The sequence below is a fragment of the Aulostomus chinensis genome, chromosome 24, assembly GCF_037954235.1.
Source record: "Aulostomus chinensis isolate RoL2024-O1b breed Wild chromosome 24, RoL_Achi_v1.0, whole genome shotgun sequence".
NCBI lineage: Eukaryota > Metazoa > Chordata > Actinopteri > Syngnathiformes > Aulostomidae > Aulostomus > Aulostomus chinensis.
This window is the reverse complement of record NC_141343.1, coordinates 703,916-774,957: the sequence shown is the minus strand read 5'-3', so window position 1 is coordinate 774,957 and position 71,042 is coordinate 703,916. Positions and strand designations below refer to the sequence as shown.

The 71,042-nt window shown below is 43.9% G+C and overlaps 4 protein-coding genes and 2 non-coding genes across 10 annotated transcripts in view; all 6 read right to left on the bottom strand.

The window, feature by feature from the left end:
• Positions 1–6,567: 6,567 nt before the first annotated feature.
• sox19b (SRY-box transcription factor 19b) lies at positions 6,568–10,535 on the bottom strand. Its single transcript, XM_086197359.1, has 2 exons — positions 9,551–10,535; positions 6,568–7,679 (listed from the first exon to the last, which is right to left on the bottom strand). Exons 1-2 carry the CDS (start codon positions 10,207–10,209, stop codon positions 7,418–7,420), a joined length of 921 nt encoding a protein of 306 aa, XP_086053485.1. The 5' UTR covers positions 10,210–10,535; the 3' UTR covers positions 6,568–7,417.
• Positions 10,536–24,088: 13,553 nt separating this feature from the next.
• On the bottom strand, positions 24,089–32,493 carry eif4a1a (eukaryotic translation initiation factor 4A1A). Its single transcript, XM_086198186.1, has 11 exons — positions 32,382–32,493; positions 30,992–31,034; positions 30,237–30,369; positions 29,076–29,215; positions 27,988–28,156; positions 27,325–27,434; positions 27,068–27,211; positions 26,662–26,799; positions 26,204–26,293; positions 25,636–25,715; positions 24,089–25,248 (listed from the first exon to the last, which is right to left on the bottom strand). Exons 1-11 carry the CDS (start codon positions 32,402–32,404, stop codon positions 25,104–25,106), a joined length of 1,215 nt encoding a protein of 404 aa, XP_086054312.1. The 5' UTR covers positions 32,405–32,493; the 3' UTR covers positions 24,089–25,103.
• Positions 27,663–27,799, bottom strand: LOC147238284 (small nucleolar RNA SNORD10). Its single transcript, XR_015111928.1, has one exon. It is a non-coding gene; the product is annotated as a small nucleolar RNA SNORD10 (small nucleolar RNA).
• On the bottom strand, positions 28,321–28,458 carry LOC147238283 (small nucleolar RNA SNORD10). Its single transcript, XR_015111930.1, has one exon. It is a non-coding gene; the product is annotated as a small nucleolar RNA SNORD10 (small nucleolar RNA).
• A 3,397-nt stretch (positions 32,494–35,890) lies between the features above and the next one.
• Positions 35,891–54,381, bottom strand: senp3b (SUMO specific peptidase 3b). 2 transcript variants are annotated; one of them, XR_015111913.1, is made up of 13 exons: positions 54,015–54,381; positions 49,817–49,942; positions 48,857–49,552; positions 46,221–46,334; positions 45,436–45,547; positions 44,257–44,404; positions 43,499–43,546; positions 43,003–43,080; positions 41,408–41,545; positions 38,986–39,069; positions 38,802–38,852; positions 36,267–37,479; positions 35,891–36,155 (listed from the first exon to the last, which is right to left on the bottom strand). XR_015111913.1 is itself a non-coding variant. In XM_086198185.1 (12 exons), exons 2-12 carry the CDS (start codon positions 49,902–49,904, stop codon positions 37,369–37,371), a joined length of 1,668 nt encoding a protein of 555 aa, XP_086054311.1. In that variant the 5' UTR covers positions 49,905–49,942; positions 54,015–54,381; the 3' UTR covers positions 35,891–37,368. The 2 variants fall into 2 exon arrangements, 1 of the variants encoding a protein (XP_086054311.1); XM_086198185.1 differs by having other exon boundaries at positions 35,891–37,479.
• A 5,586-nt stretch (positions 54,382–59,967) lies between these two features.
• Positions 59,968–71,042, bottom strand: part of afap1 (actin filament associated protein 1) — a 98,423-nt gene continuing 87,348 nt past the window's right edge. For 3 of the 4 annotated variants that reach the window (XM_086197541.1, XM_086197538.1, XM_086197539.1), the window contains exons 13-18: positions 70,070–70,300; positions 67,688–67,817; positions 65,300–65,464; positions 64,061–64,242; positions 63,783–63,950; positions 59,968–62,598 (exon numbers count right to left, since the gene is read on the bottom strand). In XM_086197541.1, coding sequence (XP_086053667.1) covers positions 62,572–62,598; positions 63,783–63,950; positions 64,061–64,242; positions 65,300–65,464; positions 67,688–67,817; positions 70,070–70,300 — 903 coding nt within the window. In that variant the 3' untranslated portion in view covers positions 59,968–62,571. The remainder of the gene's footprint in view (positions 62,599–63,782; positions 63,951–64,060; positions 64,243–65,299; positions 65,465–67,687; positions 67,818–70,069; positions 70,301–71,042) is intronic. The other variant, XM_086197542.1, reaches the window with a different exon arrangement.

Genomic DNA, 71,042 nt, shown 5'->3' with positions numbered 1-71,042 from the left:
AAGGAGACCTCAATAAATATATAAATTATGGACTTTTGCAAATACCCAATGTGAACATCATTCAAACTTTCTTTTATACAGATAATATTGGTAATCAACGTCATAAATCATTTGTAAAACATTAGATATCTGTAAAAAGAAAACTAATGTTGTGTAACCCTGTACGGCTAACGAACGATACTTCAAACCTCCAAGTACAACCAGACTCAAGGTGGGTGGCCATCTGCCTCGACCAGTGGGGTAAAGAGAGGTCTTTACTCTGCATCTCAATCACATCGGGACTACAAGACCCAGGATGGCCTTTTAAGATATGTATGACATCAGGTTATTATTATTTTTCCTGTTTCATCTAGGAGACTGTTGTTTGCCCGTGCGCTCCCTCCTCTAATGGAGGACTGTTTTCAGACAAAACAACGATCCTTATCAAGACCTTCAGCACCACTGGCTCAGTGTGTGTTTGTGTGTTTTCATATGTCCTCAAGCCACCGGTGATTCATTTGCACGCCATGACACTAATTCAAAAACACCGTTGATCTCATATTTGGGGCGACGCTTATTCCAGCTACACTGGTGCGAGTAGCCCATCATCCACCCTCATCAAACAACAACCTCCCCCCTTCCGTTGAAGGCGTGGGTGTTTCCAGGTGTCCACTTGTCTTTACAGACAGAAAGATTCAGATCCATCCAATTTTCAAGTGTTTCACGACACTACCACCTCACGAGGAACGTTCCCACAACATTTCATTGACTTTTTGAAGAATAAAGGATGTTTGAAACTTCAAATTAAATTCTTTCTTTTTTTGTTTAAAGATGTGAAGAGGAGACACAAGGGAGCTCACAATCTTTTCTCAGATTTTCCCAGAGGAGGTCATGTGTTTAAAGTATGTCTCAGAATAAAAAAGGGATGAATTTTGATGACATTATGGCAAAGTTAGTTCGTATTTTAGGCAATAATGTCCTGGTAGAATAGTAACAAAACTCCCTGAGTCAATGTGAAATAGTTTTGGCTTCTGTAAATCATCTTAAACTGTTTTGGATGTTATCCAGAGAATCTAATTTTGATAGATTTTGCATTTCGAGGATACTGAGGTGATGTATTTTGATTAGAAATGTAATTTGATCATTTGTGGCAGGTGGAGAAAAAAAATCATGATTGTATTTGGATGGTAGTATATTATTTAACCCTCTTGTGAAGAGTGTTTTTTACTATGTAATTTAATTATTTTTAAAGCCCACTTTGTACACCCCCCCCCCCACAGTGTTTACAAAATATAGATTCAATACATGTCACATGGTTGATTATATTAAGCATTATATGAAAGCAAAAAACAGGCAACTTTTCTGTTTGCCACAGTGTCATTTTTGGTATTACCACTGGATGGCCCACGTGTGTGTGTGTGTCCTTCATCTCTTCCTTGCAACTTCCTTCATATTTATTCATCAATCGAATAGATTTGATCACATTTACATGATAATGTGATCTGGAAGAAGTGATCATTGTCTAGTAAGTTCATGTCAAGTTCTCCTGAGTGTGTAATCTCTCTCTCTCTCTCTCTCTCTCTCTCTCTCTCTCTCTCTTTCACACACACACAAACACACACACGCACACCAACACACAAAAACACACCAAAAACATTGTGCAGCCGATGCATTTGCTAAATTGTTGGTGAAAACCTAGATAAGAGGAGTGCTTGACAATCTCTAGTCCCCCCCCCCCCCCCCCCCCCACTTCCCCACGGCTGTCTAATTAGAGTAATTTAACTTTTTTCACATGTTCACAGGTGTGATCTCTGAGGGTGTTTGAGATGTGTTCAGGTTCCGGCTGGAAGAATGCAGCAGGTACTTCACATCAAAATCCAGGCAGCTCCCCATGATTGCTTTAGAAGTGGCCGGACAATGTTGCCAAACTCCTTCCGGTCTGTATGTTAGTGTCGATGTGATTCCTAATTCCTCCTTTGACTCCATGTTTGGAGGAAGAGACGACAATAACAACCGGAGGACACGAGAACAAGGGACAAGTCGGGGCTCATTTTGGACATTATTTCTAGATTCTGTGTCAGCAAAGTAAATGTCAACTCGCCACCTGTTTCTCTCTCACTCTCACACAAACACACACACACACACACACACACACACACACACACACACACACACACACACACACACACACACAAACAGGCTGACCAGTTCTTTGTAGAAACTTTTAAGTCAGTCTCAGCAGATCCATGGCAACCACTTGTTGAAGCCTGGCTGCTTGTTGCTAAGTGATGGGATGTAGTGGACCAGAAAATCCCTCCATTGACAATCCCTCCACCCCCTTCTCCACACACCCCTCTCCCTACCCCATCCCCACCCACCCATGGACCACAGCCAAAACAACCCGCATATATGATCTAACTTCCGCTGCTTAAAGGGCAAGAAATGTTCCTTTGGTACTTTGCCAGATCCAACCTGTGTTTAAACTCCCTCCTAACCTACTGTGCATACTCAGATTTTTTATTGAAAAGTGCACATATAAACTGCATTGAAAGATGTGACTTGAATATTTATGTACTTGAATGAGTTTAGTATTTCTGACTATTTATAGGCAAAGTTTTGAATGAAGTTACAGTGGAAATGTCTTGGCCTACAAATTAAACTCTTGACAGAAGGAACAAGAATTCACATTTCATTTTTTTTCATTTTTGTGAAAATGAGACATTATTCCCATGACTGGAATAATCGCAACATATTTTTTGTTTTGTTTTTTCTTTTACATATCATTCATTCTAATAGGCCAGTACACTTACAATGTATGAGACTCATTGTATAGAGAAGCGTAGGGATGAGGTATGGTATTTTTGTGGTCTAACAGGCAGTTAGCATGGCAAGGATGAGGTATTTTTGTACTTCAAGAGAAGTTAGCATAGCAGGGATAAGGTATTTGTGTTGTCTAACAGGAAGTTAGCATGGCAGGGATGAGGAATTTTTTTGGTCCAACAGGAAATAAACGTGGCAGGGATGAGGTTTTTTGTAGTTCAACAGGAAGTTATCATGGCGGGGATGAGGTATTTTGTTGTCAAATAGGAAGTTAACATTGCAGGGATTAAGTATTTTTGTAGTCCAGCAAGAGGTTATCATGGCAGGGATGAGGTATTTTGTAGTCCAACAGGAAATTAGCATCTCCATGGGTTCCTGGGACCAAAGCTTTGTTTTCCTGGATTTTGGATTATTGTTTTGAATCAGCTCTGTGGTGAACAAAAGCTGATGAGACTAACATGTTTTGTACAAAAACTGATAAAGTCTTAAGCATAATTACAGTGGTCAGAAGAGCACAGCTAACGTTAGAATACAAAGGAACTACAGCATGGACGCATGACTTTCTTGCCAACTTCGTGCTTACCAGACAATTGCACTTGAGAAAAGGGGGAAACAAATCTTAGACAGAAAAATGTAACAGAAAAGTTTCTAATTTTGGAACTCAAGCATGATCTGTTGAGACAGAATTCTAATGTTACAAAAATACATCAGCACACTTGGTGAGATGTTAGCAAAACAAGCCTTTAGCAAATGTTTTACTATGTGCTGTTACATATGCGGTAAGAATTTTGTACTTGCATTTTTAATCAGTCGGATTGTGATCGATATATGTTTGCATAGGCTAACAATATTAGCTGTGAAGCCAGCTGTCCTCACACCACAACACTTGATCAGCAATCACGCTGCTAATGGGGCTTTGTATTTTTCCCTAAGGAGATGTGCAGGAATGTATTTTGATCAGAGGCCTGAAATACCAAACTGGGATTATCCACTTCTGATTTGCAGGGGTTTGTTTTTACTGTTACTGTGACTGTAAGTGCCATTTTAAAGACACATAAACACTTCAACACTCATGAGTGTGTTACGCGTATTTAATAATTATAAAACAAAACATTTAAATGTCAACCACCTAACTGCAGAATACAGAAACTTACTTTGATAGGCAAGATGATGACTCTCTTGTTCTCTCTCTCCACACACACACACACACACACACACACACACACACACACACACACACACATATTTATATATATATATATATATATATATACATATACATATATACACACACACACACACACACACACACACACACACACACACACATATGTATGTATATATATATTAGTACCACTAAACACATCTAAGAAGTTTGACCAACTTGTGGAGGTTTTCCTCGAACCCCCCCCCCCCCCCCCCCCCCCCCTGCATCTGCTCCCGTTGTCCTCCTCCTGTTGAGCCTGGCCCCCTCATCATCTCCACCCCCATCTTTCCCTCCCATCCCCTCCCTTCAATGACCGATTAGCCGGTGCGGGGTTCTGTGCCATTTCCATGAGAAAGGCGGCGGTCGGTGAAAGGGTTAAGCCTGAGGACGAAGCCCCAGAAAGCAGCCCTAATTTTCTGCCCAGCGGGGGAGTGGGGGAAGCGGGGTGAGGGAACAAAGACGCCCGGGGGAGGAGCGGAGACTCCGGCTTTACTATATGCACCTGCGGCCTGAAAAGCAGCGGACAAAGCGCCTCCGAAACGGCCAATTACGAGCGGGCCATCCAGCCGCTTTGTGTGGGGAGGCAAGGGGAGGAGGGCGGCAGTGAAAGGGAGGTGGAGGGGACGGGGAAAGTGAATTTTAAAGAGGGCAAAGATAAGAAAGTAAATAATCGAGCTTTAAATCATTCTGGGCACTATAGACCACCGCCCACATTTCACATCTTCCCACCGAGGCAGGGCACCGTGTTCCCCCGCAAATGTGCACTTTGTCCGCGGAGAAGACGCAGCTCTTATCTCCTCTAATGATGAGATGAATGAGGTCATGTTGAAAGCAGCAGCAGCAGCACAGAAACACCACAGCTCATGTGGTGGCATTCACATGACCAGCTCCTCTATTTCACAGGAGGAAGGAGGCACCATCAGCTCCACACAGAGGAAATATCACAAAATCAGAAGAAAAAGATCAGGAGCACCAGTTCTATCCAAATATAACAACATTTAGGCTGGTAGGCCTCAATCGCCGTCCTGCCCCCACTCCAGTGTCTCTTTGCTCTTCCTGTTTACTCTCACATTCGAATTCATTTCCATCCGATAAATTCATGATGTTTTAAACTTTATAATGAAGAATTTAGTTAACCTGAAAAAGTTCTGCTTCAACAGGTTTGCAACCATACAGAGCAGGTGGTTCCCACATGGTTGACCACATGGAGGCCCACAGTAACTGAATAAAACATGTTTAATTGCTTGAACAGCCACATTTCACTCCAGAAGAGCCAAGAAAGGTTGCAACATACTTTTTTTTAATTATGTTTACACCAAACATTTTGAGAAATTCAAAATATTACTTAAGTTTTAACTGGTAATAATGATTGGTTTTATATAATATCAAATAAAGCAAATCAATATTAACCAAGAGTTATTTTACTCAGTGGTACAATATACTCTAATATTTAAATATTTGTGAAGTAAGTTTCCATTTCCCAAATTTCTGGCTTTAATTGTGAATTCCCCCTGGCTGTTACATTTAGTCAAGAACATTTTAAAGATACTGTAATTTTATTTCCATTTTAGGATCTTCTATTGCCATATCTCATTTACTCAAATTTATCTAAAAGCCACATTTACTTTCCACTTTAAAATTTAACTTTTTTGGCTCATAAAGATTGCATCGTGACAGATTAATAAATGTGCAAATTAGATAACTCAAATGTAATATTTTTAATAAGCAATGGAAGACTTGACTATTAGTTGGTGCTAACAACTGTTAGCATGAGAGGAGGGAATATTTAGTATTTCCTCTTTATTCAGTGGAACAATAGCTTCAAGAACAAAATCATGCAACACAAGACATTCATGAAAAAAAAGGATTTGTACTTTTTATTAATATTGTCATGAATGCCATAACAAAGTTTTTTTTTTTTAATTAAAAGGGTATCAGGACTCTTAGTATAAGAGCCTAAAAATGTGTACATTATTTACATGAACGCTACACAAAGTAACTAATATCTGGCTGCATTTACACACAATTTATTCTAAAAAAAAAAAAAAAAAAAAGGAAATAAGTCAGTTAATCTTTAAAATACACGGGCAGCGATGTAAACATTCACGCGTGACTTTAACGTAGCCGCTCTCAGAAACAGTCCAGCATGTGTTTATTAGTTAGTGAATGCTGCAAAACTAAAGAATGACCTCTGTCAACTACCACAACATTCAGGATTTGAGGGCTGAAAATATACATTTCCCTTAGGTCCATAGCAGCACTAGTACACAAGCAGACCAATGACCGTTCGAGAGGATTAAATAACAAACCAAAAAAAAAGTTTGTTCTTTTGTAGGATTTAATCACCCCCACGTAAAATGATCTGAAAAAAGGTTTAGAAACAAGAAGGAAGTTAGTGATAAAATGTGACAATTTGATACATTCGCTTTCCTCCTGATAAAAACATTAGATAGGTCGTTAAAAAAAGAAATTGTGCCTGGAGTTCATCTGAACAGAGCTGGAAGACATAAGTGTCTTAATGTGCTTCATTTTTTTTTTGGAGTCAAACTACTCGACTGAAATGCAGCATTTCATAGAAGTTTAATTCCCTTAATGATCAAACTATAAAACAAAAATGTCCTACAGCAACATAAAAAAACAGCCAATTTATAAACTAATTTAATCACATAAAAACACAGGCAAAAAAAACCAAACAATTACATGAGACTGACACTAGTGACGTGGTCATAGACGTCACCGTGTGTTGGTGGCGTTCCCGTGGATGCAGTGCTGATTGTCCAACAGGTGTTTGTGTCATCCAGCAGGTTAAAAAAAAAAAAGAAAAGAAAAATGAGACCAAAGTCAAGGCACAGAGCTCACATTTAAAATAGATGTTATGTGCATTTCCTTCCCATTTCCTGCCAATAGTCAGCTGGGCTCACGCGTCCCACAGTAGCAGTCCGGCTCAGAGTCGTCTGCCGTGAGCCCAGAGGTGACAGCCGCGGTGGCATTTGTCTCTGCACCCCCCGGCAGCTGAGAGTTACTAAGGAGTCTTGACTTAAGTTATAATGGATATGTTCTAAAAATAAAAAAGAAAAACATTTCTTAGTATGTACACAATAGACAGACACAGTGGCGGTCTTCGCTGCAGCACTCTGGGCTGGTGGAAGTCTCAGCTGTGTGTGTGTGTTGTGAGTGTGTGCTTGCGTACCTGTGTGTGTGTGCTATTGATGTGGCAAAGAGGTATAACAAAAAACAGATTTTCAGTGACATCAAATGTTGTGATCTGGTGTGTCTGATGGCGGGCACACGTTGGAGTGGGAGAACACTGCTTGAAGGAGCAAAAAGTGTTTTTTCTTCACATCTCATGTCTCTTTGCTGTGGCGGTGGTCGCAGGAGACCAGACCGGCTGCGTCGGCAGCCCATCTGCTCCTAAATGTGTGTAAGGGGGACAGTTCCAGTGAGGTAGTGCTGCTGGACGCTGCTGTAGCCCCTCTGTGCTGCTGAGGGGTCACTGGCGTCACCTCCTGGTCCTGGGATGTACATGCTGATCATGTCCCTGAGGTCCCCCTGCAGAGGCCCCCGGTGGTGGTTTGGTGTTGCCGTTGGAGGCGAGTGGGACACTGGCTCTGCCTTCACCATGGACATGGTGACGGGGCTGGGCTGCTGAGGGCTGCTGCTGTATGACATGGGGCTGCAAAGGGGGGGCGGAAACATGTTAGATGCCATCTGAAGACGTCACACACAACCATGCAAAAAATAATCCTGTTACTGAAGGCTGACACTCGCTTCACCTGTGATGACATCAGTTAAGACTCAGGTGAGAAAGGAAAGCAAATAACCAAACTTTCAAAAGGAAAACTCAAAATCAGCATCATGCGTGAAGAAACTGCCAGACTACGATGAGGAATCTTAACTCTTAGAATAGAAAAGTGAACCTTCATCTGCACTCCGCTGATCAGAGCTCCTCCTGAGATCTGTCCACAAGTCACGCTGAAGCGCTTTTTTGTTTTTGAAAAAACAGACACTAGTGTGAAAGTGCTAGTTTTTTTATTTTAAAGCTGTGCTTTTACAATAGCCTAGCAGAGCATTCATGTTGGGGCAGAGCCTAGTGGGTATTTGGTCTATAGAGCAACGCTGGCTTCATTTGCAGCCACACCTGCTGAGCTCCAGCACTGGGAAAAAGAAACGCCTCAACTAAAAAAACAACATATACCTCACTACCTGACTGACACCCATTAGAGGAGGCCGGAATTGGAGCAAACGTAAAACCATTTTAATCACATGATCAAAGCTGGACTTGACTTATTCCAGTTAGTGATCATGTGATGGTAAAAGCTTCAAGAGCCTGGAAAAGTTGGCATCCGTGTACTGCAAAAACAAAACTGCATCACGTAATCGGCTGGCGTCCCTGTAGGAGGAGACACTTCACCTGATTCATCAAGAGGTCGACCCTCCCTCGTCTGGGAGATGGAGTGCCACATCCAGCTCAACATTTACTGACACGACCAGAGAAAGCAGCCCAACCTCCTTCAGGAAGTGGAGCTCAAAACCATCTGTCCATGAACTTCTGGTCACATGACAAACCTTCTAAAATTGTTTACAACAGGTTTTGTTTTTCTGTTTGTTTAAAGTCAGTTAAAAGAAAGATTTGAGCAGTAGCTGCTCTTCAAGTTTCACTCTGGTTCCTGACCACAAATATGCCTAACAAGTGAGTAAGAACCATTCAAGGAGGTTTCAGCGAGTCCTCGCATTTACAGTCGCCGTAACCGAGCATCGTTTCACACCAGAATGTCAGTCCAAGTGTTCAGCCACTGTTCTGGCCTCTGCAGCAGGAGGCTGAGAGCCAGAAAGGGAGCCGGAGACAACGGCCTCGCAGGAGCAGGGGATTGTGGGTAAGAGGGAAAAAAAAAAAAGACCACACACAGGGTGGTGTTGCTGCCATCAAGTTGTCCTGATCAACATTCCAGACAGGACCCGACCCAGAGCTGAGCGTCGCTCTCATAACAAGTAGGCAGCAGACTGAAGCTTGTTGTTCCTCAGGTCCACTTTTACACTTCCGTCTCACATCTGAGTCGCCTAACAAGTGCATGTTGTTTTGTTTAAAAAAAAAAAAAAAAAAGTTTATTCAGGCAGATTTTTTTTATACATTGTAGAAAAATAATAAAGCTTCTATAAATTAAAAAAATTATGCTTCATGTAAAAAAAAAAAAAGTTTTTTTGAAAGGCAGGTTACATCTGAACTGATGCTTACTCAAGTGCTCAGCAGCTTTTTGAAACTTAAAGACTTAATAGATAATTTAGCAAGTGAAGCAGACTGGTAGCATCACAAGGGAAATGCTACATGTGAGTAATCTAAATACATGTTACATTTTTCATATCTGAATAACACATCATGCTAGAATATTACAAGTTACACCAGGTTGGCTGCCTTCATGTTGAGATGTTATTAAGACTTACTTATAAATGTGTGGAGTGATTTAAGTCAGCTTTCTGAGGAGTTGGTAATAAATGCGGCTCTCCACAGAGATCCGAACTCATGCTTCTACGGGGTGGGGGGCTCACCTGTAGGAGTTGGCTCCATTCATGTACGTCTGCGCCGCCGTCATCGCGGGCGGGTACTGGAGCGCGGACAGGTCGTACCGGTGGAGCTGCTGGCTGTACCCGAGCGCCTCGCCCTGCATGCCGGCGTAACCCCCCGTTGGACCCCAGCCGTAGCTCTCCATCCTGGGGCTACCCCCCTGGCCCTGCGCTGCTACCAGCAAGTTCCCAGCGGACAGTGGATACTTGCCAACCTGCGGGTCCTTCTTCAGCAGCGGCTTGGTCTTGCGCCGGGGCTTGTACTTGTAGTCGGGGTACTCCTTCATGTGCACGGCCCGGAGCCGCTTGGCCTCGTCGATGAAGGGCCGCTTCTCGGCGTCGGTCAGCAGCTTCCACTCGGCTCCCAGCCGCTTGCTTATCTCAGAGTTGTGCATCTTGGGGTTCTCCTGTGCCATCTTCCGCCTCTGGCCCCGGGACCACACCATGAAAGCATTCATGGGCCGCTTCACTTTGTCCATTGGGTCGCCTCCGGGCGCTAGTGCCGTCTTGGAGCTCGGGTGAGAGTTACCGTTGCTGCCCATGTTGCCGGTCATGTTGCCGGTGACCGGAGACATCCCCTGGGAGGTCTGGTGGGTCGGGGGCTGTCCAGCCGGCTTGAGCTCGTGTTCCATCATGCTGTACATGTTGGGGGGTGAGTGGAGAGGAAGCACAGCTCAGCAAGGAAGCGCTCTTTGTCGCCGTACACCTGGCGACCGTGTGGCCCGCTGTCCCCACAGGTTTAACCGGGAGCACCGGGTGATCCAAATCAACTAATTACCCCGACACACCCCGGAGACACACGAAAACACACACATGTATTTATATACACATACACACAGACACACACAGCACGAGTCTCGGGACTTCTCTCAAACGACACGTCCAACCACGTCAGTAGTCATCACTCGGACAGTGCTGCATCTCCTCACGCTAACTCGTCTGAACCACTTGTTGTTTCACCGGGACAAACTTCCCCTGCGCGCGTGCACAGCTCCCGACCAATGGGAGAGCTGGAAACTAAAGCTCAATGGGCCCCGGCTGTGCGCGAGACACTTGTTGATGGCGGAGTTTGGGGGGGGGGGCGCAATATCTTTATCATCAATAAATCAATACTGCTGATCACTCAAACAGGGGTAACTCTTTATTTCCTTGTTTTCATGTATGGAAAAAACACGCGCGCACACCTTTCACTTTCAAAGCAGGTGAAAGTTTATTTGGGTGATTCTGTAGTTTTGCGGAACTTTGGAAGTTTTTTTGTTGTTGTTTTTCTACTTTCCAATAATTAGAAATAAATAATGACTAACGTGACTCTGAAGTTCTTCAAAAACAATTATTTTAGTCGAAACTGTCGATTGTCTTGGGGACAATTTGTGGTTTGTGGGGGGGGGGGGGGGGGGGGATCTATCATCTCAGACTGTGAAACCCCCAGTCCTAGCCTAACCCAACTGGACCCTAATCCTAAAACCCTAAAACCAAATCTTTTAAAGATGTGGAGCCCTGAAGTTTGGCCCCACAAAGCATGTCAGACTCCATGTGTTAAAAGTGAACTCAAAATAAAAGGAGGTGGTATTTGTTCATCTGTTTCTTTTAGAGCAGGATTACGCAAAATCTATGATTATCGTTGTCACTGAACTTGGGGAAAAGAGCCTGGGCCAAGGAAGAACACAATATTGAATTTTCCTCTGGGATCAATAAAGTATCTATCCATCTATGTATCTATGTATCTATCTATCTATGTATCGATGTATCTATCTATCTATCTATCTATCCAACAAATATTTTGGGGTGGAGCAGTCATAGCGCCACCTTTGGCAACAGGAAGTGTTATTTATTGTTGATTTTTTTACACTTTGATGTCCTTTGATAAGAATCCTGGACTTAACTACCATCTGAGTTATTGTCATTGCGTCAATCAGTGGTTACAGAAAGACACTTTATTGTCTTCATGTGATGTAGCAACATCATGCATAGTAAGAATGTGTTCTCGAGCGCCACCTAGTGGGGACAAAGTGATATTGGAATCACAGTGTAGCTTTTTTCTTCTCCTTTACGTGAAATGCAAATAGAAAAAAATCAGGTTTCTCCTCCCTCTCACTCTATGGAATACACACATACACACACACACACACACACACACATACAAGGACATGTGTGGGGGTCCTTTCATCACTGCTGGCGGCTTTAATAAGGATCAGAATATACATGTCGGCCTTGGTGGAGGTTTGTGCTGTTCTCTGGTTCATTTTTGTTTTCTTACTGGTTTCATTTATTTTTTCTTTTTTTTTTTACTGTGTACTTAAAGCAACAGAACCCCCATCAAGGTTTGAATCAAATGAATGTTAAATGTTGATGTTAACTAAAATTAAAAACTGCTAAATCCTTTGAAGTATTATTTTCCAGACAAGTCATGAATCAAATTTTCACAGTTAAAATTTTTCTCAGAAAGTGAGTACAACACAATTTCAAACCATTTGTCAGCTTTTGCAGCTTTTGTACTGTATATTTTGCATGAATATGACATAGTATCTTTATTCATTTCTCTCTCCCTCTCACTCTGTCTCTCTCTCTATACACACACACAGACACACACACACACACACACACATATATATATAAAAACAATACTAGTTACATTTCTACTGTTTTCTTCAGCGGTTGTGTACAACCACGTCATCATATGTTTGTGTTCCCCAGCAACAAGGTGAACACTGGACTCTCTTCACACAGCAGGGGCGGAGGCAGTGTGTCACTGCATTGTTCACCAGCCACCATTAAAACATAAAAAGAAGGAAGGTGACCACAACAAAACAAATACATCAACCAACAGAGCATCAGAGGAGTCAGATCAGCTGACGGTCTGGTGAGAACTTGTTACATCATCCAAGAGGTCTGAGGTTAGATCTGTGAATATGAGTCAAAGATACTGGAAATAGAGTAACACCGACTTCGGCTTGAAAAAAAGAAAAGAAGCTACAATTTTAAAAAGTGAGTTTAAAGGTGCAAGAGACAGTGATTTGAAGAAAACAAACAATAAAAAATTGTCAAATGTATCCACAGAGGGACACAGTGGTGCAGTGGTTAACATTGTCCCCTCACTGCAAGAAGGTTCCAGGTTTGAGCCCGGGCTTGGCACGGGATCTTTCTCTGTGGAGTTTGCATGTTCTCCTTGTGCCTGCCTGGGTTCTCTCTGGGTACTCCGGCTTCCTCCCACAGTCCAAAGACATGCAAATGGGGACAAGGCTAATTGTATACTCTAAATTGACTGTAGGCGTGGCTGTGAGAGTGAATGATTGTCTGTCTATATGTGTTGGCCCTGCGATGGACTGGTGACCCATCCAGGGTGAACCCTGCTTCATGCCTGAAAGCTGCTGGGATAGACTGCAGCCCCCCAGTAACCCTTAACAGGATAAGCAGAAAAAAATGGATGTGTCCACAGAAGTTTTAGAAAAGTACAGATTGAAAATCTAAATAAAACATTATAGCAGTTCATGATATATAGATTCTAGTGAGTTGGTTGACAAACCCTTAAGAATCCTGGAGCCTACCCCAGCTGCCTTTGGGTGAAAGGTGGGGTTCACCCCGAACAGTGCTAACCACTGCCCCACTGTGCCGCCCTGGACTGAGATTCTTTTTTAAAATTTCTCGACATTTCATAGTATAATTTTATATGATTAAAACTAATGATTAATAGTAAAAATTATTACCAGACCAACTGAGGATTCGAATAATTATTATTGTTCTAAGTCCACAAAACATTTTCTATTCGGTCATCTCATAAAATTTGATTGTAATCGGTGTTTATATTTTGCTGACGGATATGTGGGTAGAAATACCCAGATAAAGTAGTTCTCGGGTAAAAGTATTTCCATTTGAAATTCTATTAACCAAAGAAATATTTGATACTGAGTTTATGTAAGTTACAAAAGTAGTGCACATTTAAAAAAAAATTTACACGATATTCCTGTGGACCTTTGACCTCTAAAGGTCTTGTTAAGGCTGTATGTGTATGTCAATTTGTCAATACATCATCTTCCTCAGGTTTTACCATGTTTTCTATGTAAATCTTGCTTTTCCAAGTCCCTAGGATGTAACATGGTGTTGCAAAAAGTGTAATGTCCTATGAAATGTTGGAGCAAAAGTGCAAAGTCCATTACAATGCAAATACTCAAGTAAATACTACAATAATTAGACAAGTGCAAAACTTTAGCACAAATATTTGCTTACCGCGAGGATATGAAATGTAGAAATCTTCAGTGCTCCTGGACAGCTTCATATCAACATCACACTGACGTGTTTTGGTGGTTCTCACGACTGGCAGGTTAGAGTTCACCAGTTTATATCTGCACCTGTCCTACAGTGACGTACTGGTGCTCACATGTCACTTCCACCCTCTATATGCAAATATATGCACGTCGTTGTCGTTGTCGTTGTCCTCTGCTTATCCGGGTCTGGGTCGCGGGAGCAGCAGCTTCAGCAAGGAAGCCAAGACTGTCCTCTCCCCAGCCACTTCCACCAGCTGTTCCGGGGGAATCTTGAGGTGAGATATAATCCCTCCAGCATGTCCTGGGTTGGCCCTGGGGCCTCTTCTCAGTTGGAAATGCCTGGAAAACCTCCATCTCGAAACCTCCATCTCCAATTGAGGTGGTTCGGGCATCCACCTCAACTGACTCATCTTGATGTGGGGGAGCAGTGGCTCTACTCCGCGTCCCTCCTGAATGACCAAGCTTCTTACCCAGCTTACCAAGCTTCTTACTAAGGGAGATAGCAACCCTGCAGAGGAAACTCATTTCGGCCACTTGTATTCACGATCTTGTTCTTTTGGTCATTACCCAAAGCTCATGACCAAAGGTGAGGGTTGGAATGTAGATTGAGCGGTAAATCGAGAGCCTCGCCTTTTGGCTAAGCTCTCTCTTTACCACAACAGACTGGTTTAGCAGTTGCATCACTGCGGATGCCGCCCTGATCCGCCTGTGAATCTCCCGCTCCATCCTACCCTCACTTGTGATCAAGATTCCATGTCCCAAAAGCCAGCTTCCATGTCTGGGGATCAGACAGCCAAGGCCCCCGCCTTGGTCTGCTGCCCAAATGACACTGTAATGGAACCTTCCGGTTCCTCCTGCAGATGGTGGGTCCACAGGGGGACGATTCCATGTAACCTTTTCGGGCTGGGCTCAGCCAGACCTCATGGGCTAAGGCCCCACCACCAGGGGTTCAACCACGGGCCCTACCCTGGGTCTGGCTCCTGGGCAAGGTCCTGGTAACTCCCAGGTTAACCCTAGACAGACTCCTTGTTCTTCTTCTCATGAAGGGTCCTCTGAACCGTTCTTTGTCTGACCCATCACCTAGGACCAGTCTGCCTTGGGTGATCCTAGAAGGGGCAGAATGCCCCTGACAGCATAGCTCCTAGGGTCCTTAGGGCACTCAAATGTGTGCCAATTTCATCTTCAAGTTCGTATTCAAGTTCATATGAACTTGTTTCTTTATGGACTACTACAGTGCCAATTGCTCTTCGGACTTTGATCTTTGACTTATTACTGACATTAATATTTCATGTCTTGCCCTGTGCCAGATGTTTCACGGAGGGGTCATTGGTTATGTGATCGCATAAAATATAACTGGTAATCTCTGACTTTGCGCTAAATGAATGCAGGGCTGTCTGTTATATATTCATCTTTAATCTCTGACTGCTTTGATCAACAAAAACATATCACGCCCCTTTATCTCTTGCAGAGCCCTTTGTTTTAGGTTGGGGGTCTTGGTTACTTAACATCATAAAACATAACTGGCGATCTCTGACTTTGATCTCAGTCAGTGTAGCGCCCAAAGTATGTCTGTAATCTTTGATCTCTGACTGCTTTGATCACAAGAAACATACATGCTGCATCAAAGATATCCAGAATGCTGTCTGTTATCTCAAATTTCTATCATCTCAGAACCCAGATACTTAGACCTCAGACCCTAAAACTTGGTACTTTCTCAGGATGCCAACAATGCTTTTGAGTTTGACATAAGTTGGTTGAGCAGCTGTTGAGTTATCACATCAAACTCATACAGACAGACACTAAGTATTTTCTTCCATTTATAGACAAATAATTCAGCAGCATAATACTGGCCAGACAAAGAATGGTTTAACAGACTCCTCATGGAGAAGCCAACAAGTCCTATGTGTACCCTGCCCGGAGGGGAACCGGGGCCCCGCCCTGGAGCCAGGCCTGGGGTAGGGGCTCGACGGCAAGCGCCTGGTGGTCGGGCCGAAAGGTGGCATGAGCACGTCATCCCTTGGACTCACAGCCCATAAGAGGAACCGGAGGGGTCCAGTGCAATGTGGCTTGGGTGGCAGTCCAAGGCAGGGGCCTCGGCTGTCTGAACCCCAGGCATGGAAGCTGACTTTTGGGACATGGAACGTTACCTCTCTGGGGGGGAAGGAGCTGGAGCTGGTGGAAGAGGTTGAGCGTTACCGGCTAGATATAGTCGGCCTCACCTCGACACATAGCTCTGGGTCCGGAACCCGAGTCCTTGAGAGGGGTTGGACTTTCTCTTTTGCAGGAGTTACTCCAGGTGAGAGGCGGAGGGTGGGGGTGGGTTTCTTGGTTGCCCCTAGACTCTCTGCCTGTACATTGGGGTTTACCCCGGTGGACGAAAGGGTTGCTTCCCTGCGCCTTCGGGTCGGGGGACGGGTCCTGACGGTGGTCTGCGCGTATGCGCCGAACACCAGTTCAGAGTATCCACCCTTTTTGGGGTCCTTGGGAAGGGCACTGGATGGTGCCCCGGCTGGGGACTCCATTGTCCTACTGGGAGACTTCAACGCTCACGTGGGCAATGACAGCGTGACCTGGACGCGCGTGATTGAGAGGAACAGCAGGCCCGACCTGAACCGGAGTGGTGTTCAGTTATTGAACTTCTGTGCAAGTCGGAGTTTGTCCATAACGAACACCATGTTCGAATATAAGGATGCCCATCGGTGCACATGGCACCAGGACATCCAAGGTCGCAGGTCTATGATCGATTTTATAGTTGTATCATTTGACCTGCGACCGCATGTTCTGGACACTCGGGTGAAGAGAGGAGCTGAGCTGTCAACTGATCACCATCTGGTGGTGAGTTGGATCAGGTGGCAGGGGAAGACGCCGCGCAGACCCGGCAGGCCCAAACTAGTAGTGAGGGTTTGTTGGGAACGCCTGGCGGAAGAACCAGTCAGAATGATCTTCAACTCCCACCTCCGGCAGAGCTTTGACCACATCCCAGGGGCGGTGGGGGACACTGAGTCCAAATGGGCCATGTTCCGCTCTGCCATTGTTGAGGCGGCTGCTGGGGCTGGTCGCGGCGGTAATCCTCGAACCTGCTGGTGGACACCAGAGGTGAGGGGAGCCGTCGGAATGAAGAAGGAGGCTTATAGGGCATGGTTGGCCTGTGGGTCTCCAGAGGCAGCCGACCGGCACCAGCAGGCCAAATGGTGTGCAGCCCTGGCGGTCGCCAAGGCAAAAACTTGGGCGTGGGAGGAGTTTGGTGAGGCCATGGAGAACAACTATTGGTCGGCTCCGAAAAGTTTCTGGCAAACCGTCCGTCGCCTCAAGGGGGGAAGGCGGCAACTTGCTCAACTGGGGAGATAATTGGGCGGTGGAAGGAATACTTTGAGGAACTCCTCAATCCCACCAACACGTACTCCATGGAGGAGACAGAGTTTGGGGAGTGCTTGGGGGGGGGGGTCGTCCAATCTCCGGGGCAGAAGTCACCGAGGCAGTTGAGCAACTCTGCGATGGCAGAGCTCCGGGGGTGGATGAGATCTGCCCTGGGTATCTCAAGGCTCTGGATGTTGTGGGGCTGTCCTGGCTGACATGTCTCTGCAACATTGCGTGGACATCTTTTGGAGTGGCAGACCAGGGTGGTGGTCCCCAACTTTAAGAAAGGGGACCAGAGGGTGTGTTCCAAATATCGGGGGATCACACTCCTCAGCCTCCCTGGTAAGGTCTATGCCAGGGTACTGGAGAGGAGGGTCAGGGCGATAGTCGAACCTCAGATTGAGGAGGAGCAGTGTGGATTTCGTCCCGGCCATGGAACCGTGGATCAGCTCTTCACCCTCGCTAGGGTGCTGGAGGGGGCATGGGAGTTTGCCCAACCAGTCCACATGTGTTTTGTGGATCTGGAGAAGGCTTACGACAGTGTTCCCAGGAGCACCCTGTGGGGGTACTCTGGGGGTTTGGGGTGGATGGCCCTTTACAAAGGGCCTGTTGCTCATTATCCCGGAGGAGCGAGAGTCTGGTCTGCGTTGCTGGCAGTAAGTCGGACTTGTTCCCAGTGAGGGTTGGACTCCGCCAAGGCTGCCCTTTGACACCGGTTCTGTTCATAACTTTTATGGACAGAATTTCGAGGCGCAGCCGGGTAGTGGAGGGGGTCGAGTTCGGTGGCGGGAGGGCGTCGTCTCTGCTGTTTGCCGTTGACGTAGTCCTTGTGACACCATCGGGCCACGACCTCCAGCTCTTGCTGGGACAGTTTGCAGCCAAATGTGAAGCGGCTGGGATGAGAATCAGTACCTCCAAGTCTGAGGCCATGGTCCTCAGCCGGAAAAGGGTGGTTTGCCCACTCTGGCTTGGGGGAGGTCCTACCTCGGATGGAGGAGTTTAAGTATCTCAGGGTCTTGTTCATGAGTGAGGGTAGGATGGAGCGGGAGATTGCGGATGCCGCCCCAATCCGGCTGTCAGTGATGTGGGTGCTAAACCAGTCCGTTGCAGTGAAGAGGGAGCTTAGCCAGAAGGCGAGGCTCTCAATTTACTGGTCAATCTAAGTTCCAACCCTCACCCATGGTCATGAGCTTTGAGTAATGACCGAAAGAACAAGATCGCGAATACAAGCGGCAGAAAGGAGTTTCCTCCTCAGGGTGGCTGGGCTCTCCCTTAGAGACAGGGTGAGAAGCTCAGTCATTCAGGAGGGGCTCAGAGTAGAGCTGCTGCTCCTCCATGTAGAGGAGTCAGTTGAGGTGGTTCGGGCATCTGGTGAGGATGCCTCCTGGACGCCTCCTTCGGGAGGTTTTCCATGCATGCCCAACCGGGAGGAGGCCCTGAGGCCGACCCAGGACACGCTGGAGGGATTATATCTCTCGGCTGGCCTGGGAACGCCTCGGGATTCCCCCGGAAGAGCTGGTTGAAGTGGCTGGGGAGAGGACAGTCTGGGCTTCCTTACTGAGGCTGCTGCCCCCGCGACCCGGACCCACCGGATAAAACGGAGGATGATGAATATTGGCATACCATTAAAAAAATCCCAAGTTTCTTATTTGGCGACAAGTGAAGGCACATAAGAGGTTACCTGATGTAACTGTGGTTCTGTGATTTGATGTGTGGATCACACACTCCACAGTGCGACACATAAAGCTCAGACTTTGAGTACTTTTTGACACTCTGCCATGATACACACAGATGAAGCAATTCAGAGACATAAAAAAATGTACATCTGATGCAAAGTGTGTTTAAGAGTGAGTCAGCTGGAGAGTCTCATAGCAGATGTGTGTGCGTGCTGCAGGTGTGTATTTGTGACTGTTTGTGATTAATTAGGAATTGTGAGACTCCAGTCTCCCGTTTCCATCTCCATGACAACCTCGTGTGGAATCCCTAACTTAGCACCCCCCCACCTCCTTGTTCCCCCAGTTTTCCTCTTTCAAAAACAACTCACTAACACTCTCTCGGCTGTTCTTCATCTGTCCGTCTTCCTCTATGATTTCAGGTGGAAGAGAAACGGCGGCAGAGCGCTTTTCAACTCATAGTACCCCCCTCACACTCCCATATCATTTGTGTGTGTGTGTGTGTGTGAGTGTGTGAGTGTTTTGTCTGTCACATCAGAAACAGAAAAGGCAGAAGTAGCTTGCAGCAGGTTTACTCCTCTCTCCCCAACACCCACACCCACTCACTTGTATTTGGTAGCTAGTTGGGAGGCAACAGTCACATATATACGCGTGCACACGCAAACGCACACGCGCACACACACACACACACACACACACACACACACACACACACACACACACACACACACAGACCTGGGCCTTTGTGTGTAAGTCTCACCATTAAAAGTCCACTAATAAGTTAATCATGTAACACATAACAACTGTTTTTCATTTGGGCCTCAATTGTCCAGAATATTTGGACATTTTATTTCAAAATCAACTATTGAAAACTAACATGTAGTAATGTTGCTACCTGCTGTGTTCTGAAGGGTTATTATATAGATTATACAGTAAGAATATCATCACAGTGCCTAAATGTTTAAGTGTTCCAGATAATTGTCTTTGACAGTGGTTCTCAACCTGGGGCCCAGGAACCTGGGAGGCACCAAGATCATTTCTCACTGCAAAATCCTTCTATGACTAAAGATTAAACAACTGTGATACAAGTTAATTTATACTTGGACTAGATAAACATTAGAATAAACTACAGAAACTAGGAAAAGTACTCTTAAAATGCTATCTTACTTTACGTTACCAGACCCAGTTATTTGAGATGCATATTTACACAAGTACTCAGTAGTACACAGGTACTCATTGGTCATTATTTCAATCGTGCATGTGTACTCTGTAGTATTTAATTCATAAATAGACAAGTTGTCAGTATTATATTATTACACAGGTACTCAGTGGTCATTACTGCATTATTACATGAATACTCATACTTACTTCAAGAGTCCTGCAGCTCTCTTTACTCGGTATGAAGTTATTTGTCTTGTTTTGGTGTTTTTCCGCCCCCTAGTGGCTGAGAATCTTTGATTGCAGTTCAAAGCTAATTATGCCATAATATCTCCTGCTGACTCAAATGTGGACTCGGTCAGCATGTCAGAGCATTGAGTCACATGACTTCTCTTGGTGTTAAAAAGCTTTGACCATGACATTTCCATTATAGGTTCTCATTCACAATACCTGCAAAATAATGAGAGGATTCAAATGTTATGGAACTCACAGGGACACAAAAAAGTGCTTGATGGAAAGGAGGGGAAATGTGAATGAACAGAAATTAAGTGGGATGAAATCAAGAAGTAAGGAGGGCAGCGGAGTGGGAGTGGGCTGTCGATTATAGGGTGGAAAAAAGCAAGGAAGACGGGCAAATGAAAGCCACAGAATGAAGGAAGAAAGGGGGCTGAAATGGAGAGGGAGAGCAAGGGAGGAGGAAAGAAAAAGGATGAAGGGATGGATGATGGAGGGGTGGGGTGTCGGGGTTGGGTGTAGGAGGGTGGTTTTGGGTGACAGGCCTCATTGAATAGACCTCTATTCTCCCCTCTGCTGGCTTCTCTTCTCATGCAAAGCAGGCCTGTTCAGCCTCCCAGCCATCCGTCACACAACAGAAAGACCATGGCAGGCCCTTTACGAGCCTCCCACTCGCATAATCCCCCCCACCCCACACCCACCCCCACAATCCAGCACCCTACGGGGGGTGGAGTGGGTGACAGGGATGTGTATGTGTGTTTGGCAGTTGGGGGATGGTACGACGTATCTTCTCCATGGAGAAATGCCTTTGGAAGAAGGGCCACCTAGGCTGAGAGCAGAGCAGGACATTCTGGGACATGGTGTTGTTGTGCGTGTGTGTGTATGTGTGCGTGTGGGTGGGGGGTTCAAGTTAGACGAGGCTTCAGTGCCACAGCTGCAGGTGTGTATGACAACCAATCACCTGCTTTTTTTGGCCTCTCAGAGTACCAACGATGGACCAACAGTGATCCAGTGCGTCTAGTTTCTGGTCATAGCCCCTACCCTGGCCCCCTTCTGCTGGGTCCTAGGGGTGGCCAGTGATGACATAAGCCATGGGATCAGTGGATGGGCCGTTAATCTAAATTATGAATTGAACTTCTGTCAAAAGATGATAATGGTAATGACGAGATAACTGAACACTGAGTTGCACATTGGTCTGACCACACCTCCTCTGTGCAGCATGAAGGAGGCGTGGCCTCCAGGTCAGCATGTTAACCATATTTGGATTTTGAGTAAAAGGTCTTCATTGTTTACATCATGTGTTCAGCAGTATCACACAAACGGAGGCCCACTTTCTCTTAACTTGGCAGAGGGGCAGAGCCTTGGCCATGGAAGGACCCATTCATTAGTCATAGTGCCACCTGGTGGCAACAGAAAACTTTAATTTCTTTGTGTTAAGTTTACACTTTGTGGTCAGAAACTTGTTAAAACTTGGTAACGGGAAAGAAAGAGAAGTCTTTATAGTCAGTGTGCACACAGATGCAACAGACTTTATGAACCCATCGTCTACAAAGCAACGAGCGACTGCGTACAGCGCTCCACTACATGCCTTGGTGGGTATAACCTTGTGTACTGTACATGTTTTTGAGGGTGGGGAAAACCAGAGCAGCCAAAGGAAACCCATGCTGACACAGAGGGAAAGTACAAACTCACCTTGTATGGGATGTAAGCCAGCCAGATCCTTCCTGATGTGAGGCAACAGTGCGACCTAAACACCTGACTAGAGGTGCTGGTTGTCATCAAAGCTGAAACCGGCCAAAATAACTTTCACTGCTTTTCAGGGGATGTTACATGACACATTCAAATCTAATATTCTGCCTCTTGTTTGAGGGGCCATGTGTTCCATGACGTCATAGAACTTCCTGGACTCATCTCTGACTTTGATCTCAGTCCACCTGTCTTTCATCTTATCATCACAAAAACAGCTTCAAAGCTATCCAGAGTCCTACTTGTCATCTCAGTCTATGATCACCAAATTTCTCACTCAAAACCCTTTAGAGCTCAGACCCTCAAATACAGTACTGAACTCCCTCCAGGTACCGGTGATCCACATGCCAAGCTTGAAGGCGATCGGATGAGCAGTGACTAATAAATGTGCCAGCGACATCAAGACAGTATGACCGTCATCACAAGTCATTGCAGTACAATCAGATTATTAATTGTAATACTCTAAAGTGAAGAGGTTTCATTTCATTCTTTGACTTTCCCTGATGGAACAAAATTCAGACGCTCCTTGGACTCGGATCATCTTGCCAGAAAGTAATTTCTGTAAAGGATCAACTGTCTCCCTCTAGTGGCGGCGAGGGGACATTCACAGAACTTACGGGATAGGGACAGAGTAGATGAGGAGAGTAGATGCAATGCGTTCACAAGTTTAGAAACTTTACTGTAAAGCAGTGAGAAGCCTTGCAGTCTTTTTAACCCTACTGAGCTTCAAATTCATTTTAAGGAAGAAATTTTTTACCACCGATCACACCCTAAAATCCACACTAATCTAAAGATGTGGAGGGAAATGATTTACCTGTAGATTTACTCATAAGACAGATACTCTATTGATCCCAGAGGGAAATTCAGTACCAGAGACAGCACCAGTAAAACACAGCACACATTCCACAAATACTGTGGCAATACTTAAACTAAATAATAAATCAATTAACAAGTGTATAATACAACAATAGTGCAATGTTAAAATGGACATCATGAACAGTGCAAGTGGAAGTCGACATGCAAAAATGCAGATGTAGATGGATTGCACATGGGTGGGATATATTATATGGGGGCAGGCGGAGGAAGCACAGTTCAGTTCAGTCAGGGCTCCTCAGAGCGAGCAGTTGAAGAGCCGAATGGCTCAAGGGACAAATGACTTCCTCAGCCTGTCGGTGTGGAACAACAGTAACGACAGCCTGTTACTGAAGGAGCTCCTCCGCCTAGAAATGGTGATGTGCAGACAGTGATGGGGGTTGTCCTGGGTGGACAAGAACCTAGTCAGAGTTCTCCGTTCTGCCACCGATGTTAGGGAGTCCAGTTCTGAACGGGCTACGGTGCCGACCTTCCGTACCAGTCTGGCCAGCCCAGTGGAATCCCTCTTCTTGATGCTTCCTCTCCAGCACACCACACAGTAGAAGAGGGCACTGGCTACAACTGTCTGGTGGAACATCAGCAGCAGTTTACTACAGCTGTTACAGTAACTGATGCTGTTATATTAGTGTACAAAAATTTAAACTAACTTCTCAAGTCTGTTGTTTACAGTTCTAGATTCAATCTTTCAAATTTAACCATCAGTTTTAGTCTATTTCCAATGTTTGCATCAATGCTACAGCAACAGCTGAGAACAGGGAGTGATGCCCATTTTTAAACCACACACAGTTTAAAGGAGACCTTTATTGCAGGAAGACTTCAGAGTGCAGACTCATCCGCATAGCCTTGAGATTTAAAGTTTAAGCACAACCTGGACAAGCTTGAAATAAAGAGGCAGGGCAGAATGTCACGCCTGAGCTGGTGGTCATGGTTACAGGATGGAACAAGACAGGATTTGGCCACCAGACCTTTGATATTCAACAAGGCAGAGGCCAGGTTACACTGTAAAGGAGAAACCTTTATTTTTTTTTAAGACCATTAAAATAAATACTATACAGAATCCAATGTAGAAAACTTGATACACGGTTTCTGTCTCAAAAAGGTTAACAATTCCATAAATTCATTTTAAAAAATAGCACTGACCATACACCCCAAAAACATGACGGTTCTCCTACAGCAGACACCACACCCCATGATGACAGGACAGATGAAGAGATGTGTAAGGGTTGGGGGGGGGGGGGTCAGGGAGGGGTATAATCTCCATATATCATCTGTAGTTTGGTCCTTTTCTCAGAAACACCCTTGTCTCCAAACATTTTGGCGAGGTAGGTTACAAAAAGTGACCACCACCTTCTCAAAAATCCAATATTCTGTTGAATAAAAACTTAAAGTTGGTGTTGGAGATTAAACCAGGTTATTCGGGTGCAGAGGCAACAACTCACCAACGTTCACCTCCCAACATCTGCCGATACCCGTCCTAAACTGAACACTACCGTACAAGGCGAGCGGCGTGTACAATAGCGCTTTGCAAAGATATGAAACACCAGAAGGATCAGAACGGTAAACGAGTCATTCATGGTGATTTTACTATACAGGTCTTTTTATTGAAGATGCCCTGTGTAGTCTGGCCCCCAGAATCGGTTCTTAACATGATCATGATGCGTGTTAAAGATGGTTTCAGTACACTGAAGTTTAACACTGATCTGGTCAAATGCAGCACTTCTGTTCGAGTCGATGCTGTGGGTGCAAACCACAGCCACATTTCACAAAAGCTTAAAATCACTGTGTGACAGTAATAGGATGTGTATAACTAGTAGAGCCAAGTTAGAATTTAATGTGTCAGAGCTTTGAAATGTGCTTTTGGGGGAAAAAAAAAAAAGGGTTATGTTTTGCACTCATGGGAACCAGGTTCAAAGTTCAATTGCTTTACGTGCAAGTCCTCACTTTGCACTCTGTTCTGATTAATGCTGGAAGGCAGGTTACTGCAGGAAAATTTGGTGCTGATATCGACTAGAGCAGTGAGATTATGGCAAGCAGGTCCGTAATTCATCCTTCCAATCAAGATGGCCAAACTATTGAACAGGCTGGGAAGGAACAATGGCTGCAGTCTCTTCCCGTAGAATGGAGAGGGAACGTCGGGGTGGAATTTAGCCAAAAGAAGTTCTTGGAATTCAGATCATTTAAGAAACACAGTTTGACTTCTAAAATGACGGGGTGACGACGGGCGTGTGGAGTCTTCTAGATCAAGTCGGCCACATTCATGGGCATCTCCTCCACGGTGGTGTTGTAGAAGGTTTCGATGTCCCTCAGGGTTCGCTTGTCATCCTCAGTCACCATGTTGATGGCTACTCCCTTACGGCCGAAACGACCACCACGACCGATCCTGGTAGCAGGACAGAGAACACTGTTAGACTGAGGGACACTTCACAGTTATTCAGTTTCTCTCTTGCAGGAATGCTGCTCAGGTCAACCAGTCTGATCTGGTTAAAGGCTCAGTGAGTTTTTCTGGTAGACCGGAAGGGAACCGACACTGGCTGGCTGCAAAAATGAATAAATGTCTATCTGCGTTTTTCAGAATATTGCAACACAATTTTGACTCTTTGTTTTCACTTCATTCACGTAAATAACAAAGACCTTTTGAGAGCTCTTTTTTCTAAAGGGGAGCTGGACTTTCTATTGACCTGAGAGACGAGCTTTGGTCTGGAAGGAATTTGGACAATAGTTCCACAGGAGTCAAGTGGCGACAGGAAAGGTGTGCTGGTAGTTTTACCTGTGGATGTAGTTCTCCCTGTTGGTGGGAAGATCATAGTTGATGACTAGGGACACCTGCTGCACATCGATCCCTCTGGCCTGAGGAGGAAACAGCCATTATTAGACTCGTTGCATTAATTAACTCAAACATCTCAGTGAGGGATGATGATTGAGAACATCCGCCACAGATTCAGCCAACGTGAAGCTACAGACTACATTTCGGATAGGACTCCTAACAACTTAACCCAATACATGAAGGGAGACTAGATTTGAGTGTCATCTGCCAATTAGTTGTGGGTCCTGGACTCGAACCAGGTCACAGTGGAGGGCAGATACCTTCTCTGCCAAGGAACATTCAGTCCTTCACCAACATGGCAGATGGGAGGAGAGGGAACCTTGGACTTGCGTACGACACATATGATAGTGGGAAATCTGGCTCAGAAGAAAGACCACCTAAAAATATGTATCTACAGCGGTAACAGGAGTGAGGTGAACCTGTAGTTCAAGTCTCTGGTCAGACACAGTTGATGGTGGCTGAACTACGATCTGGCTTGTGTGTGTGTGTCAAAGCTAAAGATGGCACCTACCAGCAGGTCAGTGGTGATGAGGACTCGACTGGAGCCTGAGCGGAACTCCCTCATGATCAAGTCTCTCTCCTTCTGGTCCATGTCTCCATGCTGGAGGACAAACAGAAACATGGCACGATTATCTCCAGGCACTGCACCAGTGGGAAGATGTCACATCAAGAAAACACTAAACAGACATTCTTAAATACTCATGACTGACACCTGCTAATACACACAGGTATCTCAATACACCAGTCTGGGATTCTCGTTGGTGAAAATCCATTCAAAAAATCAAAAACAGCAAGACATTTCATTAATCTCTCATTGTACAAAAATCAGTCTTAATCAGGTAGGGGGCTGCATTTTCCCTCAGCTCCCATTCCTCCAAAGAAAGAATTTCTATGACCCGTGGTTATAACCAGCCTCTGCAACAGCAGCAGCCTCCTGTGACTGAGGTACAAGATGTCAGCTGGGCTTACCAGAGCAGAGACAGTGAAGTCCCTGGCGTGCATCTTCTCAGTAAGCCAGTCCACTTTCCTCCTGGTGTTAATGAAAATGACGGCTTGTGTGATGGTCAGGGTCTCATACAGGTCACACAGAGTGTCGAGCTTCCACTCCTGAGTGATGACAGCAGCATGTCACACATGGCTGGCTCAAAATGACTCACATTACATTTCAGATAACTTTATTTATCCCCGAGGGGCAATTAAGATCACAACTCAAAGCCTGATACAACTATCACAAGCCGTCACAATTATTACAGATTGAAAGTAATAATGGTACACTTCAGAAACTTAACAACAGCACATATACATTTGTTGTGTATGTACGCTAAACTTACACGCACTTCTACTCAACTGGAAAAAAGAATCAAGATTTCCTGACCTCTTTCTCCACATTGATGTAGAACTGGCGGATACCCTCAAGGGTCAACTCCTCCTTCTTCACCAGGATTCTAATGGGTTCACGCATGAACTTCTTTGTGACCTCCAGCACATCAGCTGGCATGGTGGCCGACAGAAGGACAACCTAGAGGACAAACCATTGATGAGTGCTGAGGCCAACTGACTTGACAACATCAGAGGGTCTGAGTGTGAGCCAAGGGTTGGCCAGGACTATTAGTGCAGTGGGTTCCTCCTTACCTGCGTGTTGCTGGGCAGTTTCTGAAAGATCTCATAGATCTGGTCCTTGAACCCTCGACTGAGCATCTCATCGGCCTCATCCAACACAAAAATTTTTATGTTCCTTGGAGCTGCAGAACAAAAAAAGACAACTGGTTTAATTATGATGGACTGAGACTGTCAAACAAAATATTGCAGCACTGCGAGTTACAGTTTGGGCGCATTAAGGATTTAGCCCATCTCAGAAGTGGATGGTAGAACTCAAACTCTATTACGGCTCATGCTGACGTCAAAGCAGTCAATGCTCGCGTTACTTCACCAGGAGAAAACGGTCGAGACTCTGTTCTGTGACTGTTGCTGCATTCAGAAGTAGTTATAATCATGCTTCTGGGTCCCTATGCAGCTGACTAACTCCAGCCTGCAGAACGCCGACTGGAGTGTCAACATGCCAGGGGTCTACAGAGTCAGCTGACACGCATGAGTTTCATCATAATACAGCAACGCATCTTTTGCTACAAGCATGTCCAGAGGTTCAATCAGAGAAGAACATGCTAATCTAGGGAGAGGAGATTCACTCACAGAAGCTAGTTTGGTCTAAATATTCTACAATTAAGGGCACTAACCAGCGTGAGCAAGGGCACTGTGCCAACAGCTCTGGCAATGTGAATCCTCGTGACAACTTACAGATGTTTTTCCGGGTTAACATGTCAAAGACTCGGCCGGGGGTTCCCACCACAATGTGAGGGGCTTCAGCCTGCAGCTTCTGGACTTCACAGCGGATGTTGGTCCCGCCGATGCAGGCGTAGCAAGTGGCTCCCATGTAGTCACCCAGAGCCAGCACGACCTTCTGGATCTGAAGACGCACAGAAACAAGACCAGTTTAGTCCAACTTTTAACACTGTATGCAACGTTTGTGCATCCCTGTGAGACCTGGAACATTCAAGCACTTCTAATGGGATGACAAAGCTCAAATAAGTGCACATGCATCAGGGACAGAGATGACCACAACAGAAAGCTGTATTCAGAAATGCTAACTTATGATCATGCCTCTGCTTCCCTGTTTAGCTGACAATTCCAGCCTGCAGAATGACAGCTGGAGCCACACCACGCCAGGGGTCTAGAGTCAGCTGACACGCATGGGTTTCATCACAATACAGCAGTTCAGGAGGGTGCTAGAGGTTGAACAATGGTAATTATCACTAGAAACTTGTGAATTCTCCTGTGTTGTGAGCTTGTATGAGATGGGTTGACTTAGTCAGTGACTGTCTCACTCCTCCAAGTTAGCAAAGAGATCTTGTGATCACTTGTGTTTGCCTAATAGCAGGATGATCTCCTATTTACACCCAAGTGGATGGTTTCTATGAAATTTAGTCCAATGATAGAGGTCGAGGCACTCAGAACTGATCCTGAACCAGATTTGATTAAGTGTTGTAAGTGAACTTTGTTTTTGGCTGAAACTTGGCAAGTGATTCGCATTTAGCTGCATTTTTTGTATAAAAACAATTTTGTTGTCTTTATGTCCAAACTGTTGCATCATCATACACGAGGAAAAAAGAAGAGAAAAATCTAATCTTGATTTCATGTGCTGCTGCTATATTGAAATTGGACTAATACAGATGCTTTTCTGCATTAATTTCCAGGAAAAACAAATACCAGGGTAATGACTTGTACATATGGCAAGTTACAAAACTGTGTGTATAATCTCATTCAGATACTGCGCGCGCGCGCGCACACACACACACACACACACACACACACACACACACACACACCTGCTGAGCCAGCTCCCTGGTAGGGGCCAAGACCAGGGCCTGAGTTTCCCTCATCTCAACATCGATCTGCTGGAGGATGGAAATGGCGAAGGTGGCGGTCTTCCCAGTGCCAGACTGGGCCTGAGCGATCACATCATAACCTGAAAGGGAGACAGAAAGGACACTGGCACTTATTCACCGGTGGACAGTCGTTTATCACCAAATATCATACCTTTACACTCCAAAACACAGTGCCTTGAAGTTTATGATAAATGATTTAAACTGGTGTAACACCACCACCATATCAACATCTAATCAAACATTCTGGGTTGTTTATATTAGCACACTTGCATTCCTTCACCATTTAGCAGTGATACAAACAAATGCCCAGCCCAAATCGTGGTTTAAAATAAAAATATCTATATGCAAATGATTTTTTGCTGCAATTACTGTTCAGTGTCTCAAGTCAGGAATAGGCCTGTGTTAGACAATACAGCTAGGGGCCTAAAATACATCATCAAGAAGGTTAAGCCTTGAAAATAAAGATGTGCAAGAATATATAATAAAAACAAAACAGGTTTAAAATACTCAAGATTCGGTTAGATGAGGTGATTGTGTTTCTCATGTGGTCGCACTATGGTTTCAGGGCTGCAGAGGAAGTGAGGCTGAGACAAACAAGCAGGCGTTTGCTCTCCAGATAGCATAAGTGGAAACCTTTCGCTGCCATTGTAGAACAGCCTCTTGCATGTCTCTACAAGGGACTTTTCCAATGCCCTCCCTGTACGACAGCTTTGGTGGCAAAACTGTTTTGTCATGGTTGACTTTTGAGGAAATGGAGGGTGGAGGTGGGGTCTCATTTAGCTTGAGTGTCAAATGACTCACTGCAACGGGACTGTAACCTGTGATACCAGCAATGACATTGTGGGCAGAATATAACTGCATTTCTTATGAAAAATATGCAATTTTATTTATTTCAACTAACACTGTTGTGTTATTTTCACTATTAAACTGAATGCTTACAACTTTCAATTAAACCCTTTACAATGTAGTACATTTAGCCTCTTATATTGCACTTTCCTGCAGTCTTAACACTACCCTGGGTCAATATTGGGATTCTAATAACATTTCAATTGATTGTGCAGAGATGAATTGTCTCATACACAACCGGTGTAGTTTACTCACCCTTGATACAAGGAATAATGGCTCTCTGCTGGATGGCTGAAGGCTTCTCAAAACCATAAGCGTAAATTCCTCGGAGCAGAGCCTCGCGCAGGTTCATGTCATCAAAACTGTCCACGATCTGGTTCCAGTTGCTCTGCAGGAGTAATAAAGCAGGGAGGTTTAAATGATGTCTCAGATCTACTTCCAAGTTACTGACTTGCCAGGACACCCTGAACAGGAAGTTTCTGAGTAAATACCTTCATTAAATGACTTACTATTGGCTTAAGGGGTAATAACAGTCTCAGTATTATCAAAAAGATGGTAAGTCAAAACATTTTTGGTACCAGCTGAACTGCAACAAAAAAAATTAACCTTGAGCAAATCATAATTGACTGAGGTGAGACATCAAGCATCTGACGTTTTAATCAGATTGGAAATCTTCAGCTCCACTTGGTGGAGTATATTATCAATTATAACACTTATTAGCAGTTTTCAACATCTAAAACTAATTAAATACATTATTTGCAGTGCTTTACAGTATTAGAACACCTTTTACACAACATACACGCGTCTCTGTATGAAAGGAGATACATAAATAAAGATTTAGAAGAACTTTCTTCTGAGTTGTTTCCAAGTGCATTTTTTGGGGGGGGGGGGGGTTGTTGAAGCAACCAAACAAGCAGAACCAGCCTAACATATGAAGCTGTGAATGTGTTTATTCCATTCACAGTTTGATAACTTGAGGTGGCGTGACTGGTTGAGTGCACAGACAATACCTCAATGATGCCATCTGGCTCCATGCCCTCCGGGCCATTGTCTCTGAAAATGACAAAACCATAACAGAGATATTGTTATTTCTTTGGTGAAAAATCAACACTTTCGCACCATGCCACTAAGCAGCTCCACTCTATACTGAAATGTCGATAAGAGGAGTAAGATCACTGCCATCTTGTTATGAATGGCGCTGGGTGAACAAATTGGTCTTCTACAGTACATTTCAGTGTCTAGCCTCTAAACTGAGAATGGTATCTGCGTTCAAGAAAGTACTTAACGGTTCTTCTATACCGATGGATGAAAAGAATCATCCGCGGCCTCACATACAAACACCAGTTAATGCAATTTAAGGGCTGCGACCCTCCAACTCTTGCCTTTATAGCAGAGTCCGCCATTTCTCCCCAACATCCAAGATGGAGGCTCCTCTCGGCACTGAGTCTCAGAGAAAACGGCCGCGGACCAGCCACGTCACAGCTCGTAAAAGACGGGGAATTAGCCCTGAACTAATATCAAATCACCTTCGGTACAGTCATATGTTTTATTGCGAAATTGGTGAACAAGAGAAGAACCGTTTTAACTGGCTCCACCCCGTTATAGCGGTCTCACCCCGTGACATAATACCGTCAAACAGCGTGAGCCTCGCCGCCAGGCCCAACTCGCCGATATGTGGCCTTTTAACCAAACCTGTCGAGTCAGCGGAACCTATTACTTCAGTTCCCCGACACAAAAAAGACGTCAAAAAATAACGATGACAGAAAACGCGTTCTCCACGGCAGCGGCGCTAGCATCATGCTAGCCGCCGAACCGGCATTGTTAACACTACCGCGACCATGTGCGGTCAACCGGACGAGTATTAACATGTTTTAAAATACACGCCAACAACTCCGCCGTTAGCTTTCACACACGTATAGATAACACCGCGACTATACGCGTTGTAATAGTCAACTATGTATTATAAAATTGGTGATAACGAATCGGGGAAAATAACACGAGCGCCTGAAGGCCTCGCTAGGCCCGGCGCATTCACGTGCTGCCCAAGGCACCGGCTAACGTTGGCTTTGCTTCGGCTAACTGGGCCGTCAGATTCACCCACCACTCCTACCTCTTATCACACCCGTGTATCTCATGTATGAAACAGAGATTAACGCCGTCAGAGTTTACAGTGCGATTTTCTGTCCGGGAATTTTAGCTATATCGGTTCATAGAACGCGTGGACCAGCAGTGAAGCTATCGATAGGCCTTCGAGTTAAGGATATAAAACACAGCATTCAAACGGTGATCCGCTCAATATCACCATCACAATCCACATTTTCACTTTGGCATAAGGACATGATGTGTCTGAATCCATCTATTAAACACTATACGGTCATATCAGAATAAAATTTCCCTTACCTATTATCATATTCAGCCGACATTATTACAAAGAAAGAAACTGCGGCAGAAATGACTTATATACCACACAAAGAAGCTTTCTCATTGCAACATATCGCCGTCATTTAATGGTAGTCCCGCCTACAGAAGCTCATGATTGGTCAGTTATGGTGTTACGTATATGTAGGTGGGCCTGGGCGTCGAAAGAGGCGCACGGTTCCGAAATTTGTAACACGCTAGAGGGGCGGTGTCTACAATTTCACATAGAATGTATGACTGGAATGTTAGCCGGGCTACGCCGGGACCCGGTGAAATCCAACATTTTTCGTCAGGAACAAGACAAAAGCAGGACCGGTAGGGAGGATTTTCCCTCTGTTTCCTGATAATATTCCCATGAAATCTGTCTAGTTTTCACATTGTCCAGCAAAACATGGAAATTTACAGCGTGACGCACAACTGACCAGATGAACCAGAATGAATCGCACACACACACACACACACACACACACACACACACACACACACACACACACACACACACACACACACACACGAGAGCAGCTGAAAATCACAGGTATTTAATAGTATTTAATTCATGTGAAACTTTGAAAGTTGGAATAGATAAATCATTTGTTGGCACAATTTCAAATTAGTTTTATTTCACTCTGTTTTTCAATAGTATTTTTTGCATGTTGCAATTCCAGTAGTATTGTTTCCTCCACAGACTGGCCGATTATGCTGGAGCTCACAATTACTTTATAGTCTACTATATACTACTATATGTACTACATATTACTATATGACCACAACAACCATCACCCTCACAGACATCATGAGAACGCAAAAAGGATGCAAAGAAGAATAATGAAGAAACACAGCGATGACGGAAGAGAGCTAGCCGAGACAACAGAGACTGATGGGGACTACATTTTATTAAACTGATCAGTGTGAGATTTTGGGAAGGATGGGGAGCTGGCGAGGGAGTCAAGATACTTCCATGAGTGTAGTGTTTTATAGAAATGTCTGCAGGAAATGACTACGTATCCCATCAGTACCATCTGCAGCTCTCAGATATTCAAGCAGACATGAATAATTTAGAGAGAAGGGAGGCAATGGCCTGCTACTTTTCCTTACTAGAAAGACTCTATCTGATTTATTTGTCATCATGACAGGTACTTGTCACCTTGAACTTTGACTACCGAAATATTTCCAGGTCATTCTTGAGACCCAGTGGGTATTTCAGCAAAATTTAAAGAAATTTTATCAAGGTCTATGTGACATACTTCAGCCTATAAAAAAAAGATGGCTTCACCCTGGTCACATGACAGCGCCATGAACATTACACAGGCAGCACGGTGGTGCAGTGGTTAACACTGTCGCCTCACAGCAAGAAGGTTCAAGTCCCGGCTCGGGCACGAGATCTTTCTGTGTAGAGTCTCCATGTTCTCCCTGTTCCTGTGTGGGTTCTCTCTGGTACTCCGGCTTCCTGCCACTGTCCAAAGACATCAAGAGGGGACGAGGCTGATTGATACTCTAAATTGACTGTAGGTGTGACTGTGAGTGTGAATGGTTGTTTGTCTCTGTATGTTGGCCCTGCGATGGACTGGCAACCTGTCCAGGGTGAACCCCGCCTCTCGCCCGTAGCCACTGGGATAAGCTCCAGCGCCCCCCCCCCCCCCCCGCGCGCGCCACTTAACAGGAATAAGTGGAAGAAAATGGATGGATGGATGGATGGATGGAATATTACACACAGAACAGGTGAGAAAGTACCACTGGCAGAGGCAAGCCCCTACTGGAAATGAGTCTGACGTGTTGTGGAAGTCTCTCTGTGTTTCCACAGATCCACCAGAGCCCCAACCGCCGCCTGCATCGCCCCCCCCCCCCCTCTTATTCCCTACTGTTACACTGGCCTGCGCTCCCCTTCCATGAACCAGTCTGCCATCCAGTCCCCCATCAAGCTGGCTTGCTCTCCCTGCCTCCCCTACCAGAAGCTTCCTTCTTCAGCTGTTATTAACATTTCCATGTTTCTCACATTCTGCATTGTAAACTGTTTTCTTGTCTGTCACAACATCTACTGCACGTCTGTCCGTCCTGGGTGAGGGATCCTCCTCTGTTGCTCACCCTGAGGTTTCTCAGATTTTTCCCTGTTAAAAGGGTTTTCTATGGAGTTTTTCCTCAGTCGATGTGAGGGTCTAAGGGCAGAGGATGTTGTTATGATGCCATGTGAAGCCCTTTGAGACAAACTGTTTGTGAAAACAGGCAATAAAAATAAAATTGCCTTGCCTTGCCTTGCCTCAGACAAAACTCACTTTGGGCCTACAGAGATTGGATGGTCCTCAGTACCCCCCAATACTGCCTGGCCCCCTTTCAGGTTCGTTGTGCTATTGAGTGTTTCACAGCCATTTCAATGAAACCAGCTATGAGCATATATCCTAAACATCTCAAACAATTAAAAATGAATTCACGTGTAATTACAACAGGCCAAAAGTTGCAGGACACCTTACAGCAGGGGTACTCAATATTAGGTCAAGGGACCCCAAGGGGTTCTTTGTAAAATAAGGGTTTACAAAAGCTGGCTCAATTACACCTCCAGCAACCAGATTAGCCAATAGCAAAAATTCAAATGCAATAGCCATGTTCCCACAAGTAGAGGACAGTCAGATTTATAAAACAATTAAAATACTCAAAGTGATACTTCATCCAAAAAGTACTAAGTACTCATTAACAGCTGTCTTTAAGCTCACTTTTTTTTCTCTCTCCAGCATTCTTTGACTCTGGAATGTAGAGACAGCCACGTATATTCATTCTGAAGCAAATGGAGACTGATGGCTAACAATTGTAAACCTGTCCATTTTCTGGTATAATCCTTGTCTTCTTATTTCCAGTAATCCATTAAAAACTCAATTTGAGTTGAGACTGACAAGAACACTTCTAACTAGGTGAGCATGTTGGTTAACTGAGCTGAATGTGCAAACAAGTCTACTTTGAATGAGTTAGTACTCAAGCGTTTATGGAGTTCCTATCATACCGCTGGATACAGACTAGATCATAACTACTGTATATGTGGCTGTCTCTTCCAGCACTCTGAAGCCATGCAGAAGTAATGCAGGAGGGGGGAAACATCTGTCAACTTCAGACACCCATTTGTGAGTACTTGAAAAGCAATGTCACATTTTTTGGGTGAAGGATCACCTTTAATGTCAAGATTTGAATTTGGAACAGTTTTATTTATTTATTTTTTACCAATTTTCAAATAGTTAACTAATATGCCAATTTTCAGTTAATTTCTTTCACTTAGGGCTCTTTTCAGATGTCTTTGAAATAAAACTTTTTTTGAGTCCTTAAGAACTGGCATCAAAAAGCCTTTGTCAGACATTTTGGGGACAATCATGACAACTGTGGTTATAAGCTCAGTGGTGCTGGATTCATTACTCCATGATATTCTCAGTAGTTCTAAAATGTAGTCGTGTCATACGTACAAATACAAAGATTTAGATTCAGTCTGAATGCCAACATGATACAAAATAAAATACTTAATCACCTGTTTGCCACATATTTTTATTTTTAGCAACCATAATGCATCGTAGAAGATATATAAAACTGTCAACTCTGTTGCATCAACTCCTGTTTGAAAAAACAAAACAAAAACACACACAGGGCTATCAACACTTTTTTCTTGTTATAAAAGAAGAGTGGGGGGGCATACTGGGTCTGTTGTGTCGCTGTCCTCAGTAAAATGGCTCTCAATGTTTGTTACGAAACCAGAGGATTTTTCTTTTTGTACTCGCAGTCCTCCTTAAAAAAAAAACATCATTTGTTTAAAGCAAGAAGCAGAGCAACATATTTACTGACAGATACACAGGAGAAGATAAATGCAACATAAATGAGGGAAATGTCCCATCGCACCGTTGAGGTGAGTGCATCCTCCATACCGAGACGGCAGCACCGCCCTCTAATTCTCTGGAGAGAAGAAGTCTCATTCTGCTGGAACTTGTGTGACAAGAGTGAAGCATCAGCCTCACAAGTGATCTTTGGCTGAGTGCAGACCTGCAGACACACAAACCCAACAGCAACACTTGCTGAAGTTTGTACACTTCAACTCTTAAGAATTCAGGAGCTGGATTTGAGTGAATCTGTGTTTGTCACAAACGTTGGCTGTAACTGTGGGGAAGCAGCCAGCTGATGAACGCATCCATCTGAAGATGACACAGCTTGATCCAGCTGGTGTTGAGCCTTCTGACCGGCTCCGTCCACGGAGGCAGAGCCAGTCTCCCACATGTTACTTACATGAATGAGAGGGTGATTCTGGGGTGTGTGACTTCTCTTCAAGACTCAAGTATGGCTCAACATCCAACTGTCCATTTTCAGCTTTAATTCTTGGAGATAGTTGTGAGGCAACAGATAAATGAGGTGTCACGCTGTGGTGGCAAACATCTGTTTTTATGTATCAAATACATCAGCGAAGGCGTGGGCGACTGGATGGATGGATAGATGGATGGATGGAAGGCATCAAAGTCCACTAGTTCTACCTAACGACAAGCTTACAGGTTGCTTCCACCTCACGCACACTTACACACACACACTCACCACCAGTCATGCTGACTGTGGTCCGACTGTTCACCTGGCCAGGAGGCTTTAGCTCGACACCAGCTCCATGCTCCCATCCAGACTGGAAAACGCACATGAACTACAGTAAGATGGAAGATTAGAACATTCCCAAACTGGAAACTTGTCTTGGCCTCTGTCAACCGTAAAGGAATAACCATGACATGGAAATCAAACTGGAGTTGTCAAGCGTGGGGAGAGGGAAGCAAAAAGACAACAAAAGTCAAACAATTATGTCACCTACAACAGGGAATACAAGTCCGTTCTCTGGATGTCAGCAGAGAGAAATACAAGTTTTTTTTTGGAAAGTTCCTCTGTTTCCAGCCCATCATCTGCTCCCCTGGTATTTTAACTTTGTCCCGCCGTCTTGTTGAGGTGGGTGGGAGCAGGTGGGAGTGGCGGGTCACAGGGTGAGCTTGCAGTGACAAAGTTCTTTGTACATTTGTCTCCTCAGCCGGGGCATGTCCTGCTGGCCGAAGCTGAACGGCTGCCCCAGAGCCAGACACTTGCAGTACTGCAGGGAGAGGAAACACATCATTTATTAACAGGTCATCGTTGTCTTCCGCTTATCCAGTTGGTCTGGGTCACGGGGGCAACAGCCTCAGCAAGGAAGCCCAGGCTGTCCTCTTCCCAGCCCTTCTGGGGGAATCCCGAGGCGTTCCCAGGCCAGCCGAGGGATATAATCCCTCAAGCGTGTCCTGGGTCGGCCCCAAGGCCTCCTCCCGATTGGACATGGCTGGAAAACCTCCTGAGGGAGGCGTTCAGGAGGCATCTACACCAGATGCCCGGACCAGCTCAACTAACTCCTCTTGACGTAAGGAGCAGCGGCTCTACTCCGAGTCCCTCCCGAATGACTTCTTACCCTACAGTATATCTAAGGGAGAGCCCCACCATCCTGAGGAAACTCATTTCGGATGCTTGTATTCGCAATCTTGTTCTTTCGGTCATTACCCAGAGCTCATGACCATAGGTGAGGGTTGGAACGTAGATTGACTGGTAAATTGAGAGCCTCGCCTTTTTGTTAAGCTCTCTCTTTACCACAACGTAGAGCAAAACCACATTGCTCCTCCTCAATCTGAGGTTCGACTATTGCCCTGACCCTCCTGTCCAGTACCCTGGTGTAGAGCCTTGAGATACCCAGGGTGGGGCCAACCCCTGGAGCTCTGCCACTGTGGAGTTGCTTCACTGTCTTGGCGACTTCTGCCCCGGAGATTGGACGACCCCCCAAGTACTCTCCCAACTCCGTTTCCTCCACGGAATACATGAAAAGTATGATGGGTATATAACACAAGGAAACTTAATAAAAACAAATTTAATGAAAAATACTTGAAACAAATGAATATATTATCATCAAGTGAACTAAAAAAGAAAATTCTATTAGCGCAACAGTAAAGGGAGCTACAGAGGAGCAGCCGCTGCCTTGCCACACGCAACTTTTTTCAAAAGATCAAATTACAAACAAAATAGACTTTCGGGAATTTTTTTGCTTCTATTTAGGAGGCAGCCCTGCAATGTATACAGGGGCTTAGAGCCAAAGAAAATATCAATATTTCTATTACAACAGGTGGTTATGAACGGGGGGGATTTTCTACTTTGCTGACACCAAAATCATGATGTAACTTGGATGAATTCTTTTACAATATACTGATTATCACATGGGCAAACTATCAGGTGTTGTCAAAAATATGAATACTTGACAGTACTGCCTTGTCTGAGCGAGCACATGACTGGGCCACACCTGGCTCAGGACCGGCCACACCACGGTCTTCCTTTATCACTGTCGCAGTCACGCAGGATCTATTTTTCTGTGAAGCGTTTCTCGCACAGTCAACTCACCTGTAGGACGAACGCCCCACAGTCGCTGTCATTGTTCTGTCGCCCCACATTCTGAAACACAACACACCGTCTGTTAGCAGGCCCCAGTCCAGCTTTAAACCATGCAACATCGCCATGGTTACACAGGGAGACGTTTCCCCGGTGATTGTTTCGTTTGAAGTTGACAAAGACAAATGTGACTCACCATTTTGAAAAGGCCCTTCCATCCTGTCAAAAAGTCCTGTTTGTCTTTTTTGATGGCCTCTGCTTGCAGGTACTTAAAAATGTGCTGAAAAACAAGAAAAAAAGACTTGATGAAAAGAGAGTAACTTTAATGTTTCCATGACAAACAAAGGTAACACGAGCTCCAGCACCTGAATCCTAGTTTTAGAAAAAAGCCAATCAGCCTCCTTTAAATGAGACAGTACAATAAATTTCAGAACTCACTGGAAGAGAGGTGAAATGATGGTGGTGAAGTTACGGCTAAAACTGAGGTTGATAGAATTAATGTTGCTGTTGATGGCGATTAGAAAAGACTCCCAGGAAGAACAGAAAGGCATGACAACATTGTGCCGTGACAGAGTTTCTTTTAAAATCACGTTTAGAAGCCCAGTAGCAATGAAAGAGCTACTTGTAGCTCTGGAACTTAAAGAAGAGGCTCCAGTTCTTATTGTCAATTGCCAATTTCCCCACAGTGGGACGAATAAAGGTTTATCTTATTTTCAAATTATTATAATATGGAGACTGTGAGTGTAAATGGTTGTCTGTCTCTATGTGTTGGCCCAGCAATGGACTGGCAACCTGTCCAGGGTGAACCCCACCTCTCGCCCGAAAAGCCGCTGGGATAGGCTCCACCCCCCCGACCATTAACAGGATAAGCAGAAGAAAATGGATGGATGGATGGATGGATAATTTGGAACGACGAAAGCAAATCTGTATCAAATGTACTGCTTGTCAGTATTATTTAGCTGCAGCCCAGTAGGGAGCAGTGCCTGGATGCAAGGGCATTATTTCTCCAAGCCAAGGCATTTGTGTCGGAAGGTGAACAAACCCATAAGGTGCTTTTACTCATCTGTTCAAACTATTTATGAAAGCGTCAGAATACAGCAAGTGTACTTCACTTACTGTGGTGCTGAGTGTTGACTGCCATTGTTACAAGTGTGTTAAGTTTGGCAACTACTAGTGATGATTGGGTCTGCTGGTTACACACACAGGCATAGCAAGTGTGTGTGTGTGTGTGTGTGTGAGAGATGAGAGAGAAGACCGACTGAGTTCATGTCACTGATGAAGAGATACTAGTTTGCCTCAGCAACAATAAAACGAGGAATTTGTCTGTTTGAATCTCTTTCTTACGGAAGCGCTTTGCATTCACTGTATAAAAAACAACAACAAAAAATCAGACACCTTATCTTGTAATTACCTAAAAAGATCTCTTAATTACGAGATCCTGATCACGTAATTAAGAGATAAGGAAAGGTGTCACATTGGCCACTGCTTCACTCAGAACCACTGACCCTAACCCTAATACTGATCTAAATACATCCTCACTTTTAAGAAACATCAGTATTTCCCAGTGTCTCAAACCGCGAAGGTAGTAACAGAAAATTAACGGCGAAAGCGGCATCATTGCCACTTGCGAGCAGACTTTCCCGTCTCGCTGCTCCCGTTATGTCGTGACACGTAAACAGCAACATGAATACCAAAGTGAGCGGGGTAGGCTCATGAGAACGTGCTGATTTCTTTCAGACCGCACTTTATTTTATCTCGTAATTATGAGAAGGTGTTTCATTTTATTTTTTTAACCAGTGAATGCAATGTGCTTCCATACTGTGGTAAGAGCATACTGACAGACAGGTTCACACTGAAAATGAACCCTCAGTCCATGCAGCCTCTTATTCCGCGTTCCTAGTTTGACCGAAAAAACCACTACAGCGGTAAAAGGGAGCGCGACAACGGTTTGGACAATCGGGATGCTTTAATTTAGCATCAGTCAATACATACATATGTAAAGCATGAAGTTGGTGGCTTGCAGGTCACTGAACCGCGCCGTTGACCAACTTACTCGAGTAAGCTGGTGAGGTTTGGCTCTCACAGCAGGTCAGGCAGCTGCAGGCCTTCAAAAACCACCAGCCATTTCCTTAGTAGCTTGTGGGTTGGACGAGCTGCGCCTTCCAGCAACACATAATGGAATACTTAGGAGCAAAGGGCAAAACCTTAGGAATCAAAGGAATTTTTTTCCCCCTTAGGACCCATTTAAGGGTGATTTTATTCTTAGGCTTCTTAAGATGAAAATTTAGGGCACCCTAACCTAAGAGGTTTTCTTCAACTGGGAAGAGACCTTCACTTCTAATTAGGGAGACAAGGTTCTAGCACACTAGCTCCTGTTCCGTGGTTTAATGATAGTTCACCAAAGTTAATATTTTCAAGCAACCACTCTTCAACAGACTTTAGATGTGCGCACCACCACACAGTTTTTTATACTATCTAGCTTAGTGTTCTCCATTTATTTTGAAGGTCTTTTTTTTTTTTTTTTTTTTTTTTAAAGGTGTTTACACACTGTTGGTTTGTTTGATCTGATCTGAATCAGGTGATGATTTTTTGTTTCCCCTATCTTGCTCCAGTCTTACCTTTGGGCAGCGTCTGTTGAGGGTCCGCTGGGAGTCAAAGTAGGTGATGGCACGACGAGGAATGTCAACACTGACCAGCGACCAGTGGACCTCCAGGTGGATGGGGATCAACAACAGATCCTTCTGAAAGATATCCACCTGGGAGAGGGAGACAAGGGAATTATTATAGTAGCTCTGACGTCGTCCTTCGCGTTTTCTGGTGGGTCCGGGTTGCGGGGGCAGCAGCCTCAGCAAGGAAGCCCAGACTGTCCTCTCCCCAGCAACTTCCACCAGCTCTTCCAGGGGAACATCAAGGCATTCCTGGGCCAGCCGAGAGATATAATCCCTCCAGCGTGTCCTGGGTTTGCCTCGAGGCCTCCTCCCGGTTGGGTATGCCTGGAGCACCTCCCGAGGGAGGCGTCCAGGAGGCATCCTCACCAGATGTCCGAACCACCTCAACTGACTCATCTCAACATGGAGGAGCAGCAGCTCTACTCTGAGCCCCTCCTGAACGACTGAGCTTCTCACCCTGTCTCTAGTAGCTGTGACATTGAAATAAAATTGTTATAACTGAGGGTTATTGACCAAAAATAATTTTATGATCTGACTTGATTCAAAGCGGCCTCTTTACACTCAGTGAACATTCTTGCAGATGCAGAAGCTACTAGCTATGCAATTTTTTTATGGTTTTAATGCTTATTCATTGAAGCATATACAATCATGACGACAGAACTCAGACTTTCTTCTTGCAGTCAGGCTTCCTTCTGGTTCACCCTTTCTTTTAGTCACATTCCTTAACAAGTTAACTAGCAGCAAACGGTGTGTTTTTAGAATGTCAGACTTGAATTCAAAGTCAGAAATGGCCAACCACTGACAATTTCACTGCTTGTTTCTGGGTTAAAAACTGCAGTGGCTGATTAGGGGCCAACTGTTGTGTCTACATACCAGAGTAATTTGACTCGCAACTGCATTATCTAGGTATGTTGGTCCAACTTTGAGAAAATCGACAGTTTACAAGCATTTTAAAAGTCCAACGTTATTGGATAAAAAAAAACAAAAACCTTTTCTTATATCAAGTAAACATGCGGACTAAGAGGTTCACAACAGATCAGCAACCAGAAACCAACGAGAAGACACACCAGGGGAGGACGTCGTTTCAGGGTCCCTTCATGGCTACGTATGTCTACACCAGAGAGATATTAGGGGTGTGACGGATCACAAAACTCACAGCTCAGATGCAAATATAATTTCCCTTAACGCTTAAGGAGCTTTTGCTTGAGGTCTGGCACTTCAAGCCAAGATTAATGTGCAGGAATTGTGCTGTGGTTAATCTGAGGTTGAGGTGATCAGGTTATAAAAATGAATACTCTGACTAATAGCGGATAGATCGGGTGGGGAAATGAAAAAACAAAAACAACAAAAAAAAAACAACCAACAACAACAGCAACAACAATAAGCCAGTCCAGCAGTGACAGTTTCACACAGGAGTGAAACAACAGGCAGGTAAAGCTACTGTGATACTGGCCATCAATGATAGTGTCGGTGTCAGCCTCTGTTCAGACAGAAATGGCCATTTTCAATTCAGTGACCAGGTTTTTCCAGACATTCCCACTCACATTTTTCGTCCACCGTTTGACTCCTTCGTAGCCTTTTGTCCTTAGCTTATCATAAAAGAAGCTGTTGAAAAAGTGAACCTGGGGAAGAAAACGGAGATGTTCATATCAAAATATTAAACAGTATTCTATTCTATTTAACACATATCATAACAGATCCAAAACATTTTTTTTTTATGAATTCTAAAGTAAAACCCATTCAATGAATTTCAACGATGTCCTGAGATGGTGAAAGGTTGCATTTCTACACAATATTAAGCTGCTAGTGGTCTCAGTGAGTAAAGACTGTTGCCAGATCTGATTAACACCTTTGTCTGCAGGTTAAATCTATTCCCATTGCAGACAAAAGCTTAATTTTTGGTGCTTAGGTGACATCATCATGGGCCTGTTTGCATACACTAGGCTGTCACTAGGCTGTTTGTTGGTGAATAAATACCACAGCTTCTGAAGTTCCTCTGTGTTTATGAGGAGTCTTTTTTTTTTTTTTTTCTTGTCTTACCTTGTCTGGCACGGAGTCCATGACCAGGTCACCATACATGTTCATAATCTGAATCAGAGACAATTGTAGAGAAACATCTTAAAACAGGCTCCACCAATAAGGCTTCATAGATCAATACTATACTGTCTCAAGTGCACTTTAAACTCCCCCTGCCAATACACACACCCCTACTCTAATTCTACTAAGGACGCGCATTTATAGATGATGATGAATAATCAACTGTAGTGGCAGGTGATGGCAAGGTGGTTCTGGGATGTTTAAGAGGTCCAGCAGCCTGTGGTTAGTGTAGCTTTCTCAGATGTAGCTACCGTCTTTAACAGCTTCTGCTTTCGTTCTTCGTAGTGACATTCAAATAGTCTGGCGATCCTGCGTCATGACAGAACGCTGTTTACTGGTTCAATTCAACTCAATTTGAAGATCTTGAAAATCTTTGCCCTTAAAAACACTTATGGGCAGCACATCGGTCTCAACATATTTGCAGATTCCCTGGGTAATTTTTCTGCCCATTTAGCATCACAGCTCCTCCGCGCTTCGCTGTGACCCATTTCATGTTTACGTCAGCAACACAGTCTCCTTATATCGATAACATTTCAAGTGATGAACAAATTCTTTACAATAGATTATCAGTTAATCATACTCATCCCTAACTGTGACAGTCCTAATGATCAGTTGGCAGTACATCCACCCGATGCACATCTATAAGGCCAGCAGCCATGACAATCATGTAACTTTGGCGTCATCAGCGTGCACAGGTGTACCTGGTCGTTGAGCCAGTTCTGTCCGTATAGTGTTCCCAGATCATCCATGGTGAGAACGTGGCGTTTGTAGTTGACTCTGAAGGTCTTAGCCAAAGCGGATCCAGATGAACGCTGGAAGGATTGTATTAGGTGCTGCACCACTGCTTTCCTGGAGGGGGATAAACCAAACACACAAGGATTTTGTGGCAGGAAATATGGAACGGGGGGGGGGGGGGGGGGGGGACCAGGCCAAGCTGCTCTAAATTGAGACAAACAGAAATAAATCAAATTAACAAAGACAATTTAAGTTTAAAATGGTATTTTGACAAACAATTCAACTTGAACAAACATTGAACATTTGAAAACTGCAGTCGGCCATATGGGATTCAATGAATTATGCAGCCCACCTGGATATCTCAAAACACTGGTTGACACAAGTTACCAACCCAGCCACCACACAGAGGGTCCGAAAATGCAACACGACCAGCTTCTGCTAGAAATGTTAGGGAACTAGAACGGATTCATGTGGTCTTTTTGTAACCCCCCCCCCATGAGGAGTGACCTGTGGTGGCATGGCTCAGGGGTAGAGTGGCCGTCCAGCAACCGAAGGGTCGCTGGTTCGATCCTCAACCCCGGTGACCATGTGGAAGTGTCCTTGAGCAAGATACTGAACCCATAATTGCTCCCGATGAGTCGGTTGGTGCCTTGCATGGCAGCCTCCACCATCAGTGTGTGAGTGAATGAGACGACACTGTAAAGAGCTTTGAGTACCGCTAAGGTAGAAAAGCGCTATATAAAACTGAGTCCATTTACCATTTACTTGTCTCTTATTGTGTGGCAACACAGAGACGTTAAGGTTCTAAGCACAGCGCACACAGACTGAGTCAGGAAAATTTGCATGACAACCTCAAAAGAATATGCCGAATTTTTGGGAAGAATTTGCATCATATTAGCCAGATGAACAAATAGCTTCATGTCTCTCAGTCGAATACACTTCTCTTAAAAACAGTCTTTGCATGTATTCATAGAACTAAGGTTGTGCTAAACATTTACTATGAAGAAAAAACTTGAAATAATGAGATTTCCATCAGATATGTCAATATATTGTGATATTTTTTCTGCCGTATCACTCAGACCAAGTGTTCGGTTCACATGGAGCATGTAGAATGGAGCTGTGACATCACATAGGGCGTGTCTGACCTGTGGGGCTGTGAGAAACTCTCACTGAAGATGTCCTGAAGCTTCTCCACAATGTCGTCCACATGGATAGGGATCAAACTGCCGTACTGCTGCAGAGACTCCTCCAGAATACCTGAAGCCAAAGAAAGCAGCCGGACAAGCACTTGTCATTCAACACAGAGGACGATGTGGAAGCAGTTTCATAACCAACATGAAACATTTTTATGCATAAGAGTTCTTACATTGTGCTGAATGATGCTGAACAACCAGCAAGAAAGACCACATCAATTATTAATACAGATTTTTAAATAAATACATTTCCATCAATTTTTCACACTTGAGAAAAATGTCAGAAAATATTCACCAAAGCGTTTTTTATGCATGAAAAATTCACAGAAATCTATTTAAAAATTTACTAGCATGCCTTGAACCACAATTAACAGCAAGCATAAATAAATACTGGCCAGGAGATTTTTTCCTCTTAAGTAAATACTCTAAAATTCAACAACTTGTGACACATATTTTGAGAGCTTTTCCCAAATTTTCTTTTATTTTTCAAAAAAATTCCAGGAAAATTCAAAATTTTAGGACTCCCCAGATGTTCCAAGAGCATTATGAACCCTGTAACTACTCATAAATCCCCCCCGCCCAGTTCAATGACCTGCTGTTAATGGTGACCCAAGTCACACCTAGAGCTGTTCTACAAGCAATGCACTGATTCACTCAACTGTCTGTGTACTACCCCTCTCTCTCTGACACACACACACGCAACAAATGAGGCAATGGCCTGAGTCTGTGCTGTTTACCAGTCACACAGGTCATGTGCTCCTCTGTGAGGGCTAGTTCTACAGGTTTGTCCTCCATTTCCCGCCTCCCTCGGTCCTCGTGTCTGTCTGGGGGGCAGCCGTTCGTCTGTTGCTCTGCGAGGAGACAAACAAATTGTAGGCATTCAGTCATCGTTTATAATGCGCGGCGAAGGTAAAAAGTTGTTAAACGATGAATGATGAATGGAGGAGGAATTCTTTCTTGACAGCCTGTGAGGATCATCTTCATGACTCAAATGTCAAGTCAAGTCAATTTTATTTTATTTGTGTAGCGCCAAATCACAACAAAAGTTATCTCATGACACTTTACAAGTAGAGCAGGTCCAGTACCACACTCCTTCAATGAATCTACACCAACAATTCTCCATCAGCAAGCACATCCTGCAACAGTGGTGACAAAACCTTCCTTTTAACAGGCAGGAACGTCAAGCAGACCCAGGCTCAATGGGGACGGCCGTCTGCTTTGACTGGTTGGAGGGAAAGAGAGCAGGAGAGCAGGACATAGACAAAGACAGATAATGGAGGAAAACAGATATGCAGAAGGAAAGAGTGGGACAGAGATAAAGAGAGAGAGAGAAAGGAGGAGAGACTGATGGACAGACAGGGACGTGAGCAGGTGGAGCTATGGGTGGCTGCTTGAGCCTCTTCAGGTCTGCAGCCTCCTCCAGCAGCACCCAGGATCTGGGATGAGGGGAGCCTCAAGGCTCCAGAGAAGAAGACGAGTTAGTAATATGTATAAGTATGATTTATGTATGACACATATAGGAGGACAGAGAGGAGTAGAGAGAAGCCCAGTGCACCAGAGAGAAGCCCAGTGCACCATGGGAGATCCCCGGCAGTCTAAGCCTTTAGCAGCATATCTAAGGGCCAGCCTAAGCAGCCCAACTATAAGCCTGATCAAAAAGGTAGGGGTCAAGTCTGCTCTTAAAGGTAGAGAGGGTGTCTGCATCCCAGACCAAAACTGGGAGACGGTTCCACAGGAGGGGAGCCTGATAGCTGAAGGCTCTGACTCCATTCTACTTTTAGAAACTCTAGGAACCACCAGTAACCCTGCATCCTGGGAGCGAAGGGTTCTAGCTGGATAATAGGGAACTATGAGCTCTGTCAAATATGAAGGTGCCTGACTGTTGAGGACTTTGTATGTTAGAAGAAGAATTTTGAATTCTATTCTGAAGTTGACAGGGAGCCAATGCAGAGAAGCCAGTACAGGAGAGACATGGTCTCTTCTACCAGTTCTGTTCTCCGCGTTTGTTCTGTCATGACTATTTCAAGAGCTACTTCTGCTCTTCTCATGTTTTCTACTGTTTCAGTTATGTAAAGATTTCAAGACTGAAGGTCCTAAACAAGCATGTCATTGTTTTTCACTCTGTAAAACATCTGACTCATACTTTGTATATCTTAGTATCATGATGCCATTATTTATGCCTCATTGTGATTTGTTTATTGCTGTCAAATCTCAGCTGATGGAATCCTGGGGGTTTGGAGTGAGATGAGAGATGAGAAGATGAAGATGAGAAGAAATAGGCGGACATAAATTTTATTGTGAAGATGCAATGTCACTGAATGGACCTTGTGTGACAAAGCTCTGATTCTTCAGTTTCCTCTTCTTCTATATCACCAAACAGCCATTTTACCAAACATCCTACATACAAAGATTCAATTGATACAAGGCTTCTTGTCTAATATAGCCTTGAACAGCAGACATGTTTATGATCGACACAGGTGTCATTTAAATTACATGCTCTTAAACACAAAAAGCCAAACCAACAATTATTAAATCTTGAGAAACAAGTCCTGACTAACCTGAAGTGTTGTCTGAAAACCATTAAGAATACACTACACTCTCACACAGATGCAGAGAAGGTTTCACTTTTATCTGAATTATTGTTCAGTTAATTCCCAGCACAACATTAAACACAATACTGGACCTTTTCTAATTCATTTGGTCCCCGTTTGCTCATTTAGATTTAAATTGATGCAAAATAAGGTTGAGGGTGAAAAAAATAATGAAAGTGTCCTTGGATCTATACAAAGTGTCGGACATCATCACTTAATCTTTAATGTGAGTGTTGCAAAGGCCTTGAAATTTTGGGGTACATATCCAGAAAAATTCCACTTGTGTTATGTGTGGGGAATCTAACTAATTTTGTGTGTAAAAGATTTGGAAACTTTCCATGGGAATTAATTAATGACCATAAATGGAAATTGACTGGAATAAACTAGACTTTTGGGGTTAATTTACACAGTATTTAACTGCATATTAGAATCTTGCAGGTACATCCTACAGCTGCATTTGACTCCCAAGGACTAAAACCAGCAAGATAAGTCGTAATTACTTGGCGGCTAAAAACATTTGATCAATGATATTCTAGTTAGCTCGTTGGTTGTTGTTCAGTCAAAGAATCCATGTAAGTCTTATGTACAAATAGTCAAAACTGTCGATTAAAAAAAAGAGCCTTTTCTAGGGTTTGCAAGCATATCTGTTTGAGAATATAAAAGATATCTATGTCTGTTTGTATATGACAAGGAAAGTTACAGTTTGTGTGGATTACAAGTTTATTATCCCAAGATTTTTCAACCCTGGGTTATATAATTCTTGATGTTTCGTGTACATGTACCTCTCTCAGAGTCCATGAACATCTCAGCGTTGCTGTTGTCGTCTTCATCAGTGTACGGTGATTGCCGATACCTTTTTAGCCTCCTCTGCTTGCCGTAAAGATTGTACCTCGGCCCTCTCAGGTTCCATCGGTGCCCGAACGAGTATACCCACTGAGCCCGCTGGCGCCAGCTCCTCCAGTGCTGGCTGAGCCGAAACCCAACGGCTCCCTGGGACCGTAAACGTTTCCAGCGCCGGAGCCTCCTCAGGGGTCTGTATCTGCTGAGGTGGGGCCGGAACAAGCCCCCTGTGGCGGCGTGAGACATGGGATCCTCAACAGTGGCATCACCAACATCTTCTGCCTTCTGCAGGGGTCCATAATGTTGATGTTGAGAAAGCAAGTGCTGGGTGGACTGGGAGGGGAAGTCTGGGATGTTCCAGCCCACCTCTGCCTCCTCCCCTTCCTCTCCGTCCCCTTCTTCTTCCTCCTCCTCGTTGTCGTCCCAACCCTCACCCTCAAACTCATCCTCAGCATCCAAGTTGTTTTCCTCATCCTCTTCACCTATGGCCTCAATCCCGTCCATTCCATCTTCTTCCTCCTCCTTGTCCACAAACTCACCCTTCCACACCCTCTCCTTCTGGCCCAGTCGGAGGTGCATGGGGCTGGGTATGCTGTGGTCCGACACTGGGACAATGAGGTGGTCTCCAGGGATCCCACCTAAACAAAAATATCAGGGACTGTGTTCAACCATGTGCCTTCTTAGTTCACGTTCATAAATAATCCTCTTAATCAATTTTCACAATAATGTTTTAAATATCAATACAATCATCCTACAGCGTTGGCAGATTTAGATTTCATTGATGTACATTTCTTCTACTGTCACAACACTATTAAAGCAAAAACACCAAATAATAGTAAAAACAGACATAAATTATATGAAACTAATTATTTACTAGGATAAGAGTGAAGCAGGAGTCTTACCTCCTCCTGTGTCCTCCTGCCCCACAGCAGTCAGACCCAGGTCTCCCTGCCAGCGGTTCTGGGCCAGGCTACCGCCACTGTCTCGCATTATCCACGGACACCCTGCGACCTGCGCCAGCTCGTCACCTACACACATGCATGCACCCCCCCCCCCCCAACACAAACACACACACACACACACACACACACACACACACACCATGAAGCGAGTACAGAACCACACTGTCAGACATGCAAGTTTAGAAAAAAGCATGTGTTTGCTGTCTGAGAAAAGCCACACCTTCATACTGAGTCTGGACACACAAGACCAAAAAACCTAGCATGGAGATCAAAGGGAGCTACAGTATAAATGCAGCATGGAGTACTGGCAGAATTATAGATTATGTTCCATAACTGTTGACTGGGTTCCTAGAATATGATAGTCACATGAATTTGTGACAAAAACACTGGCCTTCAACTGATGTTCTCAAGAACATTCTCCCTTGAGACTCCGACTGGATGACTCACTGCTCACATTGACTGTTTAGAACAGGTGAGAGAGGGAACATTGGTTCGCAGGCAGATGAAAAATTAAAGGAAAACCTTCCTAAGTGAGAGTAGAAACATAGTGGATGGAGACTTGTCTCCATATTCTTTATCATTTTTATCAAAGGCTAATTTTTAGTTTTGACATGGCCATCATCACTGCCAAATAATGAAACATCTTTTGGAAGAATGGCATTACGCATCTTTGGTAGAGTTACAGACATTTCAAATCATTGTGCTGAAGCTGCTGGTGGCTCAATATCTCGCTAGCACACAACTCCAACACTCGCTGAGGAAAAAAAGACCTCTGTTTCCATCTGAATTTTGTTGGTTTTGTAAGTTATGAATAAGCCCGCATTCATTTCTGAGTCAAAGATGACGTCTTTACATGTGACACACCAACAGTCCAGAATAAAAAGTCAGCGGGTTATGAGGACATCAAAGAATTAAAGCATCAAATCAGCCACTATAATGTTTCTTCAAAAATCTATTTGGCTAATCCTTGTAGCTCTAGTTCAGGGGTAGGGAACCATGTGCCATGGAGAGCCGTGTGTATGCAGGTTTTCCTTCCAACCAAACACTTTCACAGGTGATTCCACTGATTAACACCCTTCTGTGGCTGAAGGTGTGTTAATCAGTGGAATCACCTGTTAAAGTGTTTGGTTGGAAGGAAAACCTGCATACACACAGCTCTCCATGGCACATGGTTCCCTACCCCTGCTCTAGTTGGTTACAATGAAATTTATTGGAAAGGTTCTGTACCATTCATTCTTTCACAATGTCAGCCAGTGCAATTACATAATTAGGGCCTGAGCCAGAAGGTACTTCTGGCGAAGACCCTATTATGTTTGCTCGGCAGAGCAACACATTAGCAGCACTAAAAACACTAAAAACACACACTAAACAGTGTCCCAGGCCCCCCCAACACCCATGAGGCAACTGGGTCAGACGGCCCGGAGCCAGTTTTCACATACACACCCATTCAAAACCTGGTATTATACTGTTCTTGCTCTCAATGAGTGCGCGCTATATGCGCATAATGCGCATAACGCGCATAATCTAATTTGACCCCCTGAACATGCATGAAATTCGCTGAAATTTGGCACAATCGTTCGGTATGTCTCAACATTCACTAATCAAAAACAAAAACGCCACTAAAGTCTATAGCGCCACCTAGGGAGCCACACAAAAAAAAGATAATTTTTTTTAATTTCGCGCGCTATAACTCCTCACACAAAACTCCCACAGACATGGGACCAACACCGTTGGACTCGTCTCATCAACACGAACAATTCTTACACTCTGACCCCTCACCTATCTCCAACAGAATGTCCACAAATTGGACAAAACTGTCAAAATCAGGACTTTTTTTACTCCCCGAACAAAATCTATCTCCTCCTAAACCGTAAATGCCAGGGCTTCCAAACTTTCACACATTACTCTCCCAACTGTGCTCTTCAAAAATCTTTAAAGGCTAATATACTACGCGCTCGGTTTGGATTTTATAAGCCCTCAAAGTGGGGGAGACACGTTTTACGCTTACAATGGAAGTCAATGGGGAGGCCGTGTCCTCTCATGGTACATACTCTCGAACAAATGCTTCTCACGTCTATACCATACATCGCACAGCTTTTAAAAACATATCACTGTATTCCTGACAAAAATCCCTACAAAAATATGGTATTTTGTGTTACTTTCCACCAACGTAGGCCGAGTTATTCAGCTTTTACACACTACATTTCTCTTAATCCTCCACTCTCTCCACTCTAGCACAGATCAAAGAAAGTGCAGCGGGGGAGGGGTTCTTAATGGGCCAGCTGGCAGCTCTGCTCTCAGCTCTGCTCTCAGCTCTGACAGAGATGGCAGAGATTTGTTTACTGTAGTCATGGAAACCACAATTGGCACTTCTCTGCCCTCATGTACATACTCTCAAACAAACACTTGTCGCTTCTAAATTAAAACACTCACACCTTCAGAAAACACACCATTGAATTCCTGAGAAAAAACTCTACGAACTGACGTCTTTACATTACACTTTTGACCAACATATGCAGAGTTATGACTGTGTTTCACAGTAAAACTGCCAAATCCTCCTCTGCTCTCCACTCTGACACAGATGGCAGAGAGCGAGCAGAGAAGGGAGGGGTTCTTAAAGGGCCGGCTCTCAGCTCTGCAGTCACGCTGTGCAGCGAACTGAGGCTCGTATCTCCTAAACTACAAGGCCTAGGGATTTGCCGATTACACCGTTGGATTGGGGCCGGTGTCAAGGACGCGGCCGTAGGCCGCGCGGGGGCTCAGGCCCTAACAACGCTGCTTGCAGCTTTAATTACAATTATTATTTGAAAGAATGATGCACAACTGTTGCGGAAAAGGCTTTCATTTAGTAAAAGATATGTATGTCACTGCTATTACTTTAATTTAGTTCAACAATATTTTGTGAAAGGAGTATCCATTATTTTTATAGGTGTATTTTTAATACAAAGGTAATTTGTTTTCTTGATAATCAAGCAGGTATATTCCTGACATTTATTATGATAATACCAATATGATTTACAGCACCATCCAGCACTACACTATGATGACAGTCTGACACGGACAATTAATATTTGACGAGAGAAATCAACAAATAAAGTTTGAAAAGAAAAATCCTAGACTGTGCAACTTCACCACAGACAGCTAGGAGAGAGGAAATCAGAGCTTTTTTCCTCCAATAGACACTCAAAATAAATCATTGGGCCTTATTTGTATTTTTTAAATCATGCTGAAATTTGTTCTTACATACTGCATGATATTTAAAACCCTCAATGTAGTCTTACAGACACGTAGCAACGCCTGGCATCAGTTATGTACCTCTGACAGCTGCCAATCATCCAGGCTTGCACAGATTTGACAGATGTTTCCAACAGAAATGAAACCTATTTCAAAGTTGACAAACAAGTCTATAACTTGCACAACCTGCAGAAAAGGCTGCAGTTTTCCCTCCGTGACCATTAAACTTACGACAAATTTGCTAAATCAGAGGTTAGCTCCGGCAGAAATGCTAATGTCCTTACATGCTAATGATGAACTAAAGTTAATGAACGAGTTAATGATTCCTCTTTCAGCACTAGACCCATGTCTCTGCCCTCTCCCGCAGGTCAGTTACTCTCACTTCTACCTTCATGTTCACCTGGTCGTGCTGAGGAGGCGTATTTAGCTTGCTAGTCAGACACTGCTTGCTATGCAATCGTAAGGCTACGATTTCGATTTTAAATGACTTTTTCCCCCCAATACAATTCGACTTGTTGCAGGTTGTGGACCGTGCATCAAATACTCTTGAAGAGAGCGGCTAAATGAGAACAATTCTTCCGGTGCAGGAAATAGTCGCCACCACCGCTAGCTTGCGCAAGTTAGCCGCTAGCAAGTACAATCATAATTCTAACACTTAAACCCTTTGATAACACATTCAGAACCTCATATTTACAGTAAGTGTGGATAGACAGCGGTCCTGTACCACAATTTAGCGCAATTTCAAATAGCAAGCCTTCACGTATTCGTTGTTTATCTATGCTAACATGTTAGCTGGTTAGCCATGTTATCGTTAGCTAAGCGTCAGACACCTTGTTAGCATCGACATTAAACGTCTGGCTTGTTGTATTTCGAACGTAGCTAGGTGTTGCTGCTGTATGCTTACCGTTAACCTGCAGCTGTATGTGAATGTGTGTCCAACTGCTTCCGACTGAAAGCTCAGCGTGTTTAATTCGCTAATATATGTTGACAGAAAAACAAATGCTAATTGATGCTAAAACTTCATTCAATGAAGTCAGGTGTGGAGCGGCCAGATGTCGCCGCCTTGCTAACTTCGATTTGTTTCAGGTCTTCCGGTTCAAAGAAACACGTAAATACTTCGTAGAAAAGGCTGAATTACAGTCGACAGTGTAGGTGAGGTCGATAGGAAGAATCTAATTCATTTTCAGAAGTGTGTGGGCAAAGCGCTGAGCTTGACCACTGCAGGGTTTTCTCTCATGTCTGCTACAACAAGCTACGTCGCACAGCTAAAACGTCACGGAGCGCGACGACGCGCAAACTCGACCGAGCTTTTAAGACTTGAAACTTTCTGCAAAAGACGTTTGCAGCTTCTTCTTTTTGTTATTATCTGTTTCAGAGTCACACGCGTTGTGTACGGAAGTATAAAGTTTAGTTACTAAAATCACTGACATCCATTCAAACTGAAACGATTGCGCTCAGTTAATATATAGTTACGTTATAATTTCGTTGTATTAATTATTTTATTAGCATTATCTATGCTTTGATTTGAATTTCCTCAGTTTATAGCCTTATTATCTTCCGATAGAAAAATGAATTAAGGCTCGTTTTAATATGTATTAATTAGGCTGCAGTTTATGACCTCCTCCTGGTGATTCACGTCTTAATAGCTGTAGACTAATTTAATTTAATGAATTAGGATAATTTGGTGTCATTAGTAATCCAATTCAGGTTGGACCTCTTCAGATTAATGCTTTTTGATCTGGACCAGGACTAACTTGACCTGAGTGTGAAATAGCATCATTGTCATCACTAATTTTTCATTTTCGTACAAATGAATAGTTTTACAAATATAAAACGACATTTTAAAGATCATCTGGTAACAAACATGTAATGTAGACAAGGTATGACTTTTGACTTTTAACATTTAAGTACAGAGGATTGTTTTATAATCTCGACTGGGTCAGATATGATTTGAATGCTAAAAAACAAGCATTAAAATTATCCTTTTTATTGTTTTGTTTATTATTATCCTCATTATATCTCATTTATCTAGAAAAGGACCAACTAGCGCCATCTACGGTCATGTTATGGTGTTTCTGGTGACTTCAGCGTGATGTGCAGTACCCTGTCCCCTTCGGGCGTCGGCAAGCAGACGCACTTTCTTCTCGCCAGGTTCCTCTTTGGTTTTGTTTGTTCAAAACTTAAGGGAGTAGGAATATCCCTCCACCTGGTAGATGTGACTTATCAGCATGCTAATGAACCAGCAGCTTGATTGACAGGTGTGTTTTGGACTGGTCACCATGAAAGGACATTCTCACATCATGATGATGTCACAAGTGTAGGCCCTTTTCACAGCTGCCATTTTTTACACGTCATATCAAGTCAGCACAGGTGTTGATGTTCCTCAGTGTGTCGCAGCCATCCCGACCCATCTAACTGGACCAGGATAATCATTAACATTATTGATTAATCATCAGTGATTATTGATTACAGCTGCTGATAGCAGGACTGTTGCCTGTCAAATAAATGTTCATTTCACCTCCAAGGAAATGAATAAATGCTGCCCATTTTCACACCAACAGTGCTTTACAGCACTGGTTCTCAAATGGGGGTACCTGGAGGTACATGAAGCTTTCCAAAAATATATATATTTTTAAAAAAGCATTAATCCTAATAATGATTAAGTCTTGAGAAATAATTATATTATAAAAAGTTCGATAAAATACAAATGTATGTTCATACACTGAATTTTATATTCAGTATTCAATTTTAATATCCTTAAAAAAAGGACCCTCCCCAAACCAAGTTAGTTTGACCCATTGATCCAGCATCATTCATCAATAGCCTTCTGTGGCCATGAAGATGAGCTGTAACAATGGATATGTGGCTGAAGTGCAGCGGCGATGCTGCTGAAAATACGGAGAAGCCGACGAAGTACCGAAAGTAGGCACTCAAGGCACTGGGGTTTTTTTGTGCGGAGAAATTAGCCAACGCTTGCAAATTGTTGATATAAGTTGTTTAACTTATACTTATTAATAAATCAGACACTGATGGCACAGCACTGTACCTCTTTATTTTCTATCAAAAATGTTTTGCGCGTGTCGGGGTACTTGACTAAAAAATGTTTCAAAGGGGGAACATCACTGAAAAAAGTTTGAGAACCACTGCGTTACAGGGTACGCAAGAAAACAGAAAGGCCTAAAAGAGAGAGAGAACGAGAGAATAAAACATTCAACTGATAAAGGAAATCAAGGTGGATTACAAACAGAAAAGCCTAAACTCAAAAAAGTAAAAACAATGTCAACAGGTAGGTGCTAAGTTTGGATTTTAAAGTGTTGGGCATTGTCTCAAGTGTTAGCAGTGTTTTCAATCAATATATCAATCAATCATGTATCAATTACGGCTGTCACTTGAATGCATTAATTAGGTTAATTAATTACAGAGTAAATTAACGTGTTATAAAAATTAACGCAAGATTAATTATAGCAGACTTGAGTGGCAGTTGAATGCAAATGTTCCCCAGACATGAGCATTTTAAACTTGGCCCACTGAAGGACCCGTACTTGGCAGTGGCACGTCACTTCACACACGTGTCACCACTCAAAGTGTCTATCTGGTGGGACCCACCCAGGATGTCACTTGTGACGGCCTGGACGCGTTGTTCAGAACACTGTGACACAGCAAGTGTAAGCAACAGCGTCTGGGAATGAAGCAAGGAACGTCATCACAGAATTTCTTCAAATTGGGCACAAATATCCACCAGAACTCATGGATAAACTGGAAATAATTTGGTGGTCAACGATCAAAGGGACAGACCAACTTCACAGAAGAATACAACTGCAATGTCTTTGTAGACTCCGGCTAAAACTGCACATTTGTCCTTTTATTGTGACCATGGCTGACCGTCAATCATCCTGCTGTTGGACCAACATGTTCCACCAGGCTCTGAACAATTTAACAGCTGATGACTCATCCATTAGTGAAGTGGATAATTTGTCAAAGACCTATATGATACAACACAACACTGCATATATTTAGCAGTGGTACATATAATGTTACTATTTTTAAGTAATGGAACATGCAAAGATAGTATGAGAAGCTGATGTGTTATAGGTAATAACTTAAGTGACTTACCCATTAAAAAGAGGCAGTTAAGGTTGTTGTCGGCCTGTGGTTCCAGTAATCAGCCAGCAGATGTCACTGTCATTCTCTGATAGTATTTATGACATTCTAAACTCATTAGTTTACATTTTTGACCTGCATTACTTACCTCTAGAATTCTATTTAATTTTTCAAAATGAAGAAATTCTTGCAACGTTTCTATAAATGTCAACATAGTGAAGCATTCAGTATTTTGTAATGTTGCTCTTCCTTTTTGCAATACGTATTTGGAGCCTGATGGTGTTTCAGTGTCATTTTATGCCACTTATGACCGTAATGGAGATTTTGTTGAGGCGTTTACATTTTGCTAAAAGGCCGGTCCAGCACCTTCTTCCACCTTTTACTACAGTGCATTGTGTGTTGATATGGTGAAATATGCACACCTGTCACCCAAGGCAACATTTGTTATTTCAAAATCTCCAACTATTTCGCATGGATGTGTACAATGTTTGCGCTGTGTGACCTCTGAGCCCAGAGAAGTCAACAAAGGGTATTTCTAGATTTCCCTTTGGCGCCATACATGTTTTAGGGATGCAACTGTAAAATATTTGCTTTGCTTACTGAATAAAATCCTTTCTTTGATATTTTTTCTTATTTTGTGCAGTGAAAGGTGAAGTTTCCCTTTTATGTAGGAATTTTGTTTCAAACTGTTGTCATTGGTGAGCAAGCTGGAGAAAATATAATTGTTTAGCTTTTTTCATTAAAGTCAAATATGTTTCTAATTCTCTGTTGATGTGATTTTTAATTGTCACATTTAAATCAGCGAAAACTGTGAAAAAGAGTGTTTGCTGAATGTCTCCGGCCTGTGATATATGACATTATACCAGCTTCACTATGCATCCGAACGGACGAGATTTCTTTTCTTGCTGCAGTGTGTTGTTATACATATGCCTGTATTTTGTACTGGACTCCACTGTAACTCAAGTGGGACAAAAACGTCACAATTATGACTTGAAAACAAAAACACTACAGTGAAACTTCTAGAAATGAATCACCAAGAGGTCCGTTTGGGTGCTGTTCATGAACATTCCATTAAATCATCGTCGTCCTCCTCTTATCCGGTTGGTCCAGATCGCATGGGCAGCAGCCTCAGCAAGGAGCCCCGACTGTCCTCTTCCCAGCCACTTCACTATGCGTTCCCAGGCCAGCCGAGAGATACAATCCCTTCAGCATGTCCTGGGTCAGCCCCGAGGCCTCCTCCTGAGGGAGGAGTCCAGGAGGCATCCTCACCAGATGCCCGAACCACCTCAACTGATTCCTCTACCTGGAGGAGCAGCAGCTCTACTCTGAGTCCCTCCTGAATGACTGAGCTTCTCACCCTGTCTCTAAGGGAGAGCCCAGCCACCCTGAGGAGGAAACTCATTTTGGCCACTTTTATTTGCAATCTTGTTATTTTGGTCATTACCCAAAGCTCATGACCGTAGGTGAGGGTTGGAATGGAGATTGACCAGTAAAGTGAGAGCCTCGCCTTTTGGTTAAGCTCCCTCTTTACCACAACGGACTGGTTTAGCACCCTCATCACTGTGGATGCCGGCCAAATCCACCAGTCAACCGCTCTGTCCTACCTTCACTCGTGAACAAGACCCTGAGATACTTAAACTCCTCCACCTGAGGTAGGACCTCCTCCCCGACCTGGAGTGGGCAGGCTATACTTTTCCGCCTGAGGACCATGGCCTCAGACTTGGAGGTGCTGATTCTCATACCAGCCGCTTCACATTCAGCTGCAAACTGTCCCTGCAAGAGCTGGAGGTCATGGCTTGATGGAACTAAGAGGACCACATCATCCGCAAAAAGCAGAGATGACATCCCACCACCACCAAACTCGACCCCTTCACCACTCGGCTGTGCCTAGAAATTCTGTCCATGGAAGTTATGAACAGAATTGGTGACAAAGGGCAGCCTTGGTGGAGTCCAACCCGTGGAATAGGTCCCACTTACTGCCGGCAACGTGAACTGGACTCTCACTCCTCCGGTAAAAAGACTGAATGGCCCTTGTAAGTGCCATCCACCCCACTCACAATTTAGAGTATCAATCAGCCTAGTCACCATTTGCATGTCTTTGGACTGTGGGAGGAAGCTGGAGTACCAGAGAGAACCCACGCAGGCATGGGGAGAACATGGAGACTCACACAGAAAGACCCCTGGACTCAAACCCAGAACCTTCTTGCTGTGAGGCGACAGTGCTAATCACTGCACCACCGTGCAGGCCCCCCCCCCTTGATCTGAGGTTCGACTATCGCCCTGACCCTCCTCTCCAGTAGCCTGGCGTAGACCTTACCAGGGAGGCTGAGGAGTGTGATCTCCAATAGTTGGAACACACACTCTGGTCCCCTTTCTTAAAGATAAGGACCACCACCCCGATCTGCCACTCCAAAGGCACCGCCCCCGGTGTCCACGCAATGTTGCAGAGATGTGTCAACCAAGACTTGTTGTGGAGCTGAGGCGGATCTCATCCATTAAATCACATTCTCATTATCTACAGGTGGCAAACGGCCAATTGTCTACTTGAGTTTTTACCTCTGATAATCGCTGAGTTAAGATCCAGAAAAATGTGAGTGAGTAGAGATGTTTGTCAGGAGGTTTATTCATTTATGTACAAGCATGTGTGTCACCAAGGCGGCGACTGTCAGATATACAAGGTAGAAAAGTATAAGGTGCAAAAACAAACACTGATGCATGTAGTCTGTACCCCCCACCCACCCTCCCTCACTGTCATCTTTCTAACATGCAGATGACCCTCTTGCAGACAATCAATCTGAGGAGGGACAGAGAATATTTACAAGGTGCTTGATGTGATGCTGCATCTGCACCCTCACCAAGCACCTTCCAATATCAACATGGCAACAAAGCACAGGCAGCAGAGCGTAAGGATTTATTTATTTTTATCAAAAAAAAAAAAAGCACCATGATGTTTGTGTGTTTATGTGTGTGAGTGTTTCAGTGTGAAAACTGAAGTCACAGTCATGATTTACAGCTGTGTGTATTTCAGTCAGTGTGAGATGGACTCAATGTGCCTCTGAGACGTTAGGAACAGCAGGTTTCAGCTGAGACGACAAGTGTTGTCTTTTTTTCCCCATTTTCTTTTAGTTTGAAAGCCGAATCTGCTGCTACAGATATTGGCTGTTGTAGCAGTTCGTAGCAGCAGTTGTTTTTCTTTCTTTCTTTTTGTCAATAATTCATCAGTTTTAAGTTGAGTTGTGATTGTTTTGCAGCTGCATCAGTCCTGTTCATGTAACCACAAAGCTGAGTTTGCACTGCAGGACCGGACCTTTCCTCAGGATCCAGGAACTTTCAAAGGAACTCTGTGAGTTTTGACCACTGGAACTCCTGTTTAAATGTAATTCCTGGGCCACTGCTTTTACCTAAAAAAGACTTTGGAAATCTCAAGAATTCTGATTGGTCGACCACTGGCTTTTCTACAGCCCATCAGCCTGATTTGCATTTTCTTCCCAGGACATCAGGAACCACAGAAAACAATGCGCTGCAGGAAGCTTTTAGTTCCCTGGAGAAAAGTAGTTCCTGGTACTAACAATTCCAGGTAATTTTTGTTGACAATGCAACAATCTCAGAGAAGGTCCAACCATAACTCTCTTGGTGGTTCCTTCGATGGGCTGAACTGGGCAGCTGACGAACACAATAAAGTATCTCTTTCCTGTGCTGGTTTTTGAGTGCTTTGGTCACCAGTTGAAACGCTTTGTGAGCTTAGTTGGGTTCACATGACACGAAATGGAGATCTTCCACCGATCTGTTCAAATATGTGAGCCAATAAGTTTGCAATGCACTCCAGATGTCCAGCTGGATCAATAAGAGTATAAGACGCATTTATCAAGTGGGAGGGATCAATGGTAGCAATGATCTTGAGGTGTATCACCCCAACAACTTCCAGATTCATGACAGAACTTTAGTTAACTGTGCAAACCAGGTTACAACGCTCACTCTTATTGGTCATTTTGGTTTAAAGAGAGGAAGAACGTCTTGTGAATCTTCAGCTGTGTTATACTCAAACATCTCTGACTGCAATTAATAAATTAAAAAATTAACAAAACTGAATCTGCATATGTTTACTGGCTTGATAGTAGCTGACCGAGACCACCTCGGAGTTCGATTCAACAGGATTAAAAAAGGAAGAGTCAGTGTGTGGATGACTCCGAGATGTTAATACAGTGTTGTAATAGCTCGGCAATGATTGCGTGTCCAAGTAAAACCCCCCACAACACACCCTCAAACTTCTCAACACAAGAGCGCAAGAAGGCAGCTTTTATTGAGGGTGGTAGTCAGCATGAAGGTCTGAATGATCACTTCCTGAGAGGAAAGGGCAACAGGAAGTACGAGATATCTTATCTCTGTTAAGGTAGTGCAGGTGGGCAACAAGGGTTCATTTGCAATGATCATATACAAAATTTTCTGTTTTTTCGTTCAGTTTGAAATGATTACAAAGTATTGAAGTAGATGATATCTATTGAAATTTGATGCGATACTTCACACAAAAAGTGTAGTTCAAAGTACTCAAAAATAGGTGTAAGCAGATTTTTTCCTTCCTGTAAAACTTTGTGATTTTTTTTTTTGGAACCAGCTACACATTATTAGCTTCAAGAGAATGGAGACCGACAGCTAGTAACAGTAAAACTGGCCAAAAATGTGTTTAGAAATAAACCTCTTCTTCAATTAGCTGCATGCTCAGGAATCAAAGAGACAAACTAGAACACTTCCAGCTCAGCGCAAAGTTGGTGAGGCACATTACACTTCTTGGTTGAAGCGTTGCTTTACGGTGTCACTATTCTATTTGTTGCTTTACAAAACACTATATGTAGATGAAGGATGGAAGCGTGTTGCTACAAGCAGACATGTAGGTTAATCGGGGCTGTGATGAAAGGTTTTTTTGGGGGGGGGGGGTTTGAGAGGCGCCATTCTAACATCTTTGACTGATGGATCAGTGGCGTCTCTCTTTGGAGTTGTTTGATGATTGTGAGAACAAGGAGACTGTTGGGAACCATAAAGATGAAGCATGTAGGAAACTCTACACTACAACTTTAAATATATCAACATAAATAAACAAAGGGAAGCTAGTATTTTCTTTAAACATTTACAAATAAATATTGATCTTGACCTTTCTAAAGCCAAACTGAATCAGTTGAAACAGACATCAAGTGGAAAAAAGAACAAAGTACAGTGGACAACACGAGTTGGAAGTTCAACAGTAGAAAAGTGTGTGTAGACTTTGGTTAATGTGTGTCGCTGCCGGACTGTATGAACAGTTTTAAATAAATATATACACAATTTCTTCAAGAGATAAAAGCACAGGTGAAAGGAGGGATGTGGGTTTATGTTCCACTCTTCTGCTCCCACTCCTGCAAAACAGACGGACACACACTTAGTTTGATGGTCCACATTAGCATGATCACACGCTAGCAAGCTAGCCTCATGCCACCAACTATACTATAATGTTGTGTCACAATACTCAATAAAGGGGTGCAGGGATGTCAAGCAGGAATTTAGGATCACAGGGAATAGGCATTTTTGTAGTCCAACAGGAAGTTAGCATGTGCATGGGTTGCCCCCCCCCCCCCCAAAAAAAACCAAAGGGAATATTACAATAGATTTTAGATTATTGGCGAAACTCCGGCATGTGGTGAACAAAAGTTAATGAGACTTCCACCTTTTATTATTCAGGATCATTTTCACAAATGAACACAACTTAACTGATTTTTGAAGCGTAAGTACAATGGTTAGCATTAAACAGCTAAAGTTATGATAGCATGACTCCAACGCCACTACAACTGAGCTTCATGCTTCTTCTGGTTTCACGATGACATTTCATGTCCTGGAAAACCTTTGTAGTGTCCAGCAGCCACTAGTTTGTGACCAGTATATCAAAACATTGTAGTATAACAAAAAATTAAAGTATTATCAGCTCATGCTAATCTTACACATTGACTCTTGAGATGAGGGAATCAGATGTTTAACACTATTAACTTCATACATATATATACCATATATTTGGGTGGCATCTGTAGTGATACCATAACTTTATACATTTTGAGGAGTCATTCCTGCACCCCACTATTATGTTCAATAATTAAATAAAAAAAATTAACAGAATATTTCAGTTTTTGTATCAATCATGCATAAATGGCTAAAGAATAATCAGGTTCAGGTTGTTACACTGACCTTTGATGAGGTCATTCCTCTAACTAATGTTTACACTGAGGTCAGTAAACAGCGAACTGATGATGGACAATGGACTTATTTCAAACAATGTTGTTCTTATCACATATCTGAGTGTGATGTTATTAGAATGAAGACAAACACTAGCCAGAGCTAGAAAACTAGCTACATATTTTTTGGTTTTGCAGCAGATGTTGGAGGCTGGCTACAGGGATGGAGGCTTAGGTGGTGCAGTCTGGCTAATGCTCGCTGCTCCGCAACTGAAGACATCTGGGTATGAGCTAGTTGTGTCTTAGAAGCATGCGCAGTGTAATGTTTGTGGTTCATGTTTGTTCTCATCACAGGAAAACTAATGGTGAACTCTGACCTTGGCCTTTCTGAGTACGTGTCCCCGGACTGGCGAGGCCTTCTGGATTCCCTGCTGCCGACGGAGCAGTGAGGCACTGTTAACTGGCAGGGAACAGGACTCTGTGTCGCTGGTGTCGCAGCTGGAGAAGGGAGAAGACTCCTGGGTCCGTCGCGCCGCCACCGGTGACTATACACACAAAAGCAGGGAGCAGATGGTTAATGGCGGCATGCAGATACAGTGGAGAGTTAAGGAAGTAGTGAAGCAGACCAGCACAGCGCTAGGCCTGCTGATCTGACCTGCAAGCCAGCTTTGGGTTCAATGGTGAGGCCCAGGGTGACTCCTCCACTCAGGGCCTTCTTCAGGCTCTCCTTCACCTCTGTCAACTCCAGCTCCAAGTTCACTCGCTCCTCCTCCCTCTGCCGGCACTCGTCCTCCACCTTCTTCAGCCGCTCTGACAGGGATGCCTGTGAACGTTTGCCTGATGGAAGAGGAGATGTGACATTCTCAGAATAGTTGGAGAACTTCTCCTATGCTGCGTCTGAATTGCCAAGTGGCAACCTGCATCCTACTGTTATGACCTACCGCTACAGCCTACTCCTACAACCTAAACACGGCGGCACCATTCAGACACCCTAGAAAATTGGTGGTGAAGCACGACCTCTGCTGGCAGAGCACAGATACCGCAAATAGGTAGACAGCACCAACGAAAGCCCCACCTGCTGGCCTGGCTGTCGAACTGCACTCCACTCAGAGCACACTGTTCATTCATTCTCTATTATTAAGCACATTAATGCACCTGTAAAGTTGTGTTCACACCAAACGCGATGACAACTTTAATCATCAACAATGACTGTAAATGTTCGTGTTGCATCAGAATGGGAGACTGTTGGTGGCGCAAACTTGGCTTGCACGTCCACACGTTTTTAGGGGACGAAGAAGAAGTCCGAGGTGCATTGTGGGCCATAGGTTGCTCCGTAGGATGCACCTGAACCAACCTACAATGTGGGCATGTTTAGGCTGGAATTTAGGTTGCGAAGTAGGTCGCTACTCACGCCAGTTGTGGTTTCGGACAGCCTACGACCTGCTCTGAGACCTACGATCAGACCTACTTGGCAATTCGGACGCAGCACTAGACTCAGGTCCAGTTCATCTCCTTTGCAGTAATCAGTGGTAATAGAGCTGTCACCTCCTTGGTCTGACACAGAGAGGCTGAAGACTTTGAACTTCATTCCTTTGCAGAGTTCCTGAACAGCTTCAACACTTTTGGAATGAATCTCCAGAGAGTTAACCAGACCTCAATGTATGATACAGTGCCTTGCATGTCAAATGTTGAACGTTTACTTCAAATGTTGTATATTTATTTATTTTTTGCCTTAATACTATTCCTGCCTGTTTTGCACTCTGCCTGTTTTTGTACCGTGGGTCCGTGAGGACTGAAATTTCATCTAATGCTGTATGTCATGCATGTATAGTATATTTGACATTAAAGTTGACTTTGACTTTGATCTTGTGACTGACTTATTGCTAACCCTTACCGGTGGCTGCCTCTACAGCAGCGCGCAGGTCTTTCCTCTCCTTCTTCAGATGGGTCAGATGGTTCCGGATCTCATGCTTCTTCTTCATCAGCTCATCCTCTTTGGCCTGCAGTCGCTTGGCGTCAGCCTCCACACGGTTCTTCCCATACTTACACTGCTCGGCATCTGGAAAACAGTGATTGGCTTGAAAAGGGATGGTGATGATGCAGGTAGGCTCTGATTAGATAGCAACAAAATTCAACAGTAAGTCCCTAAAGACTCTCCAGCTGGTCCAAAACGTTGCTGCCCGCATGTTGACAAGAACTAGTAGAAGAGACCATCTCTCTCCTGAACTGGCTTCTCTGCATTGGCTCCCTGTCAAATTCAGAATAGAATTCAAAATTCTCCTTCTAACACTTCTAAAAGTCCTCAACAATCAGACCTTCATACTTGTCAGAGCTCCTAGTTCCCTATTATCCAGCTAGAACCCTTCACTCCCAGGATGCAGGGTTACTGGTGGTTCCTAGAGTTTCTAAAAGTAGAATGGGAGCCAGAGCCTTCAGCTATCAGGCTCCCCTCCTGTGGAACCGTCTCCCAGTTTTGGTCTGGGATGCAGACACCCTCTCCACCTTTAAGAGCAGACTTAAGACCTACTTTTTGGATCAGGCTTATAGTTGGGCTGCTTAGGCTGGCCCTTAGATATGCTGCTACTCTCTCCTTCTCTCTACTCCTCTCTGTCCTCCTATATTTGTCATACATAAATCATACTCATACATATTACTAACTCGTCTTCTTCTCCCCAGCCTTCGGGCTCCCCTCATCCCAGATGCCAGGTGCTGCTGGAGGAGGCTACAGACCTGAGGAGGTTCAAGCAGCCACCCGTAGCTCCACCTGCTCACGTCCCCGTCTGTCCATCAGTCTTTTCCCTTCTCTCTCTCTTTATCTCTGTCCCACTCTTTCCATCTGCATATCTGTTGTCCTTCATTATCTGTCTTTGTCTCTGTCCTGCTCTCCTGTTCTCTTTCCCCCCAACCAGTCAAAGCAGAAGGCCGTCCCAATTGATCCTGGATCTGCTTGACGTTCCTGCCTGTTAAAAGGAAGGTTTTGTCACCACTGTTGCAGGATGTGCTTGCTGATGGAGAATTGTTGGTGTAAATTCATTGAAGGAGTGTGGTACTGGACCTGCTCTCCCTGTAAAGCGTCATGAGAAGACTTTTGTTGTGATTTGGCGCTATACAAATAAAATAAAATTGACTTTACAAGTAGAGATGAAGTTTGTTTCTCGGCCAACAGGAAGTTAGCATCTCAAAAAGCAGAAGGAATAATTAAAGTGGATTTTGGACTTCACTCTTCTACTGTGAAGTGATCCAAGTCTTTTAAATCATGATGGTTGACATTTGCTTTTGGTTTCTTGTACAAAAAAAAAAAAAAGAAGGTTCCAGTTACATTTCTTTTAGCAATGATGATGATGCTCCTTTATCAAAATCAGAATGATCCTTAATGTAAATTTGATCGATGCACTCAACCTGGCAAGATTTTCTTAAACAGCTTGCTATTTATAACTTGTCTGGCTTAAAATTAACAACAGTTGACCTATATCCCTCAAGGAATTTGACAATGGACTACTTTTAAAATTGAAAAAAGCCCATGAACGCATCTGAGAGCTCTGGATTCCAGCAGAACGAGCCAAAACCCTCCCCATGTCCTTGTGTGATGATGCGTTCCTCCATTAAATATGAAAGTAAGATGTTTTCCATGACAACAAGACCTCAAACCAACATATGAAGGAAAGAAAAGGCACTCAGCTTGTTGATCAGGACAGTGGTTAGACTTGAACTCCCATAAACCCAGTGACCTCGCAGCCACAGGCTCAAGCAGTCATTAATTACACCGGCCCATGGCTTCCTGACTGGAAAATGCACTCAGGGCTAACCGTCCACCCTGTGTGTGTGTGTGTGAGCGTGTGTGTGTGTGTTGACATGTACAGCACCGCAACGAGCCATTCACTCCCGCTGCTGCTGCTGACGTCCTCTAAATCCAATACAATCAGTGAAGGATAGAAATATGAGAAGTGTACGGCACCATCTTAACCTGACATGACACATATTTGGTGTTTCCAGTGTTGGAGGAATCGTTTACACATTAGGGCACTAAAATACTAGTGTGACCCACTGCGGATTAACACAACCACATCTCACCCTCACACCAGCATCACATGAGCTTCTCCAGGGTTGGGGAGCTATTTACTCCCCCTGCTTAAACCAACTGTAATTTAAACGTCTTGCATTTTCCAAATTGCTGTGGAGGCGAGTTTTGCTAGAAAGCAATCAGCAGTGGTGAGGCTGGACCCGGGGAGCCAGACTCTCTGTCTACTGCTCCTCTCCTCAGACGACTTCTACCGCCACTTACTGGAGTTGTTCCGCTTGAGACATGTCGCCCCGCTCATCCCGTTGATTCCATTCTTCTTCTGCTGGTTCTTTGGCTCGGCCTTCTGTTTTGACGACACCCCATTGGTCGCCGCTCCCTTCTTTCCTTTCAACTGATCGGAGGAGAAGGAGGAAGAGGGAGACTTAAAATATCTTCAGTCATCAAAACGAGCATCAAAATCTGCACCAAAACACACAACACCTATTGAACATTTCTAATTATGTTCCTGCCATTTTGTATTAGCCTTCACATTAATGTCTTTTTGTGCTGCTTCAGATGATGACGGATTCTGTATTTGTATTTGTAATTCCTTTTGAGGTGTGATTCTCTTATAAGCTGGGGGGGGGGGGGTCTGAGTCTCACATGCACCTTACTGTGCACAATAAATAAATACAAATAAAATAAAACTGCCTTGATCATATTTTTTGGCAACTAGAGGGCATCGGTAATTCAATTGATATATTTGGCTTGTTAGGAAACTTGCTTATTTCTACATGCGCCAGTTATTGGAACAAGATTTCCAAGAAATCTATAGATTGTAAGTTTCACTCTCTTCAGGCTCAAGTCCACCAACATGTGGTGCCCCCTGCTGGTTGGTAAAGCACAAACCACATCACATGACTTGCATTTATTTGCATTATTTTTTCTAACACGATATCACAAAAACTAAAAGATGGATTATGATGGGTTGCCAGTCATTCCAGAAAATATCAAAGCATAAAATACCCATCAAGGCATGTAGGGGATGGTCAAGATTTAACATTATATATATTATAAACAATTTCCCCTTAAATATAATATCGTTGGCAGACAAGTGACATTAGACTCAACAAAAGCAGGAAACCTACCTAATCCACCCGATCTCAGTGTTAAATCTGCTCCTTACCTCAAACCTCACAGCTACACCTTCTAGTGGGGTGCTGCTACAGTTGTATAGGACGTGTTCACACCACCCCCACCAGCCATGCCACACACACACACACACACACACACACACATCAAAGGAGTGTCAGGGAGGAGGCAGACCTTAATACAGCACCATGTGGTGATTTATGTGGCCGTGGATGTAAGGTGGCACTTACATTATTCACATTTTACAGCCCAGTAAAAAAAAAAAATCCACACGGCTGCTCACTGAGAGGAGAGGGAGGAGTTTATGTGCCCTACACATACTGTATCTATTGTTTATTTCACACTAAGCACACAGACACACATCTGACTCTCAGACGTGAAGCCAAGTGTTGATATTTTATTGGGTTTTATCGATATGGAATCAGTGAGCTTTGATTGGACACCAATGTTAATCTGCCGATTAGTGTATTTGTATCATTCAGGGAAGTTAAAAATATCTATTTTCAAAAAGAAATCTATATGAGCCTGTGTCAAACTTACTGTCGCCAATCAGATCCAAACTCCATTCAGAAAATAACTATATTTATAAACTGTTAGCTTGCTGTCCTGACAAAAGGCCTGATAAAACATAACTTCATATTTTCTACAAATTGTTGTCATGCAGTCATTATTCCTGCATCCCTTTGATCTGTTTATTGTGATTAAATCACAGAAAAAATCTTGTGTGCACCTCCAGATGATGTCATAAGACCAGATGTGACATTGTTTGGTTTTCCAGCACTGTGGTTATTTACATCAGGAAAAATGGTCAACCTACATGGAGGTAATGAGAAGGGGGAATTTTGTGGATTGATCAGAAATCCTGTCAATAAATCAGGATGAAAATTTGCTTCTGTCTGGTCTGAACACAATATTACGCTCCATCTTGGATTGTTTGACAAGTTTTAATATCAAAACTGCAAAAACCTAAAAACTCTGCTCTACTCAGGTGATACAGACAGCTTTCTACATTAATTAGCCATCAATAACTTTGAACCAAATTTAGTCCTGATGACTGTTTTGTTCAAAATCTAGCTAGTGGCATAAAACAAACAGAGGACATCCTTGCCCTGCAGAGTAGCAGCTGGTAATCAAACCAATGATAAAAGCTGTGAGTAAGTAGCAAGAAGAACAAGAGGAACATTGAACAAAAGAGCCAGAGGTTTAGTTAATCTAAATCAAAACTGAACCAGGATGAAGATGAGGACGAATCACAGACATCCATCAGGTGGACAAAAACTGAACTTCTACAGATCAAATTTTATAAATGCCAATCATGTTTTTTTTTAATGCAAGAAAGAAATGATGAGAGCTTTTTTCATCCGAAAACACAAATGTGAGCACACAAACAGATTTACGTCCCCACAACATGAATAATACTAACCCAAACAAAACATGACCTAAGGGAGTCGTGTATAAACAGCAGAATAGAAAAAAGAAGAAAGACTGAGTTAGTAGATATGTGTTAGTCACCTGAGCAGCACCTTTGTCAGCATTAATGAACTTAGAGGAGATTTTAGAAACAGGAGCTTTGTAGTGACTTGAGGAGGAAGAGGAAGTAGAGGAAGAGGAAGGCTTGGGAGTACAGCGTGTAGCAAGCTTGGGCAAGGGCATGTTCTCATAGAGGTCTGTGTTCTCATAGTGCACCTCTTCCTTCTGCTGGCGCCCCCTTGTGCTGGGATTGGAGTAATGCACCTCTTGGTCCTTTGGGTTAAAAGCAGGCAAGTATGCAAGCGAGAGGAGAGGAGAGGAGAGGAGAGGAGAGGAGAGGAGAGGAGAGGAGAGGAGAGGAGACAGGGTTAGAGGAAGAGACTAAGGAGGTTAGAAGTCAGAACTGATCTCAATAATGCCTCTCATTTAGAAAAGGTGCTGCATGTGAAGATCAATCCTGAGGAGGGCGCTGTTCCTACAGTGGATTAGTTGTCCCTCTTTCATCCCGATTAGAGAAACAGCAGAGTGAGAAGTTTTTTTGTTTTTTTTTAAAATGCCATCTCATCTGATGGTTCCTGTCAACACAGACACATCTAACACTCACTATCATCTATCACAAGCAGCTGAGAGAGGTGAAAAGAATGAAATATGAATCTGCAGTCTGAAGTCTGGTTTAGCTTAATCAAGTACAGACTACGCCACCTGCTAGTGTGGAGTTATTTCCTCTTGTGCAGAGCACCAGAACATACAGAGGTGGTATCCTGTACTGTTATGAGGAGAAAGGAGCTGTCTGTCAAAACCCACATTCAAAATCAGTCACAGTCGCACTTTTAGCAAGAAAACACATCTTCAAACCTTATATTATCTTAGGGTGCTTTCTCACCAACCTTGTTTGGTCCGGACTTTCAGACTTTCCAGACAGTCCGGAGCAAATTGACAGATGTGAAAGCTCCACCGGACCACGGTCCGGACTAAGGACCGAGTCTTTGGTCCTGCCTCAGGAGGTGGTCTCGGA

Excerpts from the sequence above, each read along its gene's own strand:
- senp3b (XM_086198185.1), bottom strand. The coding sequence starts at position 49,904 with ATGCGAGACAGTGGCGGTAGCCTGGCCCAGAACCGCTGGCAGGGAGAC. Across the intron at positions 49,553-49,816 it reads GCAGGAGGACACAGGAGGAG|GTGGGATCCCTGGAGACCAC; the intron begins GTAAGACTCCTG and ends ATTTTTGTTTAG. Across the intron at positions 39,070-41,407 it reads TCAACAGACGCTGCCCAAAG|CACATTTTTAAGTACCTGCA; the intron begins GTAAGACTGGAG and ends CTTGTTTTTCAG.
- eif4a1a (XM_086198186.1), bottom strand. The coding sequence starts at position 32,404 with ATGTCGGCTGAATATGATAATAG. Across the intron at positions 29,216-30,236 it reads CATTATTCCTTGTATCAAGG|GTTATGATGTGATCGCTCAG; the intron begins GTGAGTAAACTA and ends TCTCCCTTTCAG. Across the intron at positions 28,157-29,075 it reads CCAGGGAGCTGGCTCAGCAG|ATCCAGAAGGTCGTGCTGGC; the intron begins GTGTGTGTGTGT and ends GTGCGTCTTCAG.
- sox19b (XM_086197359.1), bottom strand. The coding sequence starts at position 10,209 with ATGTACAGCATGATGGAACACGAGCTCAAGCCGGCTGGACAGCCCCCG. Across the intron at positions 7,680-9,550 it reads AATGGAGCCAACTCCTACAG|CCCCATGTCATACAGCAGCA; the intron begins GTGAGCCCCCCA and ends CCCCCTTTGCAG.